Source organism: Lissotriton helveticus, chromosome 1_1 (genome assembly GCF_964261635.1).
Source record: "Lissotriton helveticus chromosome 1_1, aLisHel1.1, whole genome shotgun sequence".
Lineage (NCBI taxonomy): Eukaryota > Metazoa > Chordata > Amphibia > Caudata > Salamandridae > Lissotriton > Lissotriton helveticus.
In genome coordinates, this window is record NC_136057.1 from 844,088,576 (window position 1) to 844,160,664 (window position 72,089).

The window sequence follows — 72,089 nt, forward strand, 5'->3', positions numbered from 1 at the left end:
TGTAGTGCACTTGCTGGAGAGATCTGTGTTTTGTGAAGTCCCAGCTTTGAATCAAAGTAGTCAAAGGTAAATGCGTTTCCTGCAAAGCTCATCATCTAACACGCAGATGACAGATTTTAGTTTTATGTAAATAGTTAAGTGGGTTACTGCTTTTAACACAGATCATTTTGTTACCTGCAGTTCATAAATTGTAATCCTTCTAAAAGATTGCAGTGAGGTATAAAGGACATGTGACTCCTAGACCTTTAACCCTCACTGTCTCAATTAACTCATCTTATACATTGATTTTCTCATGTACATGATTTATTCTCAATGTATAATTTGCATATTACGTAAAGAGAACTGACACCCTGCATTGGGTTGCATAGCGCTATCAAAGAAATAAAATAGTGCTATTGAAGTTATTTGTGTAAATACTAGGACAGACAAACACATCTGACATTCTTATAGTGCATGCATCTCATATACAGGGTACTTGTGAAGAGAGAAGCTGCATGCCTTTGTTTCCCCTCCATGCCATTTACATTTAAGTGTGATATTCCAGGCTGCCTCAAGTCAGGATATTCAAACATAAGGAGGCCTGATGGCCCCTTAACTTCGACCCAGCTGGAGGTGAGAAAAGCCCCCTCGCTGCCTGCACGTTGCTGCTGGGAATGGAAAGCAGACAACATGCAGGCGCTGCTGAATGTGTCTCGGTGTCTGAAAATTACATCGAGACACGTTCAGCATATTTTTGTGGGGCCCAACTTCTTGGCAGGGGGGACACGGAGTCCATCCTCTGAAAAGAGTGGGTGGACGCCATGTACCTGCGAGTACCCCCGACTTGTGCCCTGCTGGCAAGGGACAAACATTTGCTGCACTTTGACAGAAATGTGATTTAGCTGTTTCCAGATTTCATGATTGCCGTGCAGGAGGCTCACCGTAAGTTCATTCCTGTCAAGCAAAAGCTCTGGCATGCGCCACGGTCACCCGCTGTGCTCTACCTGGCGTACCTTAAAGTCCACTTTCATGGCAAAGACCACATCATCACCTCCCTGCAGCAGGTGTTGGACTTCCCATGCAGAAAGAGAAACAGTGTAATCCCTATGCACTCAGTATTCAAGGTTTTTCTAAAAGTTCAACAGATAGTGGTGGTGCGTGAACGTCACACGTAGTCTGGCCGTGCCTTATTACAACAATGTAGTGGTGGGGATAGAATCAACGATCCTCGAGTTTACGCACTCAGTTATACACGAAACAATAATGCTTCTTCACAGGTTTTTCTTTATTTGTTTGTTTTTTACGACCAATTCTTCATTCATTGGTACATACGATTATTTCATATTCGTTTCCTTGCGAACATAATGTGCTCCTTATGTCGCCATTTTAACAGTTAGCTTGCATTTATCATCACCCAATGCATTTCGGGTCATAAACCTCGACCCTTCGTCAGGGGTCTGTGAACAAGGGATAAGACAGGACCAAGAATTAGATGCTGCCACAAATGTCATAATGTCTAGGTGAAATGGTGAACGAAAACGTGAAAAAATGGAGAACCGGGATGCAGAAAGAGTATATAGCGGTGTCTAAAAGGTGAAAAGGTCGATTCGTGAATTAAATGGAAAAACGGCGGTGCAAAACAAACAGATGTATAACTTCAGATGGATATAGTAAGTAACCCAGTGCTCTTTACAAGTTACGAGTGTGTACCAAACAGTCCCAGTCGTCAATATCACAAAAACTTACGGAATAGCGGCAGTAACCGTCAACCTTGAACGAGTCTCGGTGAACCTCGGTGTGTAGAGGACTTAGAATAGCGCTCAAACCAATGCTGTGCAAAAACAATAAGAAATTCATCGAGAAATGGTACCAAATTCTAAACAAATGTTCACTAGACCTAATTCTATTAATTGTGGAGGAACTCTCAAAAGCTCTTACAGAAATTGAGGAAGAGATCAACGCATTAAAGACACAAATGAACGCAATTCCAGACCTAGACAAAACTCTAGAAGACATCAACAAAAAACTAGAACGCTATTCCAAAGAGGTCAATGAAAGAAAAGTGAGGAAATATCGACGAGACACGTTAGATTATAAACTGGAAGAGGTATACACGTGGGCTGAGATATACAACCAAAAAAAATGGCAACCTCAACAATCAACTCAAAAAACAGCCACCACTTCTTCTCAAGAAAGCGTCGTCTCAGATTCTGAAATTTCACAAACCAGACCACCTGTAGCCACAATGGATAAATCCACAAAACCGTCCACTAGCAAAACAGGCCAAAATCAACCGGCTTTTTTAGATGTAAGCCCGGCAGCAAACGCCCCACCACAAGAAGGAGCAAAAGAAACCGAGGAGGAAATAGCCAAAAGGACACGGAGTCAGCTGTCGGAAACAACTTAATCATCAACATCTCTTCGAAACAACTAACCAAGGCTCAAACTAATCTTCTAAACAAAGGTACCACCTTCGTACCTACCTACAGGTCAAATGCAGCAGAGACAGAAATTGCTTTGTTCAAATTTTTCAGAAATCTGAAACTGAGGTATTTCTTTAAAGACGCACAAGAACAACAACCCATTGACATGTGGGATAAAGATTTTAGACCTCAAAGTTCCTTCTGTGCACCGTTTTCACACAAAACCATTGACGCCTTCGAAAGGTCTATAACTACGGAAGTCCAAAAGATACCTTTCAGCAAACCTAAGAAATCAAACTTGTCACCTAAAGAATGGAATACCCTAAAAAACCTAAGTCTGGAAGAGAAGTTAACTTTTCAAAAAGCTGACAAGGGAGGAGCATTAATTGTAATGGACACATCTTTCTATATTAACAGTGTGAATCTACACGTTAATAATCAAGACATCTATCTCCCACTTGAGAGCGATCCCACAAGAGAATATCAACAAACTTTACAAAACATAATCGATCATGCCTTAACCATGAATTGGATCAACAAAAAAACCCATGCATATTTCATGATGAAATTCCCAAGGAGACCGCAACTATACATGCTGCCGAAAATCCACAAAGATACTGTCAATCCGCCTTTCAGACCCATTGTCTCCGCCTGTGGGTCAATCTCAGAACCAATTGGTAAATTTATTGACAAATTTCTACAACCTATCGTTCAAAAAAGTGTCACCTACATCAAGGACACCACATCTTTTTTAAACCTACTGAGCTCAACATCATTACAACAAGATTTCTCATATTGGTTGTGCACTATTGACGTCACGGCTCTTTACACATCCATCCCTCACAGTGAGGGCATTGAAGCTCTAGAATGGAGCCTATTGAATAGTGATTTAGAAGAATCTCAAAAAGTGTTCATCTTAGAACTCATGCAATTCGCTCTTTATCACAGCTACTTCGAATGGCAAGGACAGTTTTTTAACCAGTGCAACGGGACATCCATGGGTTTTGGGGGGGCCCCCTCATACGCGAATATTTTCATGCAGAAATTCTAAACTGATTATATTCTATCAAATCCTGATTGGATGGATGGATTAACAATCTTTAAACGTTACATTGATGACATTTTTGTCATATGGCATGGCTCGAAAGAACGATTAGAGTTGAACATTCACACTCTCAACACCAAGAACGCACGCATCAAATTCACTCATACTATTGAGAAAGAATCTATCTCATTTTTGGATGTACAAGTAATGGTCAATAACAACACCATCAACACCAAGGTTTTCAAAAAGCCAACCGACAGAAACACCAGCTTGCTCTTTCAGAGTTTTCACCCTGATTCTTTGAAGAAACACCTACCTACGTCGCAATTTATCAGGTTGAAACGGATCACATCTCGTGACACTGATTTACAGGTTGCCCTGAATGACCAAGCAATGAGATATCAAGAAAGAGGATATCCGGAAAACACAATATCCAAAGCTTTGGAAAAAGTAAATAAATTAGAACGGAATACATTGCTACAAGCTCAAGCAAAAACTGAAGTCAAAAAGACAGTGTGTGTACTCAAATTTTCCACGGAATCTAACAAAATTAAAGGTATTGTCAATAAACATTGGCACCTAATTCAATCTGAACCTGACCTCAAAGACTTATTCAGTGACAAGGTCACATTTGCGTTCCAAAGATCGAAGAACTTACAAGAACTTTTAAAAACACGCAAGAAAGTAAACGCCAATTGGAAAGGAATGCTCAAGTGCTTGAATTGCATTCATTGCAATAATGTTATGCCAGGAAAAATTTTCACTCATCCAACTAAAGGCTATCCTATTGAACTGAATCACACAAGCACCTGTGACACCACTAACTGCATCTATGCAATCAAATGCCCTTGTGGGAAAGTTTATGTTGGCCAAACCGAGCGTAAAATAAAAACACGTATAACTGAACATAAAAGCAATATCCGTCAGTCTAACATGAAATCATCCCTAGCTAACCATTGGATAGAAGCAAGACACCAGATATCCCAACTCAAATTCACGGTTCTGGAAATTCTCCCACAACGCCCTGACGTGGATCCACTGAAACAAAGACTACGATCAGAATTCCACTGGATTAAAAAACTTAATTCGACACATCCTTTTGGGATGAATGACCGTGTTGAACATTCATGTTTTCTTTAAATGACCAGCAGCATTGTTGTTTCTGACCTATTCAGTCCGTCTATTTTGCAATATGTTTCATTTGCTCCATTTTTCATATGTTATTATCATGTTTTTTGTTATTATTGTTTACGTTCGATACCCTCTTCCCTATGAAGCATTCACACTCATATCACGTGATCAGAGTCTTCTGACTACACACGTCTCTCTATACTCCACTCCTATTGGGTTCTCTTTGTTCTATTCTCGTATTGGTGGTTTTGCCGATCACATTCCACTACACACCGAGGTTCACCGAGACTCGTTCAAGGTTGACGGTTACTGCCGCTATTCCGTAAGTTTTTGTGATATTGACGACTGGGACTGTTTGGTACACACTCGTAACTTGTAAAGAGCACTGGGTTACTTACTATATCCATCTGAAGTTATACATCTGTTTGTTTTGCACCGCCGTTTTTCCATTTAATTCACGAATCGACCTTTTCACCTTTTAGACACCGCTATATACTCTTTCTGCATCCCGGTTCTCCATTTTTTCACGTTTTCGTTCACCATTTCACCTAGACATTATGACATTTGTGGCAGCATCTAATTCTTGGTCCTGTCTTATCCCTTGTTCACAGACCCCTGACGAAGGGTCGAGGTTTATGACCCGAAATGCATTGGGTGATGATAAATGCAAGCTAACTGTTAAAATGGCGACATAAGGAGCACATTATGTTCGCAAGGAAACGAATATGAAATAATCGTATGTACCAATGAATGAAGAATTGGTCGTAAAAAACAAACAAATAAAGAAAAACCTGTGAAGAAGCATTATTGTTTCGTGTATAACTGAGTGCGTAAACTCGAGGACTTCCCATGCAGACATATCCTCGAGTCAAGGGTCATGAGAACTCACGTCTGTCAGCCTTCTCAAGTCCAGCCTCGCCGGATGCTAACCTGGGTTGATTATTCATCCCCAAAATAAGACCACTTGAGATGAGACCTTTCATCTGGAATCGCTACTAGTTCTTATAATCTTTCTTCTTTTTACTTTGCTGTTATTTGGGAGTGTTCTATTTTTTTTATCTAGCTTGCTCCTCCTGTGACCTACTGCTCATGGAGGTTTGTGCTGATTTCTCCCGGACACCCTTGCTCTGTCGAGGATGAACATCGCTGGGTATCTGGCCACACCCCATAGGTTACACCTTTATCACAAAGATGGGTTTTCTACCCTTCTCTATCTCCCTCTTTGGGAGCTGTTTGTTGTATTTCCTTTGTTATTGTTTTACAGGTGGTGTTTGGGGAGAGGGAATTGAGGGATAAAAGTTAGATTTCCCCTACACGAGAAAATATCAGACATAAATTATGTTAGCATGATGTATCTATATACCCTCTATGCTCAATATGCACACTAAATAACCTCTATTTGCTTTAGTTAGTAGGGAAACGTTTATTCTGTCCGTTTGTTCTATACTAATAGAGTAGGCCGAGAAACCGTTCAGACGCCATCTTTTCTCTGTTTGTGTCAGACCCGAGCTGTGATCACGTGTACTCTGCATTAGTTGTCAGTTCCCAGTCCATTTGAATTACTGAGAGCAGCTGAAAGTAAACTGTTCTCCCTCTGTCCTGGGACTCAAGGTGCATCTGGCTTTGGGTGCGATAAGCGCATTCCTGGAGGCACCGTGCCTACACTCCCGGGCACCATGACTAAAGGGAGTCACCCCTCCGACCTTCCCAGTAATAACTTAGTAAAGCTTTGAACCATTCATAAGTGCCATATATGGTCCTTCCTAGGGGCCCAAGAGCCAAGCGGTGTTTTTCCATTTACTGTGACTTCAACTGATGAACTGAAAGTATATATGTGCGGTTTTGAATGTAAGCCAGCAGTCTTCTCCGCACACCTGATGGGTGAGGGTTGGAGAGGCTCCTCTATAGGGTATTTTGCATAATAAACGATTGAACTTTCTTCACTGCCAACTGACTGGTAATTTGGTAATTGGGGCTAATGGTAGGTATAGCTCCTTATGTTATTTTTTACGGTTCGTCAGTTGGCGACTCTGGTGGCACTCCGCGTGAGGGTCGTCCTCCCGTAATCGGGTAGAAAGGACAATGAAAGGGGAGCTCTGGTCGAGTGGGTGGACTGACCGGAAATTCTGACTTACTCTGCTCTCGCGATCAGGGGGCCCCAGCTGCTAGTGACCCTTCGCCGGAGTCCTATGGGCGTAACCCAAGAGCTGTCCGTGTTGGTCTTCAGGAGTTGGCAGCGGAGAATACTCAATTGCACCTGTGTGCACCAAGTGAGTGAACTGATTTTGGTGTTTTTGGAACGCGCTGTTGAGCGGCGCTTTGAAGCAGTTAACTGTATTGGATTTGGTAGTCGGTGTACCACGGAGGACTTTGGAGGTCTGACAGGGCAGCATTGTGGCTGCACGGGTAGATGCTCCACGGACTTGTTTTATGAATAATAGAGACTCTGATCGGACGCCCTGGTGTGGCACGTGTGGTGCGCACCCGGCCGGACTGCTCTCGTAAAGGCCCGCGGTTGTACCTGGGTAGCCGTCGGGACACATCTGAAGCGATGCTAAGGAAGCAGGCTTAGTCAGAATAGTCCCGAGGGTAACCCAGGAAGGGTTCCGATGGTCTGTAGGACAGTCCGTGGTTGATACCTGTCTGGCGGTCTCTTGGTAGTCTATGGACTGCTTGAATTTGGTATCTGTTGGTCTGGAATCTGAATTGGTTAAGTTCTCCATGAACGGGAGTCGAAGGGCTCCGTTCCCTTGTTTGGAAAAAGACATGCCGCTTTGAAAATTCTTTCTTGGTGTATCTTTGTATGTCTTGTTCTGGCCGCGCTTTGATCTTGAGAGTGAATGGAAATGTTGAGAATATTTGAACATGGCCATGTTTGAAAGATTGTTTTCCTGATCGAGATTTAACTGTCAGTAATAAGAATGCTGTGCTTTAGCAAATTATGTTTTGGATGTTGTTGTCGCCGAAAAGGCACACGTTTGGATGAAAGTCAGCCTGCCCCGCCTGAGGGCAGCCCAAGTTATGATATGTATGTTAAACATGGTATTTCACCTATTCTGTTTAATGCACTATGGCATAAATATACCAAAGACAATGTGGAACTCCAAAGGCCCTTAACCGGGTCCTTTGATGAGAGAAAGATACATTTCTTACAAGATCGATTATTTTCCAAACAAAGTCGGCAGGCTATGTTTGATTCTTTAAATATGTGGCAGAAAGAAGCAAAGCGTAGACGTGTTAGGGAGGAGAAGTTATGTAAAATGAAAGGAGGTCAGACGATTACACAGAAGGCTATAGCTTATGATAAAGCTCAAACTGAGAAGGGAATTGATTGTACAGATAGACAATTCAGATTACAGGTGGATAAAAGCTACGTAACTAGGACTTAGCCAGAGGATGAGAAAGAGGATTTATTCGATGCGCGTCCACCTCCCCCTTATGCTCCACAACGTATATATCCTGCGGTCCCTTTATCTCCTGCCTCGGCTCCAACGGCCTCTTACCCCGCCCCTCTGGGAACGGCTTCCGTTTTATCTCCTTCAGCATTTGGAACAGCCACTTTATGGCCCGATGCGTTGCTGTCTCCTACTGTGTCCACGGTTGTTTTGTCTCCACCAACTTCCGCTTGGGCTTCCCAGTCCTCGAGCACGACCCCAACTCTAGCTGACCCTACTCCCTTTCGTGCTCTGTGGCATCTTGGCGCGCAAAAGTTGTTTACTCGCTCAGCAGGAGGACTAGAAGAAAAACAGACGATCGCGAATCAGTCATCCCAGTGGATGCGAAATCCTATTTATACTTTAGCTGATGTATGGAGTACACTTCGAGATTATGAGCCCGTTATGCAGCAGCATGCCCTGGAGCACATGGCCATACGTCTTATTTCTTTATGGGAGCAGTGTTTCCCGGGAGGGAAGGCTCCTCAAGTGATGTATGATATTTGGGACCGGGCTCATAAATCTGAATTAGGACTCAAGGAAGTGTACAGGAATATTGAGGTTTTATTAAATTATCGAGGACGGATGCACTCGAAATGTCCAACTTGGGACTCTCAGCATCCTATGCGGGAAGTCCATCCTATTTACCATCCTGAAATACCAGAATTAAGAGACGATCAAAATCAAGTAACTATACCTCGTGTAGAGGCACGATTCCAAGAGCAATGGGTTTATACCCCTTGGAAGAGGAGTGAAGTTCTTTCACTAAAATCACAACTGCCCAACCCCCGAAAAAACCCTACGGCTTACTATAAAGAGCTTACAGAAGCGGCTTCCTCAGCTGTTATGACCTTAGCTGACATAGAGCTATTTTTCGGCTTGCTAGTCCCTGTTGACGTGTGGCGTCAGGTGCATGACCAGGACCATACCACAGAGTTGGGAGGAACTTGGGATCAGATCAAAGATTGGGACAAGGATCGGAAACCTGGTGATAAGCCGAAACCCGAAATATTGGCCTTACCGGGTCAGATTATTACCTATATGCACTCATTAATTCCAGCCCGTAAGGTAGTTTGGGACAAATTGGCAGTGTGTAAGCAGAAGGACGAAAGTGTTTCGGATTTCTTCACTAGTTTTGAGGGGGTATTCATTGATTTTAGTGGGCAAGATTTGTCGGTGGAAGGTGGTATACGATTATTTGTTAATCGTTTCATGACCAAAATGTTGCCAGAAGTCTCCACACGGCTACAAGCCGCTGAGAGTACTTGGACCACTTCTGCACCTTCGGTTATACTGAGCATGGCTCAGTATTATGAACACAGGGAAAATGAGAGTAAGGATAAGACGGAAAAGAAAGTAAAGGATCTCAAGACACGGGTGTTGTTACAGTAAGTCATCAGGGGATGAGGCAGAGAGAGAGGCGTTAGAGGGTTTGTCCCGAGGGGGGCAGGAACTGAACGAGGCGGAGGACCACCTGTTGCTTTGGGAATAAACCAATGTGCTTACTGTAACAGGAAGGGCATTGGCGAGCTCAGTGTCCATTGTTGCTGGCTCAGAATGGGGCAGTAAGAGGGAGAGGAAGAGGTCGAGGTAGTGTGGATTGAAGTGAGATGCGAAGAGTGGAAGCAGCACATGGTGAATCTGAGAAGAATTATTTTGATCATCCGAGAGGTGGGCAGTACTATAATGAAGACTATGTGATCGATGGGACCGAGGGCTATGCCTACGCATAGGACAGCCAAGGACAGAGTGGGGGCCAGGTGCCAGTACCCGTTGATCAGCAAGGTCCTTATGTGCGAGGGCGGTTGATGGGGACATCCGAAAACTTTCTAGTTGATACGGGTGCGATGAATAGTTCTATTTCTCGTTCACTGGTCCCAGGGGCTGCTCTGTCCGGGCAGAATAATGTTTCGGTGGGTTTTTCTGGAATTCCGGCGGTGAGCCCCATTTCTAAACCTATTCCGTTTACAATTGGTCCTGTTACAGTGGACTCTCAGTTTTTGTTGACCTCTAATTGTGGGGAAAACCTATTAGGGTTGGATTTGTTAAAGAAGTTGCATGCGAAGATTCATTGTTCTCCTGACGGTGTTTATCTTACTATACAATCTCCTAGTAAACATACGTTGCAGTGTTTTGCTAAAAAATGATCCCCTCCCTGCTGAGCTCGCTGCCATCCCAGCGACACTGTGGGCAACCGGAGATAGAGATGTAGGATTACTTAAGATTCCGCCTGTCTCCATTACTCTGAAACAAAATGCTCGTTTACCACGTATACCACAATATAAAATTTCACCGGCAGGTGAGAAAGCTCTGCTCTTTATTATCCAAGATTTGATCGATAAAGGTGTAGTGGAAGAAACATCTGCCAACGTATGCAATAGTCCTATATTGCCGATTTTGAAAAAGGCCCCTGTTGGCAGTGACCCTGACCATGTTGAGACTTATCGTTTTGTAATTGACCTGCGAGAAATTAATAAGATAGTGGTGCCGCAATACCCTGTGGTTTCTCACATCACTACTATTCTCACTATGAAACCCTCCCTCTGATAAGTATTTTTCCGTTATTGATTTGAAGAATGCTTTCTTTAGCATTCCAATTCATCCTGATAGCCGGCATATTTTCGGCTTCTCCTTATATGTTCGAAGCTTCCGGTTTTGCCGCGCTCCCCAGGGGTACACCGAGAGTCCTAGCATTTATAGTCAGGCCCTGAAAGCATTATTGGATGATTTGACCCTGCCCCCTGGTAATGTGCTCTTACAGTACAATAATTTAACAGTGGCGTCGTTACAACCCTCTTCAATATCAGAAGCCACCAACAGATCGCCAACGTACTATCTGTTGGTGGCTTCTGATATTGAAGAGGGTTGTAACGACGCCACTGTTAAATTATTGTCTCATTTGGCGGCTAATGGTAATAAGGTATCTATTTAAAAATTCCAATATTTTCGACAGGAGGTTACCCTCAATCGGTCATCTTCTTTCGAAAGAGGGGAGGAGACTAACCCCTGAGCGTGTGACTACCATTTCTAACATGTCTGTACCTCGTACTCAGCGTGATGTTAGTGCATTTCTTGGCATAACTTCTTACTGTCAGCAATGGATTCCTAATTTCTCTCTTCTTACTAATCCTCACCTGTACTTAACCACTAAAGATGTGCATGAACCTCTACCTTGGACTGATGAGTGTCAGAAAGCCTTTGACTCTTTAAAATCTGTGCTTTGCTCTGCACCCGTCTTGGGTACCCCTGACTACCGAAAACCTTTTGTGCTTTATGTACACGAGGTGGACGTTTGCTCGCTTTCTGTGTTAACACAAGGATTTGCTGGTAAGCAAAGACCTTGTGCCTATTTTTCGGCAGTGTTGAATAACGTCGCCAGAGCGCTTCCTAGCTGTTTAAGGGCAACTGCTGCATTCGCGGAGGCCATTCGACAGTCGGAAGGGCTCTTTCTGAACACTGATCTCACAGTGATGGTACCGCATGCTGTGGATACATTATTGAACAAAACGAAGACCCAGCACCTTACGAATGCGTGTCTTACTGGATACGAATTGACTTTGTTTGCTCCCCATATTACAATTAAACGGTGTGCCACTCTGAATCCTGCCACGTTACTACCCCTCCCTTCGGATGAGAAAAACAATGATGTACACGATTGTATATTTTGGACAGAGGAAGAGACGAAGGGACGGGTTGATCTCACAGACATTCCTTTATCTGACCCCCAAGGGGAATTGTATGTGGATGACTCTTGTTTCAAGTTACCAGATGGCACGACGACAGCTGCATATGCGATTACGACCCTTCACACTGTAGTTGAAGCTTCTTGAGTACCCTATCAATCAGCACAGGCAGCTGAGTTAGTGGCATTGCTTCGGGCCTGTGAGTTAAGTGAAGGATTGAGAGTAAATATTTAAACAGATAGCCAATACGCCTTCGGCTTGACTCATAATTTTGGTCGACTGTGGGCGGAAAGGGGTTTTCTTACTTCCCATGGTCAGAGAATACAACATGGCCCTTTGATCCCAAGATTACTGACCGCATTGACATTACCAGAAAAGGTGCCTGTAGTTAAATGCAGTGCACAGAAGGCAGTAGTGGATGCAGTAGGTGAAGGTAATAGCTTTTGCCGATCAGATAGCTAAAGAAACTGCCAAATCTAAAATGTCCTCAATGTTCGCGACTACTTCTGCTAGGTGGGTGACGGAAATGTTTGATAACACTATGGAAAGTGTCCGAGAGATACAGAAGGAAGCTACGTCTGCTGAATTGGCCCACTGGGAAAAGGAAGTGGGGAGATTAGATGAAAACGATTGCTGGGTTGATTTAACCGATAAACCGAGATGGTTGTTGCTCAATGCATTAGTGAATGCCGTAGTGACCATGGCACATGGCTTAGCACACATTGGGGCAAAAGGCATTTGTGCACTTTTGGACCCTGTGTGGAATAATCCTAATATCCCAAGGACTGCTGCTCAATTGGTTCAATACTGCATGGTTTGTTTACGACATAATCCTGGAGGTAGGCAACCTGTTCTCAGTGGGAATTTTGCACCACCATCTTTGCCTTTTGAGGTGCTCCAAATGGATTATATCCAGCTGGAGCGCGTAAATAATTTGAAATATGTTCTGGTCGTAGTGTGCGCCTTCAGTAAATGGGTGGAGGCCTACCCGACTAAAGAAAACACGGCTCTGGCAACAGCAGAGGCTCTGATAAAGGAGTACTTCCCACGCTACGGATTGCCTCGGGTGATCTGGAGTGATAACGGGGGGCACTTTAATGCAGAAATTATCAGTCATGTTTGTAACGGGTTGCAAATTAAGCAGAAATTCCATGCTGCTCAACTCCCTCAGTCTGCTGGACTGGTCGAGATGTATAATGGAATACTGAAATTAAAACTTGCAAAAATTCAAGACAGTACTGGGTTAAGGTGGCCCGATGCCCTACCATTAGCCTTGATGTCAATACGGGTTACCCCACATTCTCGATTTGGCTTGTCACCTTATGAAGTTATCTCTGGGCGCCCTGCCAATGTTTGGGGTGTCCCAAGACCCAGAACGTTTCGTGATATTGAATATCCTATGATGACAGATTATCTGTATGCTTTGACTAAAGATCTTCATTCCATTCACCAACAGGTTTCAGCAGTGATGCAGCCCCTGCCGGAGGGTCCCAGATATTGATTGGAGCCAGGACAGTGGGTCGTGGTCCACAACTATCAGCGTAAATCCAGCTTGGACCCTCGTTGGTCCGAGCCTCATCAGATTCTACTGCCTAGGCGGACGGCGGTGAAGGTGAACGGAAAGAGACATTGGATACACGTGTCTCATGTCAAGAAATTGCCCCTCCCGCTTCCTTATGATACGCAAAACCAGGAAGGGATTGTGACCCAGGAGAGTGAACGAGCCCCTCGCTTTGTCCCTTTTTCTGATGCCCTGGAAGTTGGAGAAGGGCAAGGAGAAGGAGCACCGGGCTTGGAAGGGGTCTTGTCATCTGCACCAGTGATTGCCCCAGATTCTGTTGCCCGTACAGTTGAGCGAGAGGCTCGAGATATTTCCTGTTGCGACGGATTCACCATCCTTTGTTTTGTTCTCTGATCAGGAAACGCCTGGCCATGTTCGATACAATCTGCGGCCCAGAAAACGACACGTTACCCCTGGTGAAGATGGTAGGAGATAGGGAAAGACTCGAGTAAGAGGGCTTTTCAGAAACATTTCTGGGATACTGAGCGAGACACTGGACTGAACACGTTGAGAGCCTGGAACATTTTGTTTGCCTCTGTTCAGAAAGAAAGACTGAATCTTCTCTTTAAAAGGGGGCCAGATTGTGATTTCTTCAAGGGTTGTGTGAGATAATATGTATTCGGCAATGGATTCCTAATTTCTCTCTTCTTACTAAACCTCACCAGTACTTAACCACTAAAGATGTGCATGAACCTCTACTTTGGACTGATGAGTGTCAGAAAGCCTTTGACTCTTTATAATCTGCGCTTTGTTCTGCACCCGTCTTGGGTACTCCAGACTACCGAAAACCTTTTGTGCTTTATGTACACGAGGTGGACGGTTGCTCGCTTTCTGTGTTAACACAAGGAAAGTCAACATGAAAGTCTGCTTTGGTTTTTCTTTGTGATGAACGATAGAAGCCTGTCTGTGAGGCTCTAGACAGACACAGGAAAGAAGCACCCTCTGGCAGGTTGGACTGCAATGCCCGAGTTTATTTTTAGACTCTTAGCTAGCATGTACCCTTTTGCCCGTTTCGTTCCCGAAGAGGAACGTCCTCTTGCACCACGTTATCACCCTGTATATATGCCTGTTTTTTTGAGTTGGACACAGCGTTTTAAAATTGCATTTGTGGTCACAATAGCGAATGTTTTAATAATATTAATGAGTTTGTTTATATATTTAGAATTTCGTCACCCTATGCATTCTGTTTTAGGTACCACTGCCCCGCCTCCGGAACATATATTTTATACCTTAGCCCCGCATAAGGAAAGGCACCGTCAGACGTATACGAAAAATGTTTTTGTTGAACTGCTTCATCAAACGCACAGTGCTACGAATACTATGAACTGTTGGGTTTGCGGCCTTATACCCTCTGTTATACACAAGCACGATGTATTCATCTCTTTGCCCTGTCATATTTAGGAAGTTGTGATGCTTGGTTTAAGTTACTTTCCATGATGTACATGCATTATACTGTAGATACTCAAAGATATTCGGAGAAAGACTACGAGATGATTTTAGCATATATAGAGGTTCATCAAGGTTTTGACCCGAAGGGAAATGACGGGGAGGGGTCCTTAGATGCATGTATGAATTTGTATACATGAAAATGTCACCTGGTTACGAATTCAATTTCACCCAGTATTTCCAACAATTTAAGGAAAGAAATGTTACAGATGATAGAGCAATTCTAGTGCCTATATTAAACAGTACCTCTGCATTTTGTGTTCAGGGAGCAGGGTACATATCAGTAGTGGAAAGTCGATGCAATTACACCTATGGGTTATGTACTTTCAGTAGCCCTGCATTGTTGACTCCCCCAAATGTAGATTGTGTCTGTGGAGAAAATGCTTATACCTGGCTTCCCCGCGGCTGGACTGGCCGTTGTTATTTGTCTTTCTTGTACCCTCCAGTTTATATAGCCCCTTCTAATTATCATAAGGATCATCGATTAGATAAACGGAGTCTGCCCCTCTTCAGGAATAAGAGAGAGATAGATACCACCGACATAGACCAAACAGATACCCCTGGGCAGTACTTTATTGATATTGTAAAGGGAGTATTTCCTATTTGGGGACCCATCATCACTAGTAAGGAACTACGGCGACTGTCCAGAGTAGTCGAAAAGGGTGATCAATACTACCGCAGGTATATTGACCAATTTGACTTTAGAGCTTCAAGCGACGAGACTCGTCTCGCTTCAGAATCGAATGGTCTTAGACTTCATCATGGCTGACCGAGGAGGAGCATGCCGCGTGATCGGCAGTTCCTGTTGTGTATATATCCCTGACTCCGCCCCTCTGTTCATTTGGCCATTCAAAAGTTACATCGCTTGACATCTGAAGTACACGCAGAGACTGGTACCTGGTCCCTATCTGGTTGGTTTTGGGGACTGTTGTCCACCTGGGGATGGAAAATGTTGATGGTACTGGCGGGTATAGCCGGTATCATAATCACCTGCTGCCTTTGCATACAATGTGGGCCTGCATGCTGCTCTTACTGTGCTACTAAACTCACCTCCTCTGTGACTGGTCCTTCCCCAGCATTGGTAAAAGCCCAATTAGTTCATCAAGAAATATGATGTAGATTGATGAAGGGATCTTTGAAGATGGAACCCATTTTTAGTTAGCTGCGCCATGCTAGAAGGGCCTTTCTGAGGGATAAAAGTTAGATTTCCCCTACACGAGAAAATATCAGACATATATTATGTTAGCATGATGTATCTATATACCCTCTATGCTCAATATGCAAACTAAATAACCTCCATTTGCTTTAGTTAGTAGGGGAAGGTTTATTCTGTCCATTTGTTCTATACTAATAGAGTAGGCCGAGAAACCGTACAGACGCCATCTTTTCTCTGTTTGTGTCAGACCCGAGCTGTGGTCACGTGGACTCTGCATTAGTTGTCAGTTCCCAGTCCATTTGAATTACTGAGAGCAGCTGAAAGTAAACTGTTCTCCCTCTGTCCTGGGACTCAATTTCGCATCTGGCTTTGGGTGCGATAAGCACATTCCTGGAGGCGCCGTGCCTACACTCCCAGGCACCAGGACGAAAGGGAGTCACCCCTCCTTACCGTCGCAGTAATAACTTAGTAAAGCTTTGAACCAATCATGTGTGCCACATATGGTCCTTCCTAGGGGCCCAAGAGCCAAGTGGTGTTTTTCCATTTACGGTGACTTCATGTGCTGAACTGAAAGTATACATGTGCGGTTTTGAATGTAAGCCAGCAGTCTTTTCTGCGCACCTGATGGGTGAGGGTTGGAGAGGCCCCTCTATAGAGTATTTTGCATAATATACGATTGAACTTTCTTCACTGCCAACTGACTGGTTATTTGGTAATTGGTATTGGGGCTATGTGTAGGTATAGCTCCTTATGATAATTTTTTACGGTACGTCAGAATCTTCCTGACGGAATTGTCCTGTCAGTGTGGGAGGGTTAGAGGTTTGTTTAGGTTTATTTTCTGCGCCGAATGTATGGAATGATCGTACATCATATTGCTGTCTTGGTACTTGTTGTATGGTCTTTTCTTGTCTTCCTCCTTTCCACCCTGTCTTCCCTCTTTGTTCAATCTGAGGATATTTAGAATGATGTCATAGCAACAGTCCTCACACACTCATACCTGGTATTCTGAGCCCTTTCCTCCCCTTGCCCACCGTAGTGTGACCAACACATTGGTGATCGCCACCTATCTCTCACAAATGTCTTACAAATACATTACATGGGATATAAGGGGATTGAGCGATCCACTCAAATGCAGGCATAATACCGTCTTACTGTAATAGAGATGGGATTCACATTGCCATTACAAGAAATGCACCTGGGCACTACCACTGGTACCATGTTTGCGGATAAATGAACTGCGCGCAGATTATTTTTCTACCATGTGGGACAGTTACTCTCATACGCAAGAGTCCCGTATATACCACAGGGTTCCTTATGTGACACACAAGGTCAATACACAATCAAGTGGGGTAGGGTGTTGTTCCATGACATTGCAATTGTTAATTGCTACGGGCCGAATACAGATGATCACATCAATAAATCAATATATTTGTAAAGCACACCACATACCCGTGAGGGTCTCAAGGCGCTGGGTGGGAGGGGGTGCAGCTACTGATCAAAGAGCCAGGTCTTGAGGAGTCTTCTGAAGTCAGTAGGTCTTGGGTCTGCCGTAGGTTGGTGGGGAGGGTGATCCAGGTCTTGGCGGCAAGGTGGGAGAAGGATTTCCCCCCTGCGGTCGTTCTTCGGATGCGCGGGACAGTGGTGAGGTCGGCGGAGCGGAGCTTGCGGGTGGGGGTGTATAACCTGAGTCGTCTGTTGAGGTATGCTGGGCCAACGTTGTAGAGGGCTTTGTGTGCATGGATGAGTGGATGAGGAGCTTGAAGGTTATCCTCTTGTTGATGGGGAGCCAGTGTAGGTCTCTTAGGTGGGGTGTGATGTGGCTGAGGCGGGGGATATCGAGGATCAGATGTGCAGAGTCGTTCTGGGTGCATTGCAGTAGTCTCAGGAGCTTGGCCGACGTTCCTGCAGGCGGCCGGCGTTTCCGTGGTCCAATCAGCTGGTGACGAGGGACTGGGTGACTGTTCTTCTTGTTTTGGAGGGGATCCACTTGAAAATCCTGCGGAGCATTCGGAGGGTGTTGAAGCAGGATGAGGAGACGGCGTTGACCTGCTTAGTCACGGTGAGGGTGGAGTCGAGGATGACCCCTAGGTTTCATGCGTGGTCGGTGGGTGTCGGAGCTGTTCCCAGAGCGGTCAGCCACCAGGAGTCCTCCCAGGCCGAAGGGGTGGATCCGAGGAGGAGAACATCCGTCTTGTCCGAGCTCAGCTTCAGTCAGCTGTTCCTCATCCATTCGCACCGGCCTTCATTCCTTTGTGGAGGTTGGTTTTGGCTGTGAGAGGGTCTTTGGTGAGGAAGATGATCAGCTGGGTGTCGTCGGCGTAGGAGATGATGTTGAGGTCATGCTGACGGGCGACGTGGGCAAGGGGTGCCATGTAGATGTTGAACAGCGTTGGGCTGAGGGATGAGCCCAGGGGTACGCTGCAGATGATCTTGGTGGCATTGGAGTGGAAGGGGGAGGCGGACGCTCTGAGTTCTGCCGGAGAGGAAGGATGTGGTCCAGTCCAGGGCCTTCTCCTGGATCCCGGCGTCATGTAGGCGTGTTCGTAGGGTGCGGTGGCAGACCGTGTCGAAGGCGGCTGGCAGGTCCAGGAGGATGAGGGCCGCTGTTTCTCCATTGTCAAGCAGGGTCCTGATGTCATCGGTGGTGGCAATGAGGGCGGTTTCGGTGCTGTGGTTGCTGTGGCAACCAGAATGGGATGGGTCTAGGATGTTGTTGTCTTTGAGGTAACGGGTCAGTTGTTTGTTGATGATTTTCTCGGTGACCTTTGCCGGGAAGGGGAGCAGGGAGATGAGACGGAAGTTCTTGAGGTCCTTGGGGTCCGCCTTGGCTTTCTTGAGTAAGGCGTTGATTTTGGCGTGCTTCCAGGAAGGTTGCTGTCTCGAAGTAGATGATGATGGCTTTACTGAGATGTGGGGCGATGGTTGTGCTGGCTTTGTTGAAGATGTGGTGGGGGCATGGGTCTAGCGGTGAGGCAGAGTGGATGGTGTTCATGATCTCTCTGCTTCTTTGTCCTTGACGCTGGTCCAGGAGAGCAGACGGTTGGTGCAGATGGTGGTAGTGGGGGCGGTGGTTGTTGGGGCAGTCGTGGTGTTGAAGCTGTCATGGATGTCGGTGATCTTGCGGTGGAAGAAGGCGGCCAGTGAGTCGCATAGGTCTTGCAAGGGCATGACGTCGTTGGCGCTGGAGCTGGGGTTGGAGAGTTCCTTCCCGATGTTGAAGAGCTCTTTGCTGTTGTGTGCGTTGTTGTCTAGGCGGTCCTTAAATGAGGCTCTCTTGGTGGCTCTGATGAGTTGGTTGTGTCTGCGGGTGGCGTTCTTGTGGGCTGTGTAGCTGTCTGGTGATCGTTCGCGGTGCCAGTTCTTCTCCAGTTTCCGGCATGTTCGTTTGGAGGCCTGGAGGTCTTCGGTGAACTAGGTGGCTTTCTTGCTGGTGTGGCTGTTCGAGGGTGTCTTGAGCTTGGCGAGGGTGTTGGCGCAGTTGTCAATCCACTGTCTGAGGTTGCGGGCGGCAGTGTCGGAGTCGGTGGAGTCAGCGGGTGGGTTCTGGGCAAGGGCGGTGGTTAGCTGGTCTTCGGTGACTTTGCTCCAGCAGCGTCGAGGTAGCAGCTCGGTGAGGTGGTGCGTGGTGGGCTTCTTGAAGGTGAAGTGGATGCAGAGGTGGTCGGTCCAGTGGAGTTCAGTGGTGTGGTTGAAGGAAACGTGGGGGCTTGCGGTGAAGATGGGGTTGAGTGTGTGGGTGTGGTCACGAGCTGTCTGAATCCGAGGTTGGCGAGGTTGTCAATGAGGGTGTTGGAGTTGGTGTCGTTATTGTTCTTGAGGTGAAAGTTCAGGTCTCCTAGGAGAATGTAGTCTGTGGAGGCAAGGGCATGCGTGCAGGCGAAGTCGGCGATGGAGTCGCTGAATTGTGGTTGGGGTCCGGGGGTTCATTAGACGAGGGTTCCTCTGAGGTTGGTGTTGTGATTGGTGTGGATCTGGAAGTGCATGTGTTCAGCGGTGTTGAGGGTGTCGTCGGTGTTGTTCGAGACTCTGAGGGTGTTCCTGTGGACGATGGCGATTCCTCCTCCTACTCCGTTGATGCGGTCCCTGCGGGTGATCTTGTATCCTTCCGGGATGGCAATGGCGATGTCGGGTGTGGAGGCGGGGTTCAACCAGGTCTCTGTCAGGAAGGCAACGTCGGGGGAGATAGAGTCGAGGAGGTCCCAGAGCTCGACGGCGTGTTTGCAGGCAAAGCAGGTGTTGAGGAGGATGCATCTGAGGTAGTTGGGTTCTTTGGTTGGTAGTTTGGTTGGCCGGATGCTGGTGAAGCTGCAGTTCCGGCAGGTGAAGGTTCGTTGGGTGCGCTTCCGGGTGGCCCGGTAGCAGGTGTGTTCTCGTCTGGGGTTGAGTGCGTGGAGGATGCTGGCATCGTAGCGCAGTCGGGTGTCGTTGCGTCCACGGGGACCAGGGTTTCTGGTGCTGGGCACGGTCCAGGCATTGACGGGCGCAGACGGGCTTGCCTTAGGCACTCCCGCTGCGGTCATCTGCAAGTGTGATATTCCAGGCTGCCTCAAGTCAGGATATTCAAACATAAGGAGGCCTGATGGCCCCTTAACTTCGACCCAGCTGAAGGTGAGAAAAGCCCCCTCGCTGCCTGCACGTTGCTGCTGGGAATGGAAAGCAGACAACATGCAGGCGCTGCTGAATGTGTCTCGGTGTCTGAAAATTACATCGAGACACGTTCAGCATATTTTTGTGGGGCCCAACTTCTTGGCAGGGGGGACACGGAGTCCATCCTCTGAAAAGAGTGGGTGGACGCCATGTACCTGCGAGTACCCCCGACTTGTGCCCTGCTGGCAAGGGACAAACATTTGCTGCACTTTGACAGAAATGTGATTTAGCTGTTTCCAGATTTCATGATCGCCGTGCAGGAGGCTCACCGTAAGTACATTCCTGTCAAGCAAAAGCTCTGGCATGCGCCACGGTCACCCGCTGTGCTCTACCTGGCGTACCTTAAAGTCCACTTTCATGGCAAAGACCACATCATCACCTCCCTGCAGCAGGTGTTGGACTTCCCATGCAGACATATCCTCGAGTCAAGGGTCATGAGAACTCACGTCTGTCAGCCTTCTCAAGTCCAGCCTCGCCGGATGCTAACCTGGGTTGATTATTCATCCCCAAAATAAGACCACGTGAGATGAGACCTTTCATCTGGAATCGCTGCTAGTTCTTATAATCTTTCTTCTTTTTACTTTGCTGTTATTTGGGAGTGTTCTATTTTTTTTATCTAGCTTGCTCCTCCTGTGACCTACTGCTCATGGAGGTTTGTGCTGATTTCTCCCGGACACCCTTGCTCTGTCGAGGATGAACATCGCTGGGTATCTGGCCACACCCCATAGGTTACACCTTCTCTATCTCCCTCTTTGGGAGCTGTTTGTTGTATTTCCTTTGTTATTGTTTTACAGGTGGTGTTTGGGGAGAGGGAACTGAGGGATAAAAGTTAGATTTCCCCTACACGAGAAAATATCAGACATAAATTATGTTAGCATGATGTATCTATATACCCTCTATGCTCAATATGCACACTAAATAACCTCTATTTGCTTTAGTTAGTAGGGAAACGTTTATTCTGTCTGTTTGTTCTATACTAATAGAGTAGGCCGAGAAACCGTTCAGACGCCATCTTTTCTCTGTTTGTGTCAGACCCGAGCTGTGATCACGTGTACTCTGCATTAGTTGTCAGTTCCCAGTCCATTCGAATTACTGAGAGCAGCTGAAAGTAAACTGTTCTCCCTCTGTCCTGGGACTCAAGGTGCATCTGGCTTTGGGTGCGATAAGCGCATTCCTGGAGGCACCGTGCCTACACTCCCGGGCACCAGGACTAAAGGGAGTCACCCCTCCGACCTTCCCAGTAATAACTTAGTAAAGCTTTGAACCATTCATAAGTGCCATATATGGTCCTTCCTAGGGGCCCAAGAGCCAAGCGGTGTTTTTCCATTTACTGTGACTTCAACTGATGAACTGAAAGTATATATGTGCGGTTTTGAATGTAAGCCAGCAGTCTTCTCCGCACACCTGATGGGTGAGGGTTGGAGAGGCTCCTCTATAGGGTATTTTGCATAATAAACGATTGAACTTTCTTCACTGCCAACTGACTGGTAATTTGGTAATTGGGGCTAATGGTAGGTATAGCTCCTTATGTTATTTTTTACGGTTCGTCAGTTGGCGACTCTGGTGGCACTCCGCGTGAGGGTCGTCCTCCCGTAATCGGGTAGAAAGGACAAAGAAAGGGGAGCTCTGGTCGAGTGGGTGGACTGACCGGAAATTCTGACTTACTCTGCTCTCGCGATCAGGGGGCCCCAGCTGCTAGTGACCCTTCGCCGGAGTCCTATGGGCGTAACCCAGGAGCTGTCCGTGTTGGTCTTCAGGAGTTGGCAGCGGAGAATACTCAATTGCACCTGTGTGCACCAAGTGAGTGAACTGATTTTGGTGTTTTTGGAACGCGCTGTTGAGCGATGCTTTGAAGCAGTTAACTGTATTGGATTTGGTAGTCGGTGTACCACGGAGGACTTTGGAGGTCTGACAGGGCAGCATTGTGGCTGCACGGGTAGATGCTCCACGGACTTGTTTTATGAATAATAGAGACTCTGATCGGACGCCCTGGTGTGGCACGTGTGGTGCGCACCCGGCCGGACTGCTCTCGTAAAGGCCCGCGGTTGTACCTGGGTAGCCGTCGGGACACATCTGAAGCGATGCTAAGGCAGCAGGCTTAGTCAGAATAGTCCCGAGGGTAACCCAGGAAGGGTTCCGATGGTCTGTAGGACAGTCCGTGGTTGATACCTGTCTGGCGGTCTCTTGGTAGTCTATGGACTGCTTGAATTTGGTATCTGTTGGTCTGGAATCTGAATTGGTTAAGTTCTCCATGAACGGGAGTCGAAGGGCTCCGTTCCCTTGTTTGGAAAAAGACATGCCGCTTTGAAAATTCTTTCTTGGTGTATCTTTGTATGTCTTGTTCTGGCCGCGCTTTGATCTTGAGAGTGAATGGAAATGTTGAGAATATTTGAACATGGCCATGTTTGAAAGATTGTTTTCCTGAACAAGATTTAACTGTCAGTAATAAGAATGCTGTACTTTAGCAAATTATGTTTTGGATGTTGTTGTCGCCGAAAAGGCACACGTTTGGATGAAAGTCAGCCTGCACCGCATGAGGGCAGCCCAAGTTATGATATGTATGTTAAACATGGTATTTCACCTATTCTGTTTAATGCACTATGGCATAAATATACCAAAGACAATGTGGAACTCCAAAGGCCCTTAACCGGGTCCTTTGATGAGAGAAAGATACATTTCTTACAAGATCGATTATTTTCCAAACAAAGTCGGCAGGCTATGTTTGATTCTTTAAATATGTGGCAGAAAGAAGCAAAGCGTACACGTGTTAGGGAGGAGAAGTTATGTAAAATGAAAGGAGGTCAGACGATTACACAGAAGGCTATAGCTTATGATAAAGCTCAAACTGAGAAGGGAATTGATTGTACAGATAGACAATTCAGATTACAGGTGGATAAAAGCTACGTAACTAGGACTTAGCCAGAGGATGAGAAAGAGGATTTATTCGATGCGCGTCCACCTCCCCCTTATGCTCCACAACGTATATATCCTGCGGTCCCTTTATCTCCTGCCTCGGCTCCAACGGCCTCTTACCCCGCCCCTCTGGGAACGTCTTCCGTTTTATCTCCTTCAGCATTTGGAACAGCCACTTTATGGCCCGATGCGTTGCTGTCTCCTACTGTGTCCACGGTTGTTTTGTCTCCACCAACTTCCGCTTGGGCTTCCCAGTCCTCGAGCACGACCCCAACTCTAGCTGACCCTACTCCCTTTCGTGCTCTGTGGCATCTTGGCGCGCAAAAGTTGTTTACTCGCTCAGCAGGAGGACTAGAAGAAAAACAGACGATCGCGAATCAGTTATCCCAGTGGATGCGAAATCCTATTTATACTTTAGCTGATGTATGGAGTACACTTCGAGATTATGAGCCCGTTATGCAGCAGCATGCCCTGGAGCACATGGCCATACGTCTTATTTCTTTATGGGAGCAGTGTTTCCCGGGAGGGAAGGCTCCTCAAGTGATGTATGATATTTGGGACCGGGCTCATAAATCTGAATTAGGACTCAAGGAAGTGTACAGGAATATTGAGGTTTTATTAAATTATCGAGGACGGATGCACTCGAAATGTCCAACTTGGGACTCTCAGCATCCTATGCGGGAAGTCCATCCTATTTACCATCCTGAAATACCAGAATTAAGAGACGATCAAAATCAAGTAACTGTACCTCGTGTAGAGGCACGATTCCAAGAGCAATGGGTTTATGCCCCTTGGAAGAGGAGTGAAGTTCTTTCACTAAAATCACAACTGCCCAACCCCCGAAAAAACCCTACGGCTTACTATAAAGAGCTTACAGAAGCGGCTTCCTCAGCTGTTATGACCTTAGCTGACATAGAGCTATTTTTCGGCTTGCTAGTCCCTGTTGACGTGTGGCGTCAGGTGCATGACCAGGACCATACCACAGAGTTGGGAGGAACTTGGGATCAGATCAAAGATTGGGACAAGGATCGGAAACCTGGTGATAAGCCGAAACCCGAAATATTGGCCTTACCGGGTCAGATTATTACCTATATGCACTCATTAATTCCACCCCGTAAGGTAGTTTGGGACAAATTGGCAGTGTGTAAGCAGAAGGACGAAAGTGTTTCGGATTTCTTCACTAGTTTTGAGGGGGTATTCATTGATTTTAGTGGGCAAGATTTGTCGGTGGAAGGTGGTATACGATTATTTGTTAATCGTTTCATGACCAAAATGTTGCCAGAAGTCTCCACGCGGCTACAAGCCGCTGAGAGTACTTGGACCATTTCTGCACCTTCGGTTATACTGAGCATGGCTCAGTATTATGAACACAGGGAAAATGAGAGTAAGGATGAGACGGAAAAGAAAGTAAAGGATCTCAAGACAGTTTGATAACACTATGGCAAGTGTCCGAGAGATACAGAAGGAAGCTACGTCTGCTGAATTGGCCCACTGGGAAAAGGAAGTGGGGAGATTAGATGAAAACGATTGCTGGGTTGATTTAACCGATAAACCGAGATGGTTGTTGCTCAATGCATTAGTGAATGCCGTAGTGACCATGGCACATGGCTCAGCACACATTGGGGGAAAAGGCATTTGTGCACTTTTGGACCCTGTGTGGAATAATCCTAATATCCCAAGGACTGCTGCTCAATTGGTTCAATACTGCATGGTTTGTTTACGACATAATCCTGGAGGTAGGCAACCTGTTCTCAGTGGGAATTTTGCACCACCATCTTTGCCTTTTGAGGTGCTCCAAATGGATTATATCCAGCTGGAGCGCGTAAATAATTTGAAATATGTTCTGGTCGTAGTGTGCGCCTTCAGTAAATGGGTGGAGGCCTACCCGACTAAAGAAAACACGGCTCTGGCAACAGCAGAGGCTCTGATAAAGGAGTACTTCCCACGCTACGGATTGCCTCGGGTGATCTGGAGTGATAACGGGGGGCACTGTAATGCAGAAATTATCAGTCATGTTTGTAACGGGTTGCAAATTAAGCAGAAATTCCATGCTGCTCAACTCCCTCAGTCTGCTGGACTGGTCGAGATGTATAATGGAATACTGAAATTAAAACTTGCAAAAATTCAAGACAGTACTGGGTTAAGGTGGCCCGATGCCCTACCATTAGCCTTGATGTCAATACGGGTTACCCCACATTCTCGATTTGGCTTGTCACCTTATGAAGTTATCTCTGGGCGCCCTGCCAATGTTTGGGGTGTCCCAAGACCCAGAACGTTTCGTGATATTGAATATCCTATGATGACAGATTATCTGTATGCTTTGACTAAAGATCTTCATTCCATTCACCAACAGGTTTCAGCAGTGATGCAGCCCCTGCCGGAGGGTCCCAGATATTGATTGGAGCCAGGACAGTGGGTCGTGGTCCACAACTATCAGCGTAAATCCAGCTTGGACCCTCGTTGGTCCGAGCCTCATCAGATTCTACTGCCTACGCGGACGGCGGTGAAGGTGAACGGAAAGAGACATTGGATACACGTGTCTCATGTCAAGAAATTGCCCCTCCCGCTTCCTTATGATACGCAAAACCAGGAAGGGATTGTGACCCAGGAGAGTGAACGAGCCCCTCGCTTTGTCCCTTTTTCTGATGCCCTGGAAGTTGGAGAAGGGCAAGGAGAAGGAGCACCGGGCTTGGAAGGGGTCTTGTCATCTGCACCAGTGATTGCCCCGGATTCTGTTGCCCGTACAGTTGAGCGAGAGGCTCGAGATATTTCCTGTTGCGACGGATTCACCATCCTTTGTTTTGTTCTCTGATCAGGAAACGCCTGGCCATGTTCGATACAATCTGCGGCCCAGAAAACGACACGTTACCCCTGGTGAAGATGGTAGGAGATAGGGAAAGACTCGAGTAAGAGGGCTTTTCAGAAACATTTCTGGGATACTGAGCGAGACACTGGACTGAACACGTTGAGAGCCTGGAACATTTTGTTTGCCTCTGTTCAGAAAGAAAGACTGAATCTTCTCTTTAAAAGGGGGCCAGATTGTGATTTCTTCAAGGGTTGTGTGAGATAATATGTATTCGGCAATGGATTCCTAATTTCTCTCTTCTTACTAAACCTCACCAGTACTTAACCACTAAAGATGTGCATGAACCTCTACTTTGGACTGATGAGTGTCAGAAAGCCTTTGACTCTTTAAAATCTGCGCTTTGTTCTGCACCCGTCTTGGGTACTCCAGACTACCGAAAACCTTTTGTGCTTTATGTACACGAGGTGGACGGTTGCTCGCTTTCTGTGTTAACACAAGGAAAGTCAACATGAAAGTCTGCTTTGGTTTTTCTTTGTGATGAACAATAGAAGCCTGTCTGTGAGGCTCTAGACAGACACAGGAAAGAAGCACCCTCTGGCAGGTTGGACTGCAATGCCCGAGTTTATTTTTAGACTCTTAGCTAGCATGTACCCTTTTGCCCGTTTCGTTCCCGAAGAGGAACGTCCTCTTGCACCACGTTATCACCCTGTATATATGCCTGTTTTTTCGAGTTGGACACAGCGTTTTAAAATTGCATTTGTGGTCACAATAGCGAATGTTTTAATAATATTAATGAGTTTGTTTATATATTTAGAATTTCGTCACCCTATGCATTCTGTTTTAGGTACCACTGCCCCGCCTCCGGAACATATATTTTATACCTTAGCCCCGCATAAGGAAAGGCACCGTCAGACGTATACGAAAAATGTTTTTGTTGAACTGCTTCATCAAACGCACAGTGCTACGAATACTATGAACTGTTGGGTTTGCGGCCTTATACCCTCTGTTATACACAAGCACGATTTATTCATCTCTTTGCCCTGTCATATTTAGGAAGTTGTGATGCTTGGTTTAAGTTACTTTCCATGATGTACATGCATTATACTGTAGATACTCAAAGATATTCGTAGAAAGACTACGAGATGATTTTAGCATATATAGAGGTTCATCAAGGTTTTGACCCGAAGGGAAATGACAGGGAGGGGTCCTTAGATGCATGTATGAATTTGTATACATGAAAATGTCACCTGGTTAAGAATTCAATTTCACCCAGTATTTCCAACAATTTAAGGAAAGAAATGTTACAGATGATAGAGCAATTCTAGTGCCTATATTAAACAGTACCTCTGCATTTTGTGTTCAGGGAGCAGGGTACATATCAGTAGTGGAAAGTCGATGCAATTACACCTATGGGTTATGTACTTTCAGTAGCCCTGCATTGTTGACTCCCCCAAATGTAGATTGTGTCTGTGGAGAAAATGCTTATACCTGGCTTCCCCGCGGCTGGACTGGCCGTTGTTATTTGTCTTTCTTGTACCCTCCAGTTTATATAGCCCCTTCTAATTATCATAAGGATCATCGATTAGATAAACGGAGTCTGCCCCTCTTCAGGAATAAGAGAGAGATAGATACCACCGACATAGACCAAACAGATACCCCTGGGCAGTACTTTATTGATATTGTAAAGGGAGTGTTTCCTATTTGGGGACCCATCATCACTAGTAAGGAACTACGGCGACTGTCCAGAGTAGTCGAAAAGGGTGATCAATACTACCGCAGGTATATTGACCAATTTGACTTTAGAGCTTCAAGCGACGAGACTCGTCTCGCTTCAGAATCGAATGGTCTTAGACTTCATCATGGCTGACCGAGGAGGAGCATGCCGCGTGATCGGCAGTTCCTGTTGTGTATATATCCCTGACTCCGCCCCCTCTGTTCATTTGGCCATTCAAAAGTTACATCGCTTGACATCTGAAGTACACGCAGAGACTGGTACCTGGTCCCTATCTGGTTGGTTTTGGGGACTGTTGTCCACCTGGGGATGGAAAATGTTGATGGTACTGGCGGGTATAGCCGGTATCATAATCACCTGCTGCCTTTGCATACAATGTGGGCCTGCATGCTGCTCTTACTGTGCTACTAAACTCACCTCCTCTGTGACTGGTCCTTCCCCAGCATTGGTAAAAGCCCAATTAGTTCATCAAGAAATATGATGTAGATTGATGAAGGGATCTTTGAAGATGGAACCCATTTTTAGTTAGCTGCGCCATGCTAGAAGGGCCTTTCTGAGGGATAAAAGTTAGATTTCCCCTACACGAGAAAATATCAGACATATATTATGTTAGCATGATGTATCTATATACCCTCTATGCTCAATATGCAAACTAAATAACCTCCATTTGCTTTAGTTAGTAGGGGAAGGTTTATTCTGTCCATTTGTTCTATACTAATAGAGTAGGCCGAGAAACCGTACAGACGCCATCTTTTCTCTGTTTGTGTCAGACCCGAGCTGTGGTCACGTGGACTCTGCATTAGTTGTCAGTTCCCAGTCCATTTGAATTACTGAGAGCAGCTGAAAGTAAACTGTTCTCCCTCTGTCCTGGGACTCAATTTCGCATCTGGCTTTGGGTGCGATAAGCGCATTCCTGGAGGCGCCGTGCCTACACTCCCAGGCACCAGGACGAAAGGGAGTCACCCCTCCTTACCGTCGCAGTAATAACTTAGTAAAGCTTTGAACCAATCATGTGTGCCACATATGGTCCTTCCTAGGGGCCCAAGAGCCAAGTGGTGTTTTTCCATTTACGGTGACTTCATGTGCTGAACTGAAAGTATACATGTGCGGTTTTGAATGTAAGCCAGCAGTCTTCTCTGCGCACCTGATGGGTGAGGGTTGGAGAGGCTCCTCTATAGAGTATTTTGCATAATATACGATTGAACTTTCTTCACTGCCAACTGACTGGTTATTTGGTAATTGGTATTGGGGCTATGTGTAGGTATAGCTCCTTATGATAATTTTTTACGGTACGTCAGAATCTTCCTGACGGAATTGTCCTGTCAGTGTGGGAGGGTTAGAGGTTTGTTTAGGTTTATTTTCTGCGCCGAATGTATGGAATGATCGTACATCATATTGCTGTCTTGGTACTTGTTGTATGGTCTTTTCTTGTCTTCCTCCTTTCCACCCTGTCTTCCCTCTTTGTTCAATCTGAGGATATTTAGAATGATGTCATAGCAACAGTCCTCACACACTCATACCTGGTATTCTGAGCCCTTTCCTCCCCTTGCCCACCGTAGTGTGACCAACACATTGGTGATCGCCGCCTATCTCTCACAAATGTCTTACAAATACATTACATGGGATATAAGGGGATTAAGCTATCCACTCAAATGCAGGCATAATACCGTCTTACTGTAATAGAGATGGGATTCACATTGCCATTACAAGAAATGCACCTGGGCACTACCACTGGTACCATGTTTGCGGATAAATGAACTGCGCGCAGATTATTTTTCTACCATGTGGGACAGTTACTCTCATACGCAAGAGTCCCGTATATACCACAGGGTTCCTTATGTGACACACAAGGTCAATACACAATCAAGTGGGGTAGGGTGTTGTTCCATGACATTGCAATTGTTAATTGCTACGGGCCGAATACAGATGATCACATCAATAAATCAATATATTTGTAAAGCACACCACATACCCGTGAGGGTCTCAAGGCGCTGGGTGGGAGGGGGTGCAGCTACTGATCAAAGAGCCAGGTCTTGAGGAGTCTTCTGAAGTCAGTAGGTCTTGGGTCTGCCGTAGGTTGGTGGGGAGGGTGATCCAGGTCTTGGCGGCAAGGTGGGAGAAGGATTTCCCCCCTGCGGTCGTTCTTCGGATGCGCGGGACAGTGGTGAGGTCGGCGGAGCGGAGCTTGCGGGTGGGGGTGTATAACCTGAGTCGTCTGTTGAGGTATGCTGGGCCAACGTTGTAGAGGGCTTTGTGTGCATGGATGAGTGGATGAGGAGCTTGAAGGTTATCCTCTTGTTGATGGGGAGCCAGTGTAGGTCTCTTAGGTGGGGTGTGATGTGGCTGAGGCGGGGGATATCGAGGATCAGACGTGCAGAGTCGTTCTGGGTGCATTGCAGTAGTCTCAGGAGCTTGGCCGACGTTCCTGCAGGCGGCCGGCGTTTCCGTGGTCCAATCAGCTGGTGACGAGGGACTGGGTGACTGTTCTTCTTGTTTTGGAGGGGATCCACTTGAAAATCCTGCGGAGCATTCGGAGGGTGTTGAAGCAGGATGAGGAGACGGCGTTGACCTGCTTAGTCACGGTGAGGGTGGAGTCGAGGATGACCCCTAGGTTTCATGCGTGGTCGGTGGGTGTCGGAGCTGTTCCCAGAGCGGTCAGCCACCAGGAGTCCTCCCAGGCCGAAGGGGTGGATCCGAGGAGGAGAACATCCGTCTTGTCCGAGCTCAGCTTCAGTCAGCTGTTCCTCATCCATTCGCGACGGCCTTCATTCCTTCGTGGAGGTTGGTTTTGGCTGTGAGAGGGTCTTTGGTGAGGAAGATGATCAGCTGGGTGTCGTCGGCGTAGGAGATGATGTTGAGGTCATGCTGACGGGCGACGTGGGCAAGGGGTGCCATGTAGATGTTGAACAGCGTTGGGCTGAGGGATGAGCCCAGGGGTACGCTGCAGATGATCTTGGTGGCATTGGAGCGGAAGGGGGAGGCGGACGCTCTGAGTTCTGCCGGAGAGGAAGGATGTGGTCCAGTCCAGGGCCTTCTCCTGGATCCCGGCGTCATGTAGGCGTGTTCGTAGGGTGCGGTGGCAGACTGTGTCGAAGGCGGCTGGCAGGTCCAGGAGGATGAGGGCCGCTGTTTCTCCATTGTCAAGCAGGGTCCTGATGTCATCGGTGGTGGCAATGAGGGCGGTTTCGGTGCTGTGGTTGCTGTGGCAACCAGAATGGGATGGGTCTAGGATGTTGTTGTCTTTGAGGTAACGGGTCAGTTGTTTGTTGATGATTTTCTCGGTGACCTTTGCCGGGAAGGGGAGCAGGGAGATGAGACAGAAGTTCTTGAGGTCCTTGGGGTCCGCCTTGGCTTTCTTGAGTAAGGCGTTGACTTTGGCGTGCTTCCAGGAAGGTTGCTGTCTCGAAGTAGATGATGATGGCTTTACTGAGATGGGGGGCGATGGTTGTGCTGGCTTTGTTGAAGATGTGGTGGGGGCATGGGTCTAGCGGTGAGGCAGAGTGGATGGTGTTCATGATCTCTCTGCTTCTTTGTCCTTGACGCTGGTCCAGGAGAGCAGACGGTTGGTACAGATGGTGGTAGTGGGGGCGGTGGTTGTTGGGGCAGTCGTGGTGTTGAAGCTGTCATGGATGTCGGTGATCTTGCGGTGGAAGAAGGCGGCCAGTGAGTCGCATAGGTCTTGCAAGGGCATGACGTCGTTGGCGCTGGAGCTGGGGTTGGAGAGTTCCTTCCCGATGTTGAAGAGCTCTTTGCTGTTGTGTGCGTTGTTGTCTAGGCGGTCCTTAAATGAGGCTCTCTTGGTGGCTCTGATGAGTTGGTTGTGTCTGCGGGTGGCGTTCTTGTGGGCTGTGTAGCTGTCTGGTGATCGTTCGCGGTGCCAGTTCTTCTCCAGTTTCCGGCATGTTCGTTTGGGGGCCTGGAGGTCTTCGGTGAACTAGGTGGCTTTCTTGCTGGTGTGGCTGTTCGAGGGTGTCTTGAGCTAGGCGAGGGTGTTGGCGCAGTTGTCAATCCACTGTCTGAGGTTGCGGGCGGCAGTGTCGGAGTCGGTGGAGTCAGCGGGTGGGTTCTGGGCAAGGGCGGTGGTTAGCTGGTCTTCGGTGACTTTGCTCCAGCAGCGTCGAGGTAGCAGCTCGGTGAGGTGGTGCGTGGTGGGCTTCTTGAAGGTGAAGTGGATGCAGAGGTGGTCGGTCCAGTGGAGTTCAGTGGTGTGGTTGAAGGAAACGTGGGGGCTTGCGGTGAAGATGGGGTTGAGTGTGTGGGTGTGGTCACGAGCTGTCTGAATCCGAGGTTGGCGAGGTTGTCAATGAGGGTGTTGGAGTTGGTGTCGTTATTGTTCTTGAGGTGAAAGTTCAGGTCTCCTAGGAGAATGTAGTCTGTGGAGGCAAGGGCATGCGTGCAGGCGAAGTCGGCGATGGAGTCGCTGAATTGTGGTTGGGGTCCGGGGGTTCTATAGACGAGGGTTCCTCTGAGGTTGGTGTTGTGATTGGTGTGGATCTGGAAGTGCATGTGTTCAGCGGTGTTGAGGGTGTCGTCGGTGTTGGTCGAGACTCTGAGGGTGTTCCTGTGGACGATGGCGATTCCTCCTCCTACTCCGTTGATGCGGTCCCTGCGGGTGATCTTGTATCCTTCCGGGATGGCAATGGCGATGTCGGGTGTGGAGGCGGGGTTCAACCAGGTCTCTGTCAGGAAGCAACGTCGGGGGAGATAGAGTCGAGGAGGTCCCAGAGCTCGACGGCGTGTTTGCAGGCAGAGCAGGTGTTGAGGAGGATGCATCTGAGGTAGTTGGGTTCTTTTTGGTTGGTAGTTTGGTTGGCCGGATGCTGGTGAAGCTGCAGTTCCGGCAGGTGAAGGTTCGTTGGGTGCGCTTCCGGGTGGCCCGGTAGCAGGTGTGTTCTCGTCTGGGGTTGAGTGCGTGGAGGATGCTGGCATCGTAGCGCAGTCGGGTGTCGTTGCGTCCACGGGGACCAGGGTTTCTGGTGCTGGGCACGGTCCAGGCATTGACGGGCGCAGACGGGCTTGCCTTAGGCACTCCCGCTGCGGTCATCTGCTGCGCGGCTGCGCAGCGGCCATCATAATAAGGGGAGGTGGGTGGGAGGAGCAGCTGGGAGGGGGAACAGACGTGGGGGCGGAGCCGCAGGGGACGTAGCGGTGGGAAGCGGGACCGGCGAGGGAGCGGGAGGCAAAACAAGCAAGAATACAGAGCAAGAATACAAAAACAAGCACAGGCAAGGCCAAACAAGCAGAGAATACAATGCAGCAGTTACAAAGCACAAGGCACGAAAATAAGAAGCGCACAGTAAAGCAGGCAGGAAAAACAAACCTAAGGCCTACCTCTGGCCACCAGGGATGAAGCGCAGGTGGTAGCCTGTGGGTGGAGGCGGGCCTCGAACTCAGCTGCAGCTGGGTCCTGGACCGGGCACAGTCGGGTGGAGCTACGCAGCGTGGGGGTGACCTCCCTCTCACTGGTGCGCAGCGGCCGCCATAATAAGGGGAGGTGGGAGGGAGGAGCAACTGGGAGGGGGGAAACGGACGATGATGTCATTACGGGGGGGGGAGCAATTTCAATACTGTCCTATCTGCAGATATCTATCCTTCTCATGTACTGTCGACTAATCGTAATGTGTTGCCTACTGCAAGCTACTTTTGAAGACCATGACCTACTTGACATTTTGAGACTGCTGCATCCACTATTCAAGGAAGGTACTTTTCATTCTGGGTGCATGGTAGATGGTCCAGATTGTATTACTGGCCGATTTCCCGAGGGGTTGGGCTCTGGGGTCAGCAGGCGATGCATCTTGCACAAACTTATTCATATCATTCTCCTGTTCTACTTCCCCTGTCAATACTGCCTCAGATTTCCTTCAGCATAACCTGGCGCTTCTCCCCGTTCTCGCTACTACATCAGCACTTCAGAGAGAATCTTAGGCTCCACATTGCTGACTTCTACGATAGAAACTCTGACTGTGTTCCATCAATCTGCACTGTATGGGAGGCATTCAAAGTTACTATCCAGGGGTTGAGTTTGGCTAAAATGGTGGGGGTGTGGGTGTTTTCTCTGCAAAATCATCTCTGTTTGGAGGGTGAACTCAAAACAGCTGGAAACTCTTGCAGGAGGTGCAGCTGACCCTCGAGACCAAGCAGATTAGGACAGTCCTCACGGAATTTCATGATGGAATACCTTTTCTGGGGCACTTATGCCACAGCTAGAGCATATGGGGAGGGCACACACTGGCTACTCTGACGAGGAGAAAAATACACACCAATACTATTATGGACGGTCACTATGAGCATGGACAGCTACTTATGTGCACGCCAGATATGCTCCGAATATTTTCTTCTTTCCATAGCTCCCTTTGCACCTCTTAGAAGAGGGGAACCTGTTGATGTAGACTCCTCTCTAGGTGATCTGGCTTTAGGCTGGCTTAGATCCGCGCAATGAGAGTTCCTAGCTCAGGATCTTACAGTGGATGAAATTCGGGAAGTGATACAGTCAATACTCTAGGCTGGTATGTCGCTGGGGCCTGACTTCAGTAACATTTATGTGGACCTTTTTGCACCGGTGCTGCTGGCGAAGCGGAAGGATCAGCTTCCTTCCACTATGCGGAAGGCACTGATTAGAACACTGCTTAAACCTGTCAAACCTCCGGATCTGTGTGAGTCCTACAGACCCCTTTGTCTTATTAACCTCTATGTTAAAAATCTTAGCTAAAGTACTTGACAATAGCTTATCTCTCCTCATGTAATTTTTAGCTCGCTCAAACCAGCCTGGTTTTATTTCTGGCCGATCCACCTTTTATAATCTGCATACTCTTTTCGCAGGATATTGACCCCGACGTGGCCGTGGTTGCAGTCTTCCTGGATGCCACCAAAGTTTTTGACTTGATTAAATGGGAATTCTTAATGGCCATCCTATGGGGGGCAAATCTAGACTTTTTTTTTTACATGGATTGCGCTACTGTACTCAAGGGTACGCATTAATAGAACGATAACTGTCCAAATTTTTAGTCTGTGGGCACATGTCAAGGGTGTCCACGGTCAACTTTACTTTTTGCTTTAGCAGTTGAGCCCTTGGCCGCCAAGCTATGCTAAAACCATCATGAATATGCTCTGCAATACCCTAGTCTGCATCTTTTGATTTATTTATATGCAAAAGATATGACCCTGTTTCTACATGAGCCACGCCTAAGTCTCAACGCTAAACTCCGAGAATTTGTATGGTTTGGCTGGCTATCAGGAATTCAAATAAATTGGGAGAAATTGCTGATTTTCCCCCTGACGATAGCTATGAAATTCTTCACCACTGACTTCCCTTTGCAGTGGTGGCAGACTGACCTCAGATATTTGGGGATTGTGATCTCCCAGATTGGAGCGAAAATGATTCAATCCAATTTTGGCACTGCGCTGTCTTCTCTATCTGACGTATAAAACAATAAATCTTGCTTCCTTTGGCTTTTCGTATCGTATTCCAAGCACAGTAGACCCAAATGATTCGGTTACCATGGATAAGGAAACGGCCTCATCTACTGTGGAATATTCTGACCTTGCTTTTTTCAAAAGGGGACTTTGAAACCCCTGATATGGAGACGTACTATTTATGCTCAGGTCCACCATACCATACTTTGCTACAAGCCCACTCCCTTTCATCCCCATTTGGTAGTAGAGCAGGGTTACTTGGCTCCGATCCCTCCATCTTTTTTGGGCACTTTGTTAGAGGCCTCTTCCTTTGCCGACTCACAGGCCCTAACACTGACCCTGCTTTTGGCGCTTTTAGGATATGTTGGGGAACTCTAGGCGCGTTTTAGGAAATAGGTAGCTACATGTAGTGTTACCTGCCGCTGGGCAGCCAAATTAAGGAGTGGCTAGCTGATCTCACTTACTGTAATTAGCAAATAGATATCTATGCTGAGCTTCTCTCTCTTCTGAACCTAGAGAACTGCTTTGCTCATATTTGCTTTTGCAGATTTCATCGACTGATTCCCCTGCTGGTGTTGGATATGCGTAGCATGGAGACTGTGCTGATGGAGATGTGTCCAGCCATCTCGCACCCTCCTTTTCGCCATGCTCCATTTACAATCATCCCCCTAGGAATGGTCCTATCATGTTGCATGATGCTGTTGGCTATATATTGCACCACTTGGTTTCATTTTGTTTTTTGGGAGTGGAAGGGTGCGCTAGTGATTCTTTTCATATCTGTTTGGTGCCTTTTTGTTTTGTGTGTCTGCTTTGTATGGGAGGAAGAGGAACTCGGTTCGTAAGATCGGAATATGCCTGTAATGAATTTGTGAGGCAATTGGTTTTTTTAATGTTTAACCCTAATAAAATTCAATAAATAAAGGTTTTAAGAAAGAAAAGATTCCTGTACAAGCTCCTGACCGATGCATACAAGGCCCTACAAAACTGCAGGTTCTGAACCTCCATCATACCACCAGACACAGTCACCGTGCTAGGCTAAAGGCCCCTTCTTTACACTGCTCCTGATGTTGCCCCCAATTAGGGCTAGCTGGATCTGCAATCCGGCGAAACCTGTAGTTCTCAAAGGTGTTCAGTGAAGTGGCTGCAGCGGGGGTTGTTGAGCACCATTTTGGCTACGGTGTTTTGAATGCTCTGTAGTTTCCTGAGGAGTTTCTGGGTGACGCCTGTATAGAGTGCATTGCCCTAGTCGAGTCTGCTGGTGATGAGTGCATGGGTGACAGTCTTCCTGGATTCAGTGGGGATCCATCTGAATGTCTTTTCAAGCAGGAGGAGCGTGAGGAAGTATGATAAGGATACAGCGTTGATTTGGCATCTCATTGTGAGGGAGGAGTCCTGTATGATGCAGAGTTTACATGCATGGTCCTTGGGGGTGGGGAGGTTCCAAATGCGGTTGGCCACCAGGAGTTGTCCCAAGCTGTGGGGGTGGGTCCCAAGATGAGTATTTTGGTCTTGTCGAAGTTGAGTTTGAGGCAACTATCTTTCATCCAGGTGGCAACCGCCTTCATCCACCTGTAGAAGTTTATTCTGGCGGCTGTGGGCCGGACAGGATCAGCTGAGTGTCTTTGCGTAAGAGACGATGTTGAGTCTGTTGTTCCTGACGATGGCGGAGAGGGGGGCCATGTAGACGCTGAAGAAGGTGGGGCTCAGCGACGAGCCCTGGGGCACTCAGTAGCTGATCTCAGTGGGTTCTGAGAGGAACTGAGGTAGTCGGACTCTATGTTCGGACGGCGAGGAAGGAGTGCATCCAGTCCAGTACCTTGTCACAGATGCTGGCGTCATAGAGTCTCATAATTAGGGTGCGGTGGTAGACGGTATCGAAGGCAGCTGAGAGGTCCAACAGGATTAGGGCTGTGGTTTTGTCCAGGTCAAGGAGGGAGTGGATGTCGTCGGTGGTGGCGAGTAGTGTGGTCTCGGTGCTGTGGTTGCTTTGGAGGATGGATTAGGAGATGTCTGGGCGGGATTCACTTCGATAAACTCGTAGAGTTGGGCATTGATGGCCTTCCCGATGACCTAGGCTGGGAAGGGGAGCAGGGAGATGGGTTTGAAGTTCTTGAGGTCTGTCGGGTCAGTGGATGGCTTTTTCAGCTGGGGGTTGATCTTGGCATGTTTCCAGTCATCGGGGAAGGTGGTGGTCTCGATGGAGCAGTTGATGGTGCTGCAAAGCTCGGCAGCGATGGAGGTGGCTGCTTTATGGAAGATGTGGTATAGGCAAGGGCCCAAGGGGGCTCTTCATGCTCTTGAGTGTGTCGTCTGTGGTGAGCGGAGTCCAGTTGAGCATGATCTGTTGGGGTGCGGCGTGGTTGGGGGCGGTCGCGTCGGGCGTGGTTGTAGGGTCTTGGATATCGATACTGTCATAGATCTGCCTGATCTTGTGGTGGAAGAAGGTGCTGAGTTTGTTGCAGAGGTATTGGGAGGATTGGACGTCTGGGGTCTACGCCTTGATGATGGCGAAGAGTTCTTTGCTGTTTTGTGTATTGACGTTGATTCTGTCTTGGAGGGCTGTTTTCTTTGTGGTTTTGAGGAGGAGGTGGTGTGCGGTGACAGAGGTTCTGAAGGTTGTAATTGTTTCCGGGGTTTTGTTGTTACTCCATCTCTTCTTGAGTTGTCTAAAGGTGCGTCTGGACTCTTGAAGGGCAGGAGTGAACCTGCTGGCTTTCTTTGAGTGTTGCTTGCCGGATGCCTTCTTGAGGGGTTCCAAAGTGTCGGCGCAGTGGGAGATTCATCAGTGGAGGTTGTGTACTGAGGTGTTAGCGTCTACTGATGTCGGCGGTGTGGTAGTGCTGAGAAAGGCAGTGAGATGTTCTTCAGTGATCTTGTTCCAGCTACAAAACGGGCAGGGCTGTGAGGACAGTGGTGTACACTGGGTGTGGTGAAGATGAAGTGCATGTAGAGTTGGTTGGTCCAGAGGAGTTTGGTGGTGTGGTTGTAGGTGACGCAACCTCTGGCATAGAAGACGGGGTCAAGTGTATGTCCCGCTGCGTGGGTTAAAGCAGTGACTAGCTTTTTTTTTTTTAAAGTATATTTATCAATTTCAATAAGATGAAAACAGTCATGAATATAAAGATGGGCAGAATGAGAGAACCATACAGGCCCTATAGGTCCCCCCATCCCTCTCCCTCCCATGCAGAACAATAGTAAAATTTCAGCACATTTCGGATACAGCAATAAAGTATCTTATGTAAGGCACAGGCTTCGACACTATATCAGTAAGCATGTTCGCCACAGCGGTCCAGAACGCAAACACGCCCACACACAGCCAGGCGACATGTAAGATGTCTGCATTCGCTACACCACACCTCACACAATTAGCAGTCTTGCGTAGACTATACTTGTGTAATTGCTGGGGGAAGTAGTATACTTGATGCAGGAATTTGAAATGAAGCAGTGACTAGCTTGAATCTGATGTTGGCAAGTTTATCCAGAAGGCATGTGGTGTTCCGGTCTCTGGGGTTGTGCAGTGCAAAGTTAAGGTCGACAAGTAGATGTAATCGGTGGATGCAAGAACCTGGGGTGTGATGAAGTCGACGATGACTTCGGTGAAGGGCAGGGGGGCAGGAGGCCTGTAGATGAGGGGGGTGTTGTGGTTGATCTGGAAGTGGAAGTGTTCTATGGTTGCCATTGGGTCATCCAAGTGGGTGGTCAGGCGGAGGGCGTTCTTGTGTACGATGGCAATGCCTCCTCCAAGTTCATCGGCGCGGTCCTAGCAGGTTTTTGTAGCCACCGGGTATGACAGTGGCAATGTCGGGTGAAAGCTGGGGTTAGTCCACGTTTCCGTGAGGAAGGTGATGTTGAGAATGACTGAGTTGAGGAGGTCCGAGATTTCTGTGGTGAGTATGTTGAGGGAGAGCGTGTTGAGAAGGATGTAGTTGAGCCGGTCGGGTGCACTGTTGGTCGGCTGGGCGGCGAGTTTGGCTGGAGTGCGGAGGTGGGTGAGGGTGTAGTTGCAGTTCCAGCAGGAGACGGGTCCTTGGGTGTCCTTCAGTGATGCGAGGTGGCAGGTGGCGTGGCGTTCTGTGTTGAGGGCGAGGCGAGTGCTGGCTTCATATCGGTGGAAGGTCAGAGAACCAGTGTCCGTGGTGCTGGGCGCGTTCTAGGTGCAGGCGCAGATGGGCTTGCTTTTGCGGGCAATCAGCGTGGCCACACATAGGCCGCCATTAAGTAGCGTGTGGGGGGGCTGGACTGCTGTGAGGTGGGAAAAATGGGGAGCTGGAAAAAGTCATCGGAGTGGGTGATCGCAGGGGTAAGAGTTGTCAAAGCAAAGGAGAAACCAAAAGGGCAAGAAACAGGACCAGAAAGGCAAAAAAGGCAGAATCAAATAAGGCAGCAAAAGGCAGAAAAAAAGAGAGACAGGGCAGCCCAGCAGCAGAGCAGTGACGCTCTACCAATAGGGACTAGAACTCCTGAGCAGATGATCAGCAGCAGCAATGGAGGCAGCAGCTACCAGGTGGACCGGTGTAGGAAAGGGAGCAGTCCACTAGTAAGGTCAGGGAACTAAGGAGGGATTGCAGGCCAGGGAGCTCCTACCTCCCTCCTGCAGAAAGCTGATTGGGTGTTAGCCTTAAAAGGCAGGCTTCAAATGAGAACCTGCCTTTGTAGGGCAGAGATGTAGCACCCATTGTTTAGGTAGACAGGCTGCCGATGGGAGCAGAGGAGAAAACAATTGCCAAACTGATTTCGCCAGGGTGTGTATCCCTGAGGTAGCCACATCCCAGGAGTAGGCTAGTGAGGGCTTAACACTGATAGTGGGGTCTCGCCATCTTGGGAGTGGGCAGAATGGTGCATCCTGGGGTAACCAGATGCCACACTCTGCAGGAAGTGGATACCAGGTGAGAGAGAACCGGTAGCCTATTTGGCTACCAACCGCATCCTAACCTGAGGGTACTTTTCAAATATAAAAGCAGCACCTCTAGCACCCAAACCTGAGATCTAAACCAACCTTGAAGGAGAATCTGCCCTGCTGCACCGAAGGTCCAGCAAAGAGAGGCTGCACCTTCGAAGAATGAATCTGCTTTCTAGCAACGTAAGGGACTGTGCCTGCTGTTTCCTGCTCAAGAGGAAGCTGTCTCCAGAGCCCAGTTGTAGCCAAGAGACTACAAGGAGCAGCTGACGGGCTCCTGTTCGCAGCACAGAAACACAACAGCTGAAAAAGCGTGCTTGGGTAAATTGGTAGACCAAAGTTTTCAAACTGTTACCAATGCCACTGTGCACTACAAGTAACCAAGACCCAAAGCACAGAGTTGCACATGAGGTTGCTGAGTCCGGTAGAGCTGTTGGAGAGCTGCTGGGACCTTCAGAAGCAATTTATTGGCCCAGGAAGGATTGACCAGTGACAGTGACACCGGGCAACTTGACGTCCGCCAGGCCAGAGTGGTCCTCTTGGGACTTTAATTGTAGGAAAGTGCCCTTTTTCGACATGGTCACTCCCACATTTTGCCTGGTAAATGATGTGATTTCGATTGAAAGTGCTCTAGGTTCCTGCTAACCAGGGCCCCAGGGCTAGAGCTCTTTCCCAAAACTGTACAATTGTTCCCCCAAAAGGCAAAACCTTTAGTACCCTCTGTAAGTTCCCATGTAATGGGGTGGTCATATTGGAAGTCTATGAACCCCTTCCTACTTAATAATACAAGACGCTGGAATCAGGGACAGGGTTGTTTATTTGTATTTGTTTTAGTCCCAATACTTCTTGAGGGATGGGGGGTTGTGGTTATATCAAAATCAAAGGAGATGCGCTGTGTCCTTGGGCTTTAGTCTATATCTTGGGTGTCAATTGAACAAAGGGCAAAGTCTGACAAAGTGACTGTTGCTGTTGTCCCATCTCCTACTCCTGTTGTCGACGGCGTTGGGGTTGTCCCCTCACAAGGGAATCAGAAAAACAAAATGAAACGGGGTCAAGTTACGGCCCTAACTAAATCCAAAATAAGCGGGGGTCTATTGTGCACTCTTCACCAGTGCCCTGTCCTGAGTCATGCCTAAGTGAAGGAGTATTGTTGTGACACTAAGGCGGTGCGGCCCGTAAAAACGCCCACCCACCTTTAGTGAAAGGAAAGGTGTGCGGGGCACTTGCCTGAACCCACGACCCTCCAGGGCCGTGAGGAGGGGAGTTGCAGCCTCCACTTCCCTCGTGGAAGTACTGGACTCGAGCTTGTTGCTCCCTGAGCAGTTTTCTCCAGCGCAGTCCTCCTCCTCGTGGGAAACGGTTCTGTTGTCCCTCAGCGCGCTTGGTCCATCCCGTAGTCTGTCCACTACCCTGCTACCTCTGGGTTTCCGCGTCTCCATCAACTCGTGCGTCTTCTTTTCCTCTCAATCCCTCTCTATTGACAGTATCTATCTCCTTATCAGCCATTGCTCCGCCCTCCTGCACTCGGGTTGCGGGAAACTGACCTCCGGGCTCCGCAGGGTATCGTGGAACCCTACCCCCACTTCCGGGCCAGGGTAGTGCGGTCGCCATGTTGAAGTTCCCAGGGCAGTTCCCCGTAACTGCCTCGGATTGCTCACACCCTAGTAAATGGTACCCTGGTACCTAGGGACTGGGGTACTAAATAGGGCCCCTAAAGGCTGCAGCATTAATTGTGCCCCCATAAGGGACGCCCTCACCAAGCACATGCAAGACTGCCATTGCAGGCTGCGTGTCTTGGTGCGGACAAAAGTGAAAACATGACATGTCACACATCCCTACAGCAGGCCTGACAGCCCTAAGGCAGGGTGCTCAGTACAACATGTGAAGGCATACCTGCATGAGCAGATATGCCCCATTGCTGGTCAGTGCCATTGCTGCCAGTATAAGTGACCAGGGAAGCCATTTTACACCACATGCTGGACACTGGTGAAAAATAGTTCCCCAGCTACATGAAGGCTTCACTGAAAATCAGGAAGATTGGTATCTATAATCTTGTATTAGGAAATCCACAGATACCAGCGTTAAATTTACCAATTCATGCACCTAGAGGGCACTTTATAAGTGCCCCCTGAAAACCTACCAGACTCTTGTAAGCTTGGTGACTGGTTCCTGTCCGCCTGCCACCCAAGAAACTGTTCTGGCCTCCTAGAGTGAGAGCCTTTGATCCTAGAGACCCAGATTAAAGCCTGTCCGGCAAGAGGGTGTAACATCCCCTCCCAAAGGTTGACCTGCTGATTAGCCTACCTTGGGCAGCAAGCCTCACAGGGCTGCCACCTTTGAAATACGAATCTAGCTCCCCCTCACAGGAGAGGAAGCCAACCTCTTTGTCCAGGACCCCCTTGGCACCTGGACAGGTGGGAAAATTAGTTAGTCAGGTAGGCGTGTCACCTCCAGGCTAGTATCACCCCTAAGGTGGGCTACTGTGAGATTGACACACATTTTTAGAGGTAGCCATCTTTGTGATAACATAGGAATTCTGTGTCAGGGCAATGCACACTTCCCACAGGAAGTGGTCATATAGGGAGTGTAGTGACCCCAAGGGTCAGTATTCTATGGGCTCCTATCCTAGACTCCCCTAATAGCCTTAAATTCAGTATTTAGGGTAGTACCTGGCACCAGAAAAGCACATTATGATGACCTACAAAGAAGGACACCAAGAGCCGCGAAAGTAGAAGAGAGCCCCTGAACTGGCCTTAGCCCTGTTGACCTGTCTGCCGTTCTTCATCTACGCTGCGCCAAAGTCAACTTGTCCTGAAGCTGAGTGCCTCCAGAACCTGGGAGGACTGCCTGCCTTCAATAAAGACCAAGACTTCCTGTGAACAATGTATCTGTTCAAAAGAAACTCCAAAGAAAAGACTCAGAGAACTTTCGGACTGCCAAAGACCCGGCACCCAAAGTCACTTCTGCCCCGACGCCTTCGAACCGACACCTCTGACCTGAGTTGTGAAGTGGCCTACCACTGCCAACAAGGTTCTCCAGTGCTCCAGAGTCCAAGTGCAGCGTGGTGTCTCCCCTCGTGGACTCCCTGACGTCGCCTGCAGCCTCTGCACGCGGGTCCCCCCTGACCGCAACTGCTCCCGGTAAGAAAACTTGACTCCTATAGACACCTATGTATTCTTTTTTTTTTTAATACATTTTTTAATATTTAGACATAATTTCTTTTACATATTACAATTGAATGATATAGTCCACTTATTGTACATAGTTGGTTATCCTCTATGGACATTACAAAAACCGTTATACTTAATCCATAACATACACAGGGTTACCACAATCAATGTTGGTCACAGTCAATTATTAGATTTCTTAAGTTATGAAGGGCAGTTCGCAAATATGCCCTTTATAAGTATTCCAGCTCGCCCATTTTTTTATCCATTTTCAGGGACATCCTCTGTGAAAATACACTGTCTTTTCCGCCACCATGACAGTGTCCATGTCCTTACACCACTCCGCCAACCTAGCGGCAGTCGCCCCATCCCAATGGCTGGCAATATTTCTCTTGGCTATCATGATACCCTGAGTAGCCCACGTCTGTAACGTTGAATTTAAACCTGTTGCATCCCAAATGTTAAGTAGACAGCATTTGTGCTCCATAGGGACTAGGTTTCCCCTTACTCTTGTGATAAGGGATATAACTGACTCCCAGTATTGCACCATTGCAGGGCATGTCCATATGGTGTGAAAGAACGTGCCAACCTCCCCACATTGTCGCAGGCAGAGTGGGTTGTCTACTTTGCTAATCTTACAGAGAGTAGTTCTGGTGTAATACATTTTATGGAGAATTATGAGTTATACAGGACATAGTTTGGATGTGATTCCTACCTCACTAGGGGACACGAGCGCCTCCTGCCAATCCGTGTCATCCAATTCACCCAGGTCTGCCTGCCATTTGTCTTTAAGCTTCTTGATTGGATCTGGAATGTTATTGACAATTTTCCGATACGTCAGGGATATTGCTTTTTTGTCCATATGGTCTGTCAGTAGTCTGTCCTCTAGAGGGGAGGCCTCAGGCAGGGTGGTGTCATGGGGAATTGCCGCTTAAAGAGTGTGATTAATCTGTAGGTAACAGAAGTACTCCGTTGACGCCATTTCGTATCGCGTTTGGAGTTGTATAAATGTAATCACTTTTCCCCATTCCCAGAGGTCACCGTCCTTAGATATCCCAATAAGGTCCCAGTTGTGAAAGCCTGTACTTTTTTCCAACCTTCCAAGCCTGTCCGTAACCCATAGGGGTGTTGCTCGTGTGAGTGTGTTGTGCCATCCTAACTTTTTTTGCACTGTTTATCAGATCTGGAGTGTATGATTTGTCGGGCCCATCATGGATCGGGTCTTGTTATAGATTGCCTGGTGAGGCCCCGTCACCCCAAGTTGCAACCCAATCGAGGCATAGGCTGGCTCTGTGTGGGGGACATGAATCTGGCCCATAGGAGTTTAGTGACTTCTGCCTCAATAGCACGGAAGTAGGTCAGAGGGACTGGAAAGGGTGGATTTTGGAGGAGTGCCATCATTTTGAAAAAAAAGTGCTGCTTTCCCCAGGAGCGACAAAGGCAACGACTGCCAGTGTTTGGTATCTCTTTGCAACCGTTTCAAAGGGGCTTGGAGATTTAGGGTCATAAATACTTCCAGGTCACGGGTGACATGAATCCCTAAATATTTAAAAGTGTCTTCCACTATTGTTACTTTGCAGCCAGCTGGGAGAAGTGGGGTGGGACCCCTCAGGACGTAGTGCACTGATTTCGTCCAATTGATTGTATATCCTGAATGTCGTCCATAGGAACTACAGATATATAACAGACAGGACAATGAACGTCTGGGAGAGGCCATATATAAAAGGATATTGTCCGCATATAAAGATATGCAATCCTCACAATCCTAAGTCCATCTAAGTCCTCGGATGACCGGGTCCTGTCATACCCAGGCCGCCAGAGGCTCCAGCACTAGGGCAAAAAGAATGGGCGACAGCGGGCAGCCCTGTCTCATGCCACGGTGTAATGGAAAATCCATTGATCTATGCCCATTGGCCACTACCTGGGCTGCGGGAGCAGTGTAGAGTAGTCGGACCCAGGAGCTAAATTTCATCCAAATCCTAGTTTTCAGAGAACAGCGAAGAGGAAGGGCCACTCAACTGTGTCGAAGGCCATGCGCGCATCTAAGGACAGCACAATAGCCTCTTCTTGAATAGTATGTCTACGGGCCAGCACGTTGTGGAGGCGCCGACAATTTAGAGTTGTATTTCTCCCGGATTGGTCCTGGTGTATCAGCGTTGCTAGGTGCGGCGTAAGTCTGTTGGCCGGTATCTTGGCCTCAGCGATTATCAGAGATATGGGCCTGTTGAATGAACATTCTTGCACGGGTTTGCCCGATTTATGGATGGCCACTATTGTCGCTGTCCTCTGGTCTCGCAGTAGTTCCCCCTTTCCAAGATGGCCTCATACTGTAGTGAGGATATGGGGTTAACTGCAGACATTGCTAATTTACCATAAGTGAAATCTATGCTTAAACACAATTTTGCCGATTTTGCACACAACACTACATGGCTCTGTTATCGTAAATACACTGCTTGCGCTTCTTCACATGAGAACTGTCTGTATCTAGCCGTACACCGCGCTATCTGTCTGCACAGCGTGTTCAAGGTCGAATAACAATGTACGCTGTTGATTCACATTGGTCAGTCCCACGCACAAAGACATAACATGAGGCACAGCTGCCCAACTGAAACCCAGTGCTTTTTAATATGGCATTACATGCATGAGAAGGCACTTGGAGAAAACCTTTACAACTAAGCAGAACTGTGATTGTCCTGGGATGTGATTCATTGCATCTGATCTTGGAGGTATGGGGTCCCCCTGACAAAGCCTAGAGGTCTTCTATAATTATAATAGTTTCCGCTATCATTATAATATGATTTCCCTTTTGTGTTTTATGGAATTGTGACAGTGTTGATTGTATTATTCATATGCATTTTTCTCTTAGTGTTGGCTAGTGTACTGCATTGTAGAGCACGTTAGTTAAAATAAACATTTTAAAATATACTGTGTCTCTGATTACTCACATTGTGGACTAGTATGAGTGTTAGAGCGAAAGAGTGTTCTTGATTCCCCTCAATTCCTGAGAGTTTACTAAGTTGCATGTTCTAGGTTGTCTAATCATTGGTAGCTTCGCTGTAGTACGGATAACAAAAGAGACACTATTGCTAGTTAGATTGGGGTTCTAGGCACTAAGGTGGCTTTTTGGTACACCACAATATATCTGTAGTGTAGTATCTATATCCCTGATAGGCTCTGCACATTGGAATAATATACACTATAGTTGGGGCATAGGACCGAGGTCAGTATGCCTCTATCGAGTACATTAAACTTAATTACTTGTGTGCGCAGGGCCGGTCCTAGGCATGGGCGTTATGGGCAGCTGCCCAGGGCCTCGCGCTCAGGGGGCCACCGCTGACGGCCCCGCAGAGTAGACCACAGAGCAGGGGGCCCGATATAAAATGCAGGAAAAGCGCTGCGCTCACTCGGGCAGACAGTAAGGTACTTAGAGGGGCCTCACATCTTCCCTTTCGCCCGGGGCCTCAGAAGGCCTAGGACCAGCTCTGTGTGTGTGCCAGCTAACTCAGAGGTCACTAGAAACTTCTCGAATAAACAAGAAGGGATTAGTTTCTGACAACCGCATAAACATGACAACTTTGTTTCCCTTAGAATCGGAACAGTCTCAGAATCGTGAAAACAATAGATAACAGTTTCACTCAGTCAATCGTGCATGCTACGTTTCTACAGAGTTTACACAGAAATAGGTAGACAGGCGTTTCAATAAAAAAAGGGTTTATTGAACAGTCTTATTTCTCGTGCAAGAGACATGAACTGCTACAATGGTAAGACAGAATGCGAAGTATAATACGTACAGCGTTAGCAGTAAGATAAATAATGCTACAATAGCATGGTTTGTAGCTATGACATATATTCATAAAAATACAACATAAATAACACAGGCTAAAATGTGAATACTCGTCTGGTGCTTCTAGCTAGTTCTACCCCAGTGTACCTACCCTAAGTGAAGTACGAGGTAAGAAGTAGGTGCTGTTTTTCTATAGTCTAGTTTAGCTATAGTTAGGATTGGTGTTGCCAAGATTTGCCAAAAGTCCCTCTAGGTTCTAGTCTGCTCCATACCTTAGAATGAGAGAGGTTGGAATCTCTTTCCGGGTCTCGACCTCTAACACCCCGCAAGGGGAGTCAGAAACACTGGAGCTGGATTCTCTCCGAGGAGGATGACAGCGTCTGGTCAGTGCATTAGGCGGGGACTCGAATTCCTTCCGAACTTGTTGTGGCGATCCGTGTCGAGCTGTGTAGCCGAGCCGTGGTTTGCCATGGCAAGTGAAGGTATATTTATACCTCGAAGGTGTTTAGGAATGCCAGTATTGACGTAAAAGTCGGGCAGAGGAACATCATGAATGTACCCCTAAGGAATAAATGTGTAAATGTAAATGTGTGGGACTTGTAAAGCGCACGGCTGCCCGTAAGCGTCCCGGCGCTGAAGACCCCATCCTGGCTTTCCCTGTGAGATGGTCCCTTCTGGGTATCTCCAAGGTGAAACCAGGCATCCCCGGCGTCTGTGGGGGGCCGTTGTAGAGATGAGGCAAGCTTAATGCCCAGAGTTGCCGAGTGTGATCCCTGGTTAGAGTAGGCACCGAGGCGAGAATTGTCGAGTCGGCTGACCCTGGTCAGGAATTGAACCCTGGTCCCGGACCGTTCTCTGCTTCCGGGTCTGCCGCCTCTAACCAGTGAGCCACACCACTCCACACGATAGATGTTCATGTATAATAAATGAGTGCTTGGAGAAATCAATAATCCAAGCAAGGGGAAGTCCTAAAGGCTCTAACACCTCGCAAGGGGAGTCAGAAACACTGGAGCTGGATTCTCTGTGAGGAGGATGACAGTTTCTGGTCAGTGCGTCAGGTGGGACTCGAATTCCTTCCGAACTTGCCGTCGCGATCCGTGTCAAGCTGTGTAGCCGAGCCGTGGTTTGCCAAGGCAGGTGAAGGTATATTTATACCTCGAAGGTGTTTAGGAATGCCAGTATTGACGTAAAAGTCGGGCAGAGGAACGTCATCAATGAACCACTAAGGAATAGATGTTCATGCATAATAAATGAGTTCTTGGAGAAATCAATATTCCAAGCAAGGGGAAGTCCTAAAGGCTTAAGAGTCCGGTTCTCCAAGAACTCTTTGTGACGTGGATGGACAACTGTAGGTGGCCATGTCTGTATTTGGTTAGCATGGATAATGCCTAAATAAAGGTTGGATTTCTATGCCTAAATACGGGCAATGCGAATTGTGCCTATATAAGGGCATAAATCTGGAAACCTATATACATTACTAAATTCTAAACATGCGAAACATATCTAAAATATAGTTACACACGAATTGCTAAAAACATGGCTAAAACATATTTCTGAAAATGCATTTAAAACTGTTGTGATGCATAAAATGCAATGGTGCTGTACATATTAAAGCAATGTTTCATGCTAAGCATAAGTTGGCATTTGAATGCTAAATGAATGAATCCTTAACATATATACATGATGAAATGGCTCGTAAATACAGAAGAAAAAAGGACCGAAACCATTTCATGTCAAGTTACATAATACAATTTGTTGTTTGACAAGGTGACATATTGTCTCTGGAAATGTTTCAGAGAAGTCTGTTCTCTATGAATAGTTCTACTATAAGCAGATTACTGTGCCAAAAACGAAAAATACAAATTTGGAAGAAAAAAAATGAATCATAGGAAAAAGTTCCAAGTTTAGTCTTTGTTTTTGAAAAATGAAGGCCAAATTCTGAGTCTTCCCGGTACACTGTGTGCTGAATCAAAAGTCAGTGTATGGGGATGGAGAAAACGTGAAATCTTCTAATCCTGTAGACAAAAAGTTGTATACTGTTGTAGGTGAAAGTTGGATTACCTCGTTTAGAAGACTAACAGCACATGGACGAGAAGCATCGCCTTTAGCATTGGAAGCGTCAGCAATGTTCGATTCCGATGTTACCTGTGTGCCTGTTGACTCCTCTCGTACCTCAGCAGCAGCAATTTGCGTCTGTGAGATCACAATGAATGCCGTCATCAGGATTGGTAGCCGCTGGGCACAACACACAGCATGGCCGTTATCGGGTCCAGCAGAGTATCGATATCCGTTGGCATGATTGATGGAAGTGTTAGACAGATGTCTAGCATGCATTCTTCACCGCAAAGCAGGCAGCGTAGAACAGGTATGACGCAATCTTGCCAGATTGGTCTGAATGACAGAAACCATGTGGTATTTAATTCTCGTAGATGAGGTAAACCCAAATTTTGGACGATGCGCTCACAACACTTCCTTTCCAAGAGAGCTTTCTCTACTGTGCTGGGAGTGATGCCGGTGGATTGGCTTGCCATATCGTAGCAGTAGGAATAAAAACAGGATCCCTGCAATGAGTGCTAAAAGTAGTGGCAGTCCGCCAAACACAGAGTGCACAAAGTTGGGAATTATTCCGAGGACTGCTTGAAAAGGTGCTAACAGTCCTGAACACACGTTCTTAAATACATGTACAAAACCGCTCGTATCAGACATGTTTAAGATACATCCTAACATTTCTGAGAAATGTATAGGGCAGTTTGTATTTAAAAGGGCATGTATCTCGGCTGAAGTCCTTGCGACTTGTAGAGCGTAGGTTTCTTTGGCCAAGGTCAGAGGCACTGTTTGTTGCAAAAGAATGGCTTTTAATTCTGCTTAGAGTAGCAATTTGTTTAGAAGAGATGTTTAGTGAAGGTCATAAAGGCGACTCCCTGGCTGTCTCTATTTGAGGGAACAAGACTTGCATACAGCAAGTGCCCCTGGATGTAACCGTTACTAGATATGGGATACCTGGCAACATGCCACAGCAGCTGTGATCTTTCAACATGAGGTAGCTTCCATTTGAAAACTGTCCAAAAATTGGATTAATCACTGCAGCCGGTGAACCTTGCAGGTGGCAGGATAAGTATTAAGTGGAACCATTACCGGCCCGTGTAAATTAATACCCTGGCATAGGAGAGTGCATTTTCAGTTTGCACCGCTAAGAAACACTTCATGCCCCCCACTCAAAAATCTGTGTGTGTAAGGTAAATCCCAGGATGTCCTGATGTATCCTTTACCCAACCTTTCGTATTTGCCTGCTGGTATATTTTTTAGGCAATACTGAAAATGGAAATTTGTAACAGGCAGAGTAATTTTACTATGTATGATCCACTCAGTAGCTGTTTTCCCCCCACTGTGAATAGTAATTTTTCCAGTTTTTCAATGTTCAGCACCGGATGTATGACGTTACATCGCAAACTTTTACAACGCACACCGTTACAACGCAATTTTTACAACGCAGATACATTTACAACAAATGCTTTTACAACGCATGACATTACATAGCAGATGCTATTACAACGCATGCCATTACAACGTAAGTATAGGTAAGTATATTCTTTTTTTTAAAAATGTAATTTAGTAAAATTTAATTAATTTAATAAATTAAATTATTTTTTAATAATTAATTTGTAAATATATATACTTTAAAAAATAGTTTATTTTAAAAAGAACAATTATTACTAAAGAACTAATATTAAAAAATAATAAAATTATTAAAATTAATTATTTAAATTATTTAACATTATTTATTTAAAAACTGAACCCTAAAAATACCCGTTACCCTGAACCCTTAAAATACCCATGTACCCCATAACCCATACCTAGCCCTGAAACCTAAAAATACCCCTGTACCCCAAAACCCAAATCTAGCCCTGAAACCTTAAAATACCCCTGTACCCCAAAACCCATACCTAGCCCTGAAACCTAAAAATACCCCTGTACCCCAAAACCCAAACCTAGCCCTGAAACCTAAAAATACCCCTGTACCCCAAACCCCATACCTAGCCCTGAAACCTAAAAATACCCCTGTACCCCAAAACCCAAACCTAGCCCTGAAACCTAAAAATACCCCTGTACCTCAAAACCCAAACCTAGCCCTGAAACCTAAAAATACCCCTGTACCCCAAAACCCAAACCTAGCCCTGAAACCTAAAAATACCCCTGTCCCCCAAAACCCAAACCTAGCCCTGAAACCTAAAAATACCCCTGTATCCCAAAACCCAAACCTAGCCCTGAAACCTAAAAATACCCTTGTACCCCAAAACCCAAACCTAGCCCTGAAACCTAAAAAAACCCCTGTACCCCAAAACCCAAACCTAGCCCTGAAACCTAAAAATACCCCTGTACCCCAAAACCCAAACCTAGCCCTGAAACCTAAAAATACCCCTGTACCCCAAAACCCATACCTAGCCCTGAAACCTAAAAATACCCCTGTACCCCAAAACCCATACCTAGCCCTGAAACCTAAAAATACCCCTGTACCCCAAAACCCATACCTAGCCCTGAAACCTAAAAATACCCCTGTACCCCAAAACCCATACCTAGCCCTGAAACCTAAAAATACCCCTGTACCCCAAAACCCATACCTAGCCCTGAAACCTAAAAATACCCCTCTACCCCAAAACCCAAACCTAGCCCTGAAACCTAAAAATACCCCTGTACCCCATAACCCAAAACTAAATATATACTATTACTTAAATTAATTTATTTAATTTACATTTTAAAAAAATGATTAAAAAAAATAACATACTTACCAATACTTACGTTGTAATGGCATGCGTTGTAATAGCATCTGCTATGTAATGTCATGCGTTGTAAAGGCATGCGTTGTAACGGATCCTGCGTTGTAATGGTGTGCGTTGTAACGGTGTGCGTTGTAATAGTTGCGTTGTAAGGGTTGTTTCCCTTCAGCACCGTATAGTCTGCTCCCCTCTGTGCCAGTATGACCTGTTTATCAGTGAGATTGAATTCTGAAAACAGTGACGTAGTGTTGATTAAACGCCAAGGCACATAGCCAGCATGCAAGTTTTGTAGCATCCAGCCTAATAGCATGATAGAACGTAGTTGAGTCTGACAATGTTACAGCATGACCACGTCTTGTTCCATAATGTCTATGGCAGGGCTACAATGCTGTCCAATGAATATATCCTGGACGACAGAGTCGTTAACCCATTGTCTACTACAGCGAGAGATTTCTCTAAATGAATACGATCAATTTCTCGTATTCTTTCTGCAGTTTCTGCTTGGGTAACCTTCCATATTTCATTATAAGCAGCGTAGATACCGGCATATATGAAACGTTTTTGACGTGGTCTTCTTGGACGTAGCAAGAATTCCCTAACATCTGCGCCTTCTTGAAGTAAAGTTAATTGTTGTTTCACATCCTCTAGTGTAGCTTTCTGTAGCCAATCAAGGCAAAGTTTCCCTACACTGTATGTTGTTATTTCCCCTGGATGCTGTCTTTGAACTTAGCATGGGTCTGGCCTATTGATAGTGAAACCCTTTGTTTTGTTCAGGAATCGATCTTGACAGTTGTTTGTGTCTGTGGGCCAGAGCAACCATTTTTTCCATTCTGGATCTGATCTGTTGTGATGCAAAATAGTATGTACGTCGACCTCCCCCTGAGTAAGCAGGTGCAGGTATGAACGGAGTGTTCATGTCTTTGATCTTGGCTATCCCAAAGCAAGACGTTTGTTGGACAGTGTCATTCAAAAACATAATTTGCTCAGGGATGATACAGGCTCTAAACAAAGCTTCTACCCACTGCACTTGCTAATCTTTTGTACCCCAGACAGATTTTGTCTCAATGTTGTCTTTCCAAAAGTCAAAACCCTGTCTAGACAGTTGGGCAATAAAGGGTGCAGAATAAATCTGTTTTGTATTGGTTAACATATTTTTCGTTCCTGTCTTGTTCACATTTTTAAAGAAAAACGTTTCTGGATTTGACAAGTTGAACCCTGAAAAATATGGAAACTTCTTTACAAAAGTTTTTGAGCTACCTTTTGGAGGTGTAGGGCAATGTTCCCATTGATTATACATAAATACATTTCTAGGTGATGCAGATTTATGCAAGAAATGATGACCATAATGGTTATAACAATACATGTGTTCATAGTCTGATAAACCCTCCAAATATTCATGATTTGTGAATACTGCAGACATTTCTAGATCGGACATCATGTTATTAACAGTCTCGAAGTCCCAATCATCAGAAAAGGTACTAGAGGTAATAACGTCACTTAAAGAAATTTTAAATAAGTGTGGAACCTTCAAAAGTTCCAACGGGCCAAACATGTCATATTCTGTTTTGTCCCAAACCATACCATCTGGTTTAGGAACTGCTGTGATGTTCACTGCTGACAAGTCTCTTGCTTCATGATGGTATGACTTGTGTGGTTCACTCTTTTACTTGCTGTGTCCATTTGAATATATCTTCCATTTATCAGCATACCCAGAGTTATTACCAGAGCTAACCAAAGTAGAAAGAAGAATATTCCCAAAACAATCCATAGTTCAATCCATGGTGAAACCAGATCTTTTTCAGGATATGAAAAAAATCTGTTGCTTGTTCTTTGAAAGTTCTTTGTGCTGGCGTCGTTTCAGGTTCGCTGGGATCCTCAGAAAACGTATCAAAGTTAATGAAATAGTCAGAGGCAGTTCTGTCAATGGTTGGAATTGCATCAGGATTCGTTGAAATCGCTGGAACCAGTTGATCACTTGTTACTTCATTGTAGACAGGTGTATCAGGACGAACTGTTATTTGGGTGTCAAGAGGAACGAGTTCCATAGCATTGTTGCTTAGTCCTTCATTTCTTACGGTAGAATCTTCAAAGGAGATGAGTCTCTTAATTTGAACCTCTTTGATTGTACTTAGAGGAGTCCGTCTGTTAAATTGTTGAGGTCCACTTGGCCTACTGCTTAGTATCGGCCACATAGTGTGGTTTGATCAGGTCGATGGACACAAATCTTTTCTCCTTTTTACCAGTAAGGGGCGGCAAAAGTAATGTTCTTGATCCGTGGATTGCTAGGACAGGTACTGGTTGTTTGTAAGAAGGTCCAAATTCCTTCTTCTCCGTGATCTTCTCTCTGACTAGGTCACCAAGCTGAGGGATCCAGAGAGGCCTTGCTGGTATGGCTGGTTTTTCCCCAGTAGTTGTTGGCTTCAGGAACGCGTTGCTTTGTTTCGATCTTAGTTCATTTAAGTCCTGTAAAACAGCCAAACGATCTTTGATATCAAACTCTTTATTTTCCACCACTACCTTTCATGTCAAGGTCCGGTACCAACATTCTAGTCCCTAATAGGACCTCATATGGAGTGACACCCCCTAGAGAACTTCTTGGTAAATTATTTAATGATTGTTGTACTCCATGAAGATGTTTGACCCACCCATCACCTGAACCTAATACCCTAGCTGTTATAGACTGCTTTATGTCCCGTTTTTTTCTTTCCACAACAGAATTTCCCTCAGGATAGAAGGGAGAAGATTACCACAATGCTACGCCCAACTGGCCATGGCTTTTTTGTAAGCTCGAGAGCTAAACGCGGGGCCCTGGTCAGAGTGTAGTGTGCCTATTGCGTATGTGCCGATAAAGACTCGCAAATCTTTTATAACAGTTCGAGCGTCAGCCGAGCGCTGAGGCCACATCCATAGGAACCTTGAACTAGTGTTTATGGGATTGCATTCGTCCAAAGGGATGCCTGCATGTAGATAGTCTAATGCTGTCTAACAACAGTGTCTGTACTGGGCTGGCTATGTTGTAGTCAGGTGCCTGGTGGCGTTCTGTACTGCGGTCTCTATTGCAGTCTATGCAGTTATTGATAAAAATGCTAATCAGTGTATTTTAAATCTAATATAGTTTTAGAGATACCTTGATGTATCAGACCCTCTCCCAGATGTGCTTCATAAATCAAAGCTGTCCTATATTCCATGTTTGGTATTACCTTATCCCCCACTCCAGGGATTCGAGCAAATATAACATTGTTCGCATCAATTATATACTAGTATTTGAGTGGAAACTTTTTAGGTAATGCTGCCCCTCTGCCTTTGCTTGAAGCATTGACAGCCAGTATTATTTCACTGCCTATTCTCGTTTTTGAATGAGTGATTGCAGCTACGGAAGCTGTTTGCACAACCCCCTTTGCGGCTTCATCAGCCAATGAATTCCCTTCAACGTGAACGCCATCACGTTGATGACTCAGCGTGTGTATCACGTGAGTGTTTTGTAGTCCATTTCGCAACTGAACTACTTGTTCCCATAACGTTTTGTGCTTGATTGTTATGGTATGTTATGTTACATGTTTTTATATGGCGCTCAGCTGCTCCAGCTAAGGGGCGTCCCGGCGCTTCTCAAACAGTAAGAAGAGGACTGCCTCCAACACAGTGTGAAAGGTCCTAACACAACAGTGGCAGTGGTTCTAATCTGAGGGGAAGCGATGAGTCTTGATAGCTTTCCTGAAAGACAGGAGATCATTTAGTCCGCGCAGTTGTGACGGCAAATCTCGCAGCCAAATAGCGGAATGAGCGACCCCCATACGGGAGCGTTTCACCTTGGGGATCACTACCAAGTGCTGGCCTTCTGACCGCAAGGATCGACAGGGCACATATGGGGTCAGAAGAGAGCAGAGCATAGGCGGAGTTGCGAGCTTCAGGATCTTAAAGGAGAGGCAAAGGACCTTGAATTTGATCCGTTTGGCCACAGGCAGCCAGTGGAGCCTACTCAAGGTTTCCGCAACCGGATGGAAGTGGGGGAGACCTATCAAGGTTCTCACAGCTGCGTTTTGCACACGCTGCACCCTTCCAACTTCTGCCTGGTTAATCTCCAAAAGCAGGGAGCTAGCATAATCCAGGCGCGAGAGGATAGTCGATTGCACAATGAGCTGGCGGGTGGAGGGGTCGAAAATTTTTAAGATAGATTTAAGGTTCCGTAGGATTCCAAAGCAAGTGGCTGCCACTTTCTTGGTGTGAGTGATGAAGCTGAGGGAGGAATCAACCCAAACTCCCAAGATTTTTCACTTCTGGTTTAGGGTCGGGCAGATTTCCCAGAGTCTCGGGCCACCATTTATCTCCCCATTGCGAAGCGTTTTTTCCCACCAATAAGACCTCGGTCTTACTGGTGTTTAGCTGGAGGTAGTTCGAAGTCATCCAGTTAGCCACTGCCGTGAGGGGACTCTTAAACTTGGATGCGCTCAAGGCGGAGTTATCACTCAGAGCTACCACTAGCTGAGTGTCGTCACCGTATGAGATCATTGAGAGCTCCCACCGCTCGGCGACCTGCGCCAGTGGTTGAACGTAAATATTAAATAACGTAGGGCTGAGTGCCGAGCCCTGGGGTGCTCCATGCTCAATGGGTCGTTCCTTGGACAGAGACCGGGGGGGTGGAAACCCGGAAAGATCTTCCGGTTAAAAAGGCCCGGAGCCACTCCAGCGCGCATCCACCAATACCAGCCGCCTCCAGCCAGCGCAGCAGGACCGCATGTGAGACCGTGTCAAAGGCGGCACTAAGATCCAACAGGATCAGTGCCGCCGTTTGAACCGCGTCCAGGATGGTCCTGAGGTGTTCCGTCATGCACAAGAGTGCCGTTTCGGCGCGGTGGCCTGCTTGGAAACCATGTTGTGAGGCTTCCAAGATTTTATTTGAACAGAGATAGTTTGTCAGAGTATTATTGACGTGTGTTTCTGCCACCTTCGCTGGCCAGGGAAGCAAGGAAATAGGCCTGAAGTTCTCAGGCTTGGTAGGGTCCAGTGTGGCCTTTTTGATAATGGGGTATACCCAAGCCTGTTTCCATTTTGCTGGTATTACGGCAGATTCAAAGGAAGAGTTAATTATCTGGCGGAAAGGATTAAGTACCAACGTGGATTCCTCTCTAAATTGGGCAGGTTTTAAAGGATCTGCAGGAGAGCCTGATTTAATTTTCCCACATAGTCTGAGGAATTTGTCCTGAGTCATTTCTGGGATGGTCGTAAGTTTCTTGATCGACTCGGGATTGGAAGGGGTGGGACAAGGTGCAGATACGAAGGATCCATAGATCGCCCGTATTTTATCCACAAAAAAGGAAGCCAAGTTTTCACAGTGTGTTTCGGAAACAGTCACCGTTTTAGATGCTTTTTTGGTGCTGAAATCCTTTAGAATCTTAAAGATAGATTTTGAGGGGTTCGGGCTGAGCCTGATCTCTTTCGCATAGAAAGCCGCTCGTGTCTTACATATTGTTCTGTGATAATTTTTTTGTGCGATAACGTATTGCCCTTTTATTTCCGGGTCGTACAATTTCCTCCATTTGCGTTCAATATTTTTACAGTTTTTACTCAAGGTAATTAGAGAGTCGTTGTACCATGGATTCGATTCTTGGGAGCAGCCCATGATCCAGCTGGCCGGGATCAGGGAGTCAAGGGCTCGCATTAGCCAGGTACAAAACTGCTCATACCCCAACTCTGTGTTGTCAGAGAGTACAGGAGGGTCTACTCTTAACAGGGCGTGAAAGTCATCAAGGCGTAGCTTTCGCCAGGGTCGCTTATATACCGGTTGATTATTACTTATGCCTGAAGGGTCTTTTAAAGGCAAAGACATAACAATCAACATGTGGTCGGACCAAGGGACTGGAATAGGAGTGTCTACTACCGCCTCTTCCAAATTAGAAAAGATGGGGTCTAATAAGTTTCCTCCTTTATGTGTGGGACTAGTGACCAGTTGACACAGTTGGAATGCTGCAAGGTCAGCTAGCAGGCCGTTTATCTTTTTATCCAAAGTAAGGTCAAAATTAAGGTTCAGGTCTCCAAAAATATTGAAGTTAGCAGTTCCTATCGCCAAAGCACCTACTGTTTCCAAGAGAGCCTTTGTAAAGCTGCTATCCTGACCTGGGGGTCTATAGATCAAAATGCTGGATAGAGTTAGATGAGGATTAATCAGGATGCTGAAGCGAGCACATTCGCATCCTGCGGTATCAACTTTAGTAAAAATGCAGTGATAGTAGGATTTGATTATTACGGCAATGCCTACACCTCTAGTTTGCCTATTTAAAGTGTGTATTGAATACCCAGGTGATACAGCCAAATTGAGAACCATGGTCATGTCATCCTGTAGCCATGTCTCAGTGAGAAACAAGATGTCCAATAAATTGTCCTCAATGAGATCATGCACTTCGACATGATGTTTCGCTAAAGATCTAATGTTTAGCTGCGCAATTAGCAGCCGTGGTTGAGGGCAGGTGGTAGTGGGGGGCCTAAGGGCTGTTGGTTTAGGTAAAGTGAATCTACAAAAACACTGGAAAGGGCCTTTCAGGTGGTCTAGTGGGGTCCTAGTGCAAGCGATAGGTGACATGTTAATGCTTAAAAGAGTTTCCCTGTTGTAGATGTAACCAACTGGCTCGTCGCGGCCAGAATTCCTGTTGAGAGGCGGCGTGCTGACGCGGACGGGCGCAGACGGGCTTGCCTTCGGCGCACCATCGGCGCCCCGCTGCGCGCGTCCGCTGCGCATTCTGAAAGACATCCTTTTATGTTCCTAGGGACCGTCCAACTGGAGCCGGCTGTGCAACGGAAGTCTAATCACTTCCGGCATACTCGGCGAACCCGACCTCCCTCCACAACAATCTGACGTAAAGTCAGTGGTGGACCGGGGAAGCGGCAAGGTGAGTTTTTATTAAAACAGCAAAGTGAAGAATAAGCGGCAAACAAAGTGAAATTAAAAGCGCACTGCAATGTTCCTAGTTACAGTCCTTCGCGCTGAGCAGCATCTCCTTACTTATTAAATCAAGCAGAGTGCATGAAGAGTTGCCCCTTAAGTAGTCCAGCCCGGTCCAGCCCAGGACCACTAGAATGCTAACTGGAGCCGGATGTGCAACGGAAGTCTAATCACTTCCGGCGTACTCGGCGAACCCGACCTCACGCCACAACAATCTGACGTAAAGTCAGCGGTGGACCGGGGCAGCGGCAAGGTGAGTTTTTATCAAAACAGCAAAGTGAAGAATAAGCGGCAAACAAAGGGAAATTAAAAGCGCACTGCATTATTCCTAGTTACAGTCCTTCGCGCTGAGCAGCATCCCCTTACTTATTAAATCACCTTTTGCATCTTTGAAACCATTTTGAAGCCAATTCTGTAAATATTCATTATATGATTGAACACAGTAAAAGGAATCGCACAGAATGAGTGTGGGGAATTCGTGATCCATATTTTCAAGTGCCTTTTTGAATGCTTATAGTTCAGCTCGCTGAGCTGTACAATCTCCTAGAGATTTTGTTTTTGTGACCATTGGTCTAAATTTGCCATCGCTCATACGACCTTTAAAGATCGTGCATGCTGTACATTAAAGCTTGCTTACCCCCCCGTAGCGAGTTGTGCAGATCCGTCAGTATAAATTATAAATTCGTACTGACCAAGAGGGAGAATCTCATTAGGCAAAGGACATTCGTGTTCGTATTGCAGGAATGCTTGTGTTTTTAAATATGGATCAAAAACATATTCAACATCTGTTGCAGCAAGAGAATTAACCCATTGTATCCATCTTGGATCTAAAGCTTTTGAATTCGGAATGCTCGCTTTTTTAACTGCCTCTAAGGCTGGTACAGTAGTTATGACCATAATGTGTTTCCCCTGAGGTAGGGCTCTTTCTTTTGCTACAGCGGTTTGAACTGCTGTCAGAATTTTTTCTGTTGATGTAAATTCATTTCTGCGTGTGTATACAAATGTGATTTGTATGCAATTAGTACTTTTTCACCTTCATTAAAAGTTAAGTAGGTGAATCCGCATTGACCCGGAATGACTCGGATCACTAAGTTGTGTAAGTTTACGCGTGTTTGTAAGTGTATTTTTGCTAACATATCAGCTTGAAGTGAACGCAGGATATCTGTGTGTTCCTGTGTCCAATGTGTGATTTTAAAATCAGGTTTGATTCATTCATAGAGAGGTTTAACCCTTTCTGCGTAGTTTAGAAAGTATGTTCCTCCAAAATTCAGGAAACCTAGAATCGACTGCAAGTTTTTTAGCGTTTTTGGAGGTTGGAGCAGCGCACACTTTTCTAAAAAGTTAGCTGCCAGGTTTTTACCTTAATTTGATAGTTCATATCCTAGGAAAAGGACGTTGAGATGGGCAATTCTTGATTTTTTTTAATTGAACTTATAATCATCAGAAGTGAAGCCCACTATAATGGTATTCTCACTGTTCAAGCGCCGATCCAGGTCATCATCTGTCAGATAGATATCATCGACATATGACAAAACCTTGTCATCATAAATTTGTAGTAACTCTGTTACCCTTGCTGAGAATAACCCTGGGCTGTTCTTGAACCCCTGTGAGAGTCGACAAAATTGACGCTAGGTTCCCATTATTGAGAAAGCTATTTAGTACCTGCTTTCAGGTGCTATGTTTTGACAAAAGAAACCATTTGAAATGTCTAATGTGGTTTTATATTTTTTACGCACAATGTTACTTATTAATGCTGTACTATGTGCATTTTGTACTGCAAATGTTTTACAACAAGAGTTTAGGTGTCTGTAATCCAAAACTAGACAATATGTATTGTCTGGTTTGGAAACAGGAAACAAAGGATTATTCATTGATGAGGTGCATGTTTTCAATCACCCCTTGGTATTCAAGTTGATCTAGGATCTCCCTGACCTGTTTTTTAGCTTCTTGCTTAATTAGTTACTGCCTTTGTGCAGTTGGTTGGTTTTTTAACTGGATCTTATGATGAGGTGAATCCTCATCCCATCCTAAATGATTTTTGTATAATGCTGGGGGCTGGGCAAGCCTATTTCCTAGCATAAGTATATTGTAAATGTACTGGAACATGGTTGGAGAAGGCAGGCATAGTGATGTATTTGCCATGTGGGCATTCCCTGACAAATTCTAGTGGCCAGTCCTGTTCTGCCAGAAGTTTTTCATAACCCTTAGACAGTCTCTCCCAAAAGAGTGCTTTCACTTTTCTTGGTAGTCTCCCTCCATCCGGAGTGTTATTTCATATAACTTTTGTGGAGAACTAACCCTGGTGTCTACAGTCTCTACTTGTATGTACTCATTTAAGTCCACTGTCTCCAGAAGTTCCTTTAGGTTCTGGTGAGCTATTGTTACTTCTGCTGCACTGTCCAACATTGTCTGAGCCCATTCTTCGTTCTTGAGTTGTGTTCTCAGAATTCTCGGCATACCTGATCTTCAGACCTGCTACCTTCTTCTTGGAGAATTGAGGTTTTGGTTTGTTTTTCTGAACGTGTTGATCCTCAATGGACTTTTTTATATGACCATCCTCTTCTTTCGGATGTCTGTGACGATATCTGAAAGGTACGAGAGGAACCTGTATCAGTATTTTGATACCTATCAGGTTTTCTCAAATTATCCCTATTCCTGAGGTTATACCTCCTTTCAGAGGGCTCCTTTTGAGGAGACCTACCTCGGGATTGAGAATGTTTCTCTTTTGAATTTTGTTTGTTATTTTCCAACTTCTTTTTAGCAGAGGTAGGATTTTGTTTAATAGAGTCCTTCTCAGGACCTCGAGACAGTTGTGGTTTAACTGGTTTCCCACCCAAACTGTCTCTGCCTAATTCTTCATAGGATTTTTCAATTATTCTGGGTAGGTCATCTAGATGATCTGTTACATCAAATTCCCTTAATTTTTGGCGGATTGCCACTGAGGCTGCTTCTCCTTTAATATTAGATAATATTATTGTTGAGACTTGGTCGAAATTTTTCAGTAAATTCATACCTAAATTCAGAGCAGGCTCTGCCCCATATTAGTTTTGAATTTGTTTCAGGTATTACCGCAATAAACGGGACACCATATGTTTTAGTATAGATGACAGCAAAGACTGTGCCCCAAAGGAGTGCATTCTTCCAGATGTGGTGTTATCCCCATTGGTAAACAGATTGTTAGAATTCTGTGTTTTTCATAAAGGCTGGTATTAGGAAATACCGCTTTGATTTGAGTAATCTTTTGAGCTATCCAGAATGGAATTTGTTCACGTTTTGTGGGCATTTTACCCATGACTGCTTGTAATGTCTGTAGAGTAATTATGAGTGTATTCCTCTGGTGAGAGGTTTGATTTGGAATGGTTAATGGTGGTTGGACTGTGAAAGTCTGCATGACATATTGAACCAATTGTCTGTAAATTTGTATTAACTCTTTTAGTTGAGTGAGTAACTCCTCATCAGACATTATTTCAATGTCAGGATGAGGTGTGTAGCAGGCTCAAATCGGACATGTTGCTCCTGGTCTACCTAGTGGACCGAGCCCGGTAATGTGTTGGAAATGTTTTAGGGCGCCTTTAAACCAGAGCTGATGCTCCTGGTATGTGAGTGGAATTTCAACATCCTTGAAAGGAATATTATTTTCCTCACGTGGTTCATCTTCTTTCTAGAAGTGAAACATTTTTGCTACTGGATTTGATTCTGAGAATACTATCCATGAATAGAATACCTCTGTCTGAAAAGATTCATGTTCTTCTATCACGAAAACTGCTCTACCACCTCTAGGTGTTAGACCATGTTTTATACGTTTTAGAGTGATGGCTCTCCTTAAATTTGGATGGATGTTTATAACACCCTCGTCGGTTTCATTAAAACCTGTATGATTAAAAGCTGTTACAACTGGGTCAGCCGCAGCCTCAACGGTCATGGTATTATTATCCCCATTTTGGGACATTGTTTAATGAAAAATGCAGAGCAAGTTTCAAGGGAACAAAGATAATGTGCACAATATTTTGGAACACTGTATCCTTCAACGTTGAACAAACCAAACAGCTAATACATAGGATTTTTGTCCTACTCAGCTATGGCGGATATTATCACTACCCACTCCAGACGTCTTATGGAGTTTCATGAGTAGGGGTCTCTGATAAAAGCATAAATGAGTTACTTCAGTATCTAGCGTTAAATTAGTGCCTTACCAAACCATTGGGCGCCATGTAGTGTAGTTCCTATATCCCTGATAGGCTCTGCGCATTGGAATAATATACACTATAGTTGTGGCATAGGACTGAGGTCAGTATGCTTCTATCGAGTACATTAAACGTAATTACTTGTGTGTGCAAGCTAACTCAGAGGTCACTAGAAACTTCTCGAATGAACAAGAAGGGATTCGTTTCTGGCAACCGCATTAACATGACAACTTTGTTTCCCTTAGAATCTGTAAAGTCTCAGAATCCTGGAAACAATAGATAACAGGTTCACTGAGTCAATTGTGTGTGCTTCGTTTCTACAGAGTTTAGACAGAAATAGGAAGACGGGCATTTCAATAAAAAAGGGTTTATTGAACAGTCTTATTTCTCGTGCAAGAGATATGAACTGCTACAATCGTAAGACAGAATGCGAAGTATAATACGTACAGCGTTAGCAGTAAGATAAAATAATACAGCAATAGCATGGTTTGTAGCTATGACACATATTCATAAAACTACATACATAAATAACACAGGCTAAAATGTGACTACTCCTCTGGTGCTTCTAGCTAGTTCTACCCCAGTGTACCTAACCTAAGTGTAATACGAGGTAAGAAGTAGGTGCTGTTTTTCTATAGTCTAGTTTAGATATAGTTAGGATTGGTGTTGCCAAGATTTGCCAAAAGTCACTCTAGGTTCTAGTCTGCTCCATACCTTAGAATGAGAGAGGTTGGAATCTCTTTCCGGGTCTCGACCTCTAACACCCCGCAAGGGGAGTCAGAAACACTGGAGCTGGATTCTCTCCGAGGAGGATGACAGCGTCTGGTCAGTGCATCAGGCGGGGACTTGAATTCCTTCCGAACTTGTTGTGGCGATCCGTGTCGAGCTGTGTAGCCGAGCCGTGGTTTGCCATGGCAAGTGAAGGTATATTTATACCTCGAAGGTGTTTAGGAATGCCAGTATTGACGTAAAAGTCGGGCAGAGGAACATCATGAATGTACCCCTAAGGAATAAATGTGTAAATGTAAATGTGTGGGACTTGTAAAGCGCACGGCTGCCCGTAAGCGTCCCGGCGCTGAAGACCCCATCCTGGCTTTCCCTGTGAGATGGTCCCTTCTGGGTATCTCCAAGGTGAAACCAGGCATCTCCGGCGTCTGTGGGGGGCCGTTGTAGAGATGAGGCAAGCTTAATGCCCAGAGTTGCCGAGTGTGATCCCTGGTTAGAGTAGGCACCGAGGCGAGAATTGTCGAGTCGGCTGACCCTGGTCAGGAATTGAACCCTGGTCCCGGACCGTTCTCTGCTTCCGGGTCTGCCGCCTCTAACCAGTGAGCCACACCACTCCACACGATAGATGTTCATGTATAATAAATGAGTGCTTGGAGAAATCAATAATCCAAGCAAGGGGAAGTCCTAAAGGCTTAAGAGTCTGGTTTTCCAAAAACTCGTTGTGACGTGGATGGACGGATGTAGGTGGCCATGCCTGTATTTGGTTAGCATGGATAATGCCTAAATAAGGGTTGGATTTCTATGCCTAAATACGGGCAATGCGAATTGTGCCTGTATAAGGGCATAAATCGGGAAAACTATATACGGTATCTAAATCGACACACAACACACTGAGATCCTGGTTTCCTGTGCATAGTTCTGTGTATGAGCAGAATCCCTGCTACTTGGCACACCTAACGCTTGATCTGGCACTTATATTCGAGACACTTCAGTAGTGCTTGTACTTGTCCACAATACCCTCACTCCTGTTTTCCGGAGAAACAGTTGTGATGCCTTGCCGTCTGCTGTGGTGCTGCGAGATTTGGACTAGATGATTGCAGTTGTTGGGGTCTGTAGAAGCAGTGCCGGCGGTTTATGAGGAGCGCTTCTTTGCGGGCCCGTCTCCATATTCATTGTGATTTCCATGTGACCTGTGCCTGACCCTAAAATGGCTGCCCTGTGAGGAGTACCAGGAGCATCTTACATTCTCCGGTGATGTTTCGTGATCAAATGTAGGCGTGTAACTCAATTATGATTGATGCAGCATTATTGACGCAGTGCCTCCTGTTTATGAGAAGCGCTTCAGTGCAGGACCGATTTCGCTTTCTCAGCGAACCTTGTGTTAATCGGAGCCTGACCTTAAGATGGCGCCGGGTTCTCAGTTTCAAGCACTTTCGATTCGTCATTTTGTCGGCTGGAGCTATTGCAAAATAGTGCTCAATTAACCCCTTTCTGTCACACTAAGCAGGGGAGCACTTCACCACTTATGAGCAGCTTATCCTTAAATGAGCTGGTGCCCTAAATGACATTCATAGTTAGCTCTGTATGCTTTACAGCTAATATGCATGCGATTAGTCTGCAAGGTACGGTTGCGGCTGGAGAGGGAAGGGCAAACAAGCGCAACCTGCAGCTGCTCCCTGAGATCCACAACGGACACCTTTCAAAAGCGGTGAGTGGGTGAGTGGCAAACTGTCACATGCAACCCCAAATGTGGCTTCAGAGGTCCAGCTGACACCTAAACGAATCCCCTATTAAACCGAAGATCGAGGTGAGTGGTTTCCCTCCCCCCCCTGCTCGAGGCGAAATGGCGGCTCCGACCTCGCTGCCCTTCGTAATGGGAGATGTGCCTCAGCTCCCTTTTCAGGGTCTGCGCTACGCCTCGAGACCCTAGGGACACCGGGAGTGATCTTGTGACCTTTGTAATAACCAATGAGAGTCCGACCCTTCCCTCCCCATAAAGCGCTGTCGTACCCGGCTCACTCCCGGTTTGGAAAAGGGTCCCAGGATGCCTGACCCCAACATGGCCGACTTTGGTGACTTCTTCCCCATTGTTGAACTTTTACTTACCCAACCCTGCCTGACCTCAAGAGGACTTATTGAATTCCTTAGGACCATGGCCTCCCTCCCCCCCACCCCCCACACTACTCTGTCTTTCCCTAAAGACACATGACCTCTTTCATGACAGCGGAGTCCGAGGATTATGTCCGAAGCCCGGTGGAGCTGCTCTGTTCAGCTAATGAGGAGATCAGACTTGGTTCACCCCATGACCATCACCTGCCCAGCCGGACCTTGGACACAGTTTCTCCCCTTCTCCCTGTCTCACCCACCCTCTCCCTTCTATCCACCTGTCTGTCTTTCATTCCGTCCTCCCCCTCCTCCTCTTCCTCTCATGTCCCCTTTCCCCCTTCCCACTCTACTGATCTCTCCTTCTCTCCCATTATGTGTCACATATTTTGAAGTAACGTACAAATTGTTATTATTGTTGTAACTTTGCTGACCTTATGTAAAGCGCTCTGATACCTACGGGTCTAGCCAGCGCTATATAAAACTCTTTAAATCAATAAAATAAATAAATACCTAAATTGATGTTTTATGGGTTCTTTCAAGCTTGATATTTTACAAAGGTTCTTATTATAATATTGAATTACTGACCCTTTTGTGCTACCTCGCAAAAAAAATGTACATTTTCTTTGTCCTTATGGCTGATATCGATATTGCTGCACATAGTCGTGAACCACTCCGTCATCATTTGGCTGTATATGGAGTGCCTGACGCAGGTATCGCGCTTATTTTTGTAGTTGGTGCTAACCTGGATTACCACTTTGAGGTATTCTACTATTGGGTAACCTTTCCGACAGTGAATAGAGATGATAACTTGTTCCATACATACACTCCCATTGCAATACCTATAGCATATTGGCCATATACGACACTCGAAGTTCCGATTTCGGCATGGCACCACTGTATTTGGTGTAACGGTGCCCTCCCCCACACAGTGACTCGGGTCCGTTTAGGCCCCTTGTCGATTCCAGGGGCCACTTGGCCAGTTTTAGCCAGGTACACAACTCATCCACGCTATCTAGTAACCAATATAGATGAATTGCGCGTCTTGCATAAATCTTTAATTGGGGTACATAGGGCTCTAGTACAATACGTTTCCCGCAATCTCCAGGTGGGAGCACCTGGGGTTGCGGCACACCCAGCTGGCCCGGTCGGAATGTCAATTAGTCCCTTCATGGTTAATTCGGTTATGGGCAAGCGTCCCCAGAATAAGGATGATTTACCTTACTGGCTTGCTGAGAAATTTGACCAGCTATAAACAGTATTTCCTAATACCACTCCTGTGGAGAAACAAAGGATCCTTACAATAGTTTCCAGAAAGACTTAATACCAGAGGTAACGGATTGTGAGAATTGGGGTAAAGTATCCGCAGCAGTGTATGCGAAGTGTTTCGGCACACCTATGACTGTTCTGCACTCCGTGATTAAGTGTGTTCAAGATGAGCCCGGCCCGGAGGCGGCAGTTGAATTGGGAATGAGGCTTGTCGGAGTGTGTGACGTAGTTGCTGATCTCATACTTGCGAATGGAAAGGGAGATGCGGTTAACTTTCAGGTGTCTAATGCTTTGCGTCTTGTCCCAGAGGAAGAGAAACCCCGGGAGTTACCGAAAATTATTGCGGATGCTTACAAGACCATTGGACGCAATTGTTTGGGTTTTAAGCCTTTTGCTAAGATACCGGCACAACAGCAAACTCAGACGGTGCAGTCTAATAAAGACAACGGTCCTATTTTTCCTAAAAAGAACTGGAAAAATAAAAAACGGGAAGCAACAACAGAAACAGGGGTCGCGTGCTGCGTCACCAATACCCGAGTCTTCTGAGCGCACTTATGATTTATGCGACCGTGCTAGAATTAGGTCAGCTGACAGGTTTCAGGTTCCAGATCAGCGTTCTCCTCGTTCTTTGCAGGAAACATCAGACTCACAAGCCGGTGGAGAAGATCGCCAGGATTGCGGCAGAGGTCGAGGTGCCCCGCAGGGACGTGAGCTACCTCGTCAGACTGACAGTAGGCAAGCATGACAATTTTCCTCGTCAGCGCCCTCCATTTCAGAAAAAGAAAGTTGCTGCTTTAACAGCGAGATATGCCACGGATGGTGAGAACCCAACTTCGGAACCTAACATGGGCCGTAACGCTACTAGACAGCGCAGTGGAGGTTACCATAGTGCGGCAAGCACTGCATCCATTTCTGAAGGCAACAGCAACTGAGTGGCTCCCCCTGACAGAATATATGACATAGTATTCCAGATTGAAGGTGATATACAACGTGTTATTAAAGGGATTTCCTGGGAAAATCTGACTTCTTCTTATGACATCATGTTAGCTGAGGCAGATTGGCCCCACCTTTCATTTTAGCCGCTCCGAGGAGGGAGGATGTACTCCTCCCTAGTTTTTTACACACAGTCCCAAAGAGCAGGCATTGGCTTTTGTAAAAGAGTGGGCTTTGGTGCTTGCACCGGCTCTGTACCGTACTCAGGTGGGTTGGGATAAATATTCAACCCTGTATGAGATACCATTGCTGTCTATGCCAGAGCCACAACCCCAATATCCCCTCTGGCGGGAAGCGAAAGCTCCTGTTTCTGATATTCTAGAGCAATTAGAGTATCAAGGAGTAATTGAGAAATGTGTGTCACCAATGAATAACCCTCTTTTTACTGTAACCAAAACCGATGGGTAGCACTGCCTAGTTTTGGATTATCGACATTTAAACTCTCATTGTCGAACCTGTGCAGTTCATAATACCCATAGTTCTGCCTTCATGGACAGTCTTGTAAGAAAAAGATTTAAAACCACACTTGACATTTCCAATGGCTTTTTTAGTCATAATCTGTCCTCCTTAAGTAGTCAATGGACAGCTTTTACCTCCTGCGGAAAATAAAAACAATTTAGCCATGGGCAACAAAAACAGCCCAGGCGTTTTCGCCGCACGTATCAGCTCTTTGTTAGACGACATAGACCCTGATGCGTACTCGTACGTTGATGCACACGTTTTCTGGCCACAGTGCAGTGCTGACGCACGAACTGCCATCAAGGATTTGCGTGTCTTTGTGGGAATGTTTGCATGTGGCACCTTCCATTCTGACCAGGGTCCCGCGTTCGACTCTAAGGTGTACAAGATTGCCATGAGGTCTTGGGGGTACAAATCAAATTTTCATCTTCATACAGGCCTGAGGGCAACTTAGTTGTGGAGCTAAAGAACCGTGACTTAAAGCAATCCTTGACAGCTAGAGTTATAGGTACTGGCAGGAACTGGTTCACCCATTTGTATAGCATACAACAAGCACTAAATAATCTCCCTAGAAGATCTCTGGGTTGGCGTGTCCCCATACAAGATGCTCTTTGGCATGAAAATGTATGTCCCAGACCTTGATGGGCTAGACATGGCGGCGACAGCCGCAGACTGTGACGTAGATAATCATTCTACTGTATTACAAAAACTACAAGAGACCGTGATAGTCTTGCAAAGGGATATGTACCCTCCGCCACTGAAGCTTCACAACAGATTCTGGTAGTTGGCTGTCTACCCAAAGTCAGAGACCTGGTCCGTGAGAAGGTGGAGAACAAGAAAGAGTTTGACCCCTCTTATCGTGCACCGTTTCCTGTGATTGCCGTACAGGGAACTCATGCAGTCATTTTATCACCATTTCCTGGTCGCAAGGATAACAGATACATCCCAGTGGACAATGTCAAACTACAATGACTGGCCGATTCTTCATAGCATGACACCAGCTGTTTCCTGTCCAGCAATATTAAGAAATACAGTCTTGGACATGACGAGCAACATCAGGCCTGACACTGCCATAGAGATGACCTCTGATACTAATCCGTTGTTAAATCCTCCGGCTTGCAGTCTACATGAAGACACTGAATATGCGTAGCCCACTACAGAGTCATTGCCTGGTTTACAAGGAAATGCTATTGACCAGTCACATTTTTCTTTTGACACTGACCCCACAACATCGAGTCCCACTTCAAAATGTTCTATTTTTGTCACCTGGTTTAAACAGAATTATTTGGTTCCACCCTGGACATACATCTGGTTGGTACTCATCGCCATTTATTTGTTCATGTCTATTGGATTTGTGGCATTCTTTTTCCTTCTAATCAATGGTCACTACCTTACGGAACGCTCCGCTGTGAAAGTGATTGATGGAACTTTAGCACCACACTCTTCTTCTCACATCATGAAACGAGACCAGACTTTTGTCAACATCTCTGCCTGGCCAGTTGTGGATGGAATAGTTTGGGATGCAGTAAAGTCCCAAATTCATGGACCCACCAAAGTGGTTAATGTTCCAAATGTACTTTGTGTTTCTATGGAGGATGTAGTGAAACAAAACATATGCTCTGATGATTGGGACATACAAGCCCTTCAGTCTTTATTTTCTGATTTAAAGTATTATGCTGAATTTGATGCTGAAGATCTGTATTTGAATTCTGCAAATTATGCTGATTTATTTTGCTACCAGCATTATGGCCATCATTACCTGCATAAAACTAATACATTTAGAAATGTTGTTATTTATACACAATGGGAACATTGTCCAGCTCCCATTGAAGGCAGTTCAAAAACACTTTTGAAAAAATGTGCATACTTTACTGATTTTAATAAATCCAATCCGGATTCATTTTTATTTTAAAATGAACACTACGCCCTCTTCTAAAGTCAGGCTCACCACACAAAATGACTGTATTCCAAGTCCTTTATTGATCAGTTAGCTATAGGTGGCTATGAGCTATGGAAAGATACAGTCAAACTTAAATCTGTTTGGGTTTCTAGATCCTGGCAGTTACAGGGCATAGAGGCTTTATATGGAGTGTGCCTTATCCCAAGCCAAATCCTGTTTTTAAACAGTTCAATTCATCAAACAACCTGTTTTGGATTAGCCACTTCAAAACAAATAAATGCCCCTAAAATTCCTGATCTGTATGCTTATGAGACCTGGAACAATCATACAGATATGACCCTTGATGAATTGCAGTCATTAATTGAAAATGCTTCATTTAATGTTTCTAGCCTAGACCCCCTTGGCTGGTTGGTTTGGCAGACATATTCTGATTCTTGGCAACACTGTTTTCTAGGCAAAGCCCCTGGTTACATACAGGATAGACCTGATCCATGTTTTTCTAGGTCCCATTCGGTTACAAGCTATTCAGTAGGAAAATGATGTCAAAATTGGTTGAAACACTCAACCCTGACGTCAGTAAAACACCATTTATCTTTATTAACAAATGACATTGAGTTGACAGATTTTATAAAAGGGCCCACAGTTCCGAGATCAAAGAGATTTCTTTATGCTATTTACAATGAAGTCTGGAAGCTGTCACAGATTGAAGCTGCTTCGCAACTAAGGGCAAAAGACCAAGCTAATTTAGAATTAGTGCTTGCAGTAGTTGATAATAGCATTAACACTCTGTCCTTCCGCATTTACACATTGGACAACATTGGTTCATCTGTTGTGGATATTGTACATCATGAAGTGTCTGTTTTGTATCATGGTCAAAATCAATTGCGTTCAATCATGCAGTTTGCATGGACTTTGCAAACTTTGAAGATGGGTAAGGTTCCTTGGGATTACATGAACGCGTCATTATTTTTGCCATTCAACTTGACAGATAGACAACAGTTTATGTCCATGAAGGATACTACATACACTCTGTTACACATTGAAAAGTTAGATCCTTTACCTTTTTCAGCGGCTGAAACTGATTCAGCATTATGGCTCATCCATGGGGTAATAACTCTACCATTCTCCTTGTTTAAATTTAGTTCATGCATGAAACATTATCCCCAGGGCCGATATGGACCCCTAGGTAGCTCATTCCTTCACAAGGTGTGGTCACTACCATTCACATACAAATGCCTACTTGATGACAAAGAGGTGTACTTAACTGGGGAAATTGTGTGATTCCTCACCTGATCATTCACTTGTGTGTAAAAATATTCAATTGCATGGCGCTTGTAACTGAAAAGCCCCAAATTTGGCATGTGTTTTAAAGGGTATTCCAGTACCAGCTATCATACCTACGTTTACCCTTCTTGCAAACGGTAGCTATTTACTTTTGAATAATGAAGATTGCAGCGGCATGCTTGCTGACATCCCTTACATTGTAACAGTCTCACAACGTGTGGTTTGCTATCAAAATGTGCTTTTTC